The sequence below is a fragment of the Varanus komodoensis genome, unplaced genomic scaffold (assembly GCF_004798865.1).
Source record: "Varanus komodoensis strain SLA01 unplaced genomic scaffold, ASM479886v1 scaffold13_3, whole genome shotgun sequence".
In the NCBI taxonomy this organism is placed as follows: Eukaryota; Metazoa; Chordata; class Lepidosauria; order Squamata; family Varanidae; genus Varanus; species Varanus komodoensis.
In genome coordinates this window covers 2,068,087-2,140,175 of record NW_025335409.1, presented here as the reverse complement: position 1 = coordinate 2,140,175, position 72,089 = coordinate 2,068,087, and the positions used below count along the sequence as shown (strand labels likewise).

The 72,089-nt window shown below is 41.4% G+C and overlaps 2 protein-coding genes across 2 annotated transcripts in view; both read left to right on the top strand.

Moving 5' to 3' along the window:
* Positions 1-30,648, top strand: part of MOV10L1 (Mov10 like RISC complex RNA helicase 1) — a 42,958-nt gene extending 12,310 nt beyond the window's left edge. The window contains exons 8-26 of the mRNA XM_044423258.1: positions 447-644; positions 3,495-3,609; positions 5,526-5,703; positions 6,447-6,517; positions 7,031-7,122; positions 7,767-7,825; positions 9,175-9,284; positions 9,780-9,876; positions 12,126-12,304; positions 12,785-12,931; positions 16,338-16,459; positions 17,974-18,073; positions 19,457-19,621; positions 20,967-21,140; positions 23,783-23,932; positions 25,709-25,816; positions 26,581-26,718; positions 29,628-29,719; positions 30,639-30,648. Of these exons, the coding sequence (XP_044279193.1) occupies positions 447-644; positions 3,495-3,609; positions 5,526-5,703; positions 6,447-6,517; positions 7,031-7,122; positions 7,767-7,825; positions 9,175-9,284; positions 9,780-9,876; positions 12,126-12,304; positions 12,785-12,931; positions 16,338-16,459; positions 17,974-18,073; positions 19,457-19,621; positions 20,967-21,140; positions 23,783-23,932; positions 25,709-25,816; positions 26,581-26,718; positions 29,628-29,719; positions 30,639-30,648 (2,305 nt within the window). The remainder of the gene's footprint in view (positions 1-446; positions 645-3,494; positions 3,610-5,525; positions 5,704-6,446; positions 6,518-7,030; positions 7,123-7,766; positions 7,826-9,174; positions 9,285-9,779; positions 9,877-12,125; positions 12,305-12,784; positions 12,932-16,337; positions 16,460-17,973; positions 18,074-19,456; positions 19,622-20,966; positions 21,141-23,782; positions 23,933-25,708; positions 25,817-26,580; positions 26,719-29,627; positions 29,720-30,638) is intronic.
* Positions 30,649-36,730: 6,082 nt separating this feature from the next.
* PANX2 (pannexin 2) lies at positions 36,731-68,030 on the top strand. The gene is made up of 3 exons (XM_044423488.1): positions 36,731-36,962; positions 64,124-65,575; positions 67,654-68,030. The coding sequence occupies exons 1-3, from the start codon at positions 36,737-36,739 to the stop codon at positions 68,028-68,030; spliced, it is 2,055 nt and encodes a 684-aa protein (XP_044279423.1). The 5' UTR covers positions 36,731-36,736.
* The last annotated feature ends 4,059 nt before the right edge of the window (positions 68,031-72,089 follow it).

Sequence of the window (72,089 nt, the reverse complement as noted above, 5' to 3'; positions counted from 1 at the left end):
GTGCTGTACCAGTTCATGATGGATGATACAATTTAATTGAATGTTGTCCCAACCTATTTTCTTACACAAAAATATGGCTATCTAGAAACATAAATAGATGCAATATTTTATTTATCTTAATATTTATATACCACCCTATTCCCATAGGCTCTTGGTGGTTTACAAGAAGTTAAACCAACAGTGAGTAATGCTGAGTAATACGAAATATTAAATAAAACTGACCTGAGAACTAATTTGGGAAGGCCTGTCATATATGTTTTTAGTTCCTTCTTAAAGGTGGGGATTTGGGAAATGGGATGCATCTCTCCTGGCGGAATATTCCAAAGCTTAGGGGCAACCAGCATTGACCATGTGATTCATGTATATGACATATTATAGAATAAAAGACTATGTTCCTATATACTTTGCCTCATGGCTTTAACACATTTCTATATTTTATTCTAAAGAAACCCTGGACATTGCAAAGAACTTCTGTTGCTCTGTTTTTCTGACTGTATTATTGGTCGCTACATTGAAGCAACTATAGTAACCGAAGAAGAGTCACTAATAGCAGTCTCTAAGCCTTTTTGTCCAAGAAAATGTCAAGTTACTGCTGAGCAACAGAACATAAGGACAACAGTGGTTTTAGCACAGTACTGCAAAAGGTACTACCAATTATACCAAGATAATTTCACTGTAAGAAAGGACTTGCTTTTTCTTTTGGTAAAACAGTGCTTAAATAGTAATACCATATAAAAGTACATATAGCTAAAAATCACACTGGCAATTACTTCCCTTTATTCTAAGGATAAATATATGCTTCAAAATCATACAAATTTAAATTGGGATAAGAGAAATTTATAAATGGTTGTGTTATAGCTAATGCTATTAAAGCCCAGTTGCATGAAGAGCTGCTTAAATGTGTGAGAATGATACCAGGCCATTATGACTATTGTTTCAGGTTGCAAAGAATTGTCATAGTGTTCAATACAGAAGACTTTAATGCTCCCAGTTCCAGATTACCCCTTCATGCTCCATCTCTTCCCTGAGGGGTGTAAAGCCTTTAAGGGACTGAGAAACTCTCAGGATTTCCAGCTTGTGGCCTTTATTGACCTGCTAACCTGGAGTGCTGATCCCTTGGTTTGGTTCCTTAGAGAGTGGAGTTTACAGATTCTAGAGGTCCTGATTCAGAACCTGAATCAAGAACTGTCCATCAGATGGGCTCTGGCTTAGTCTAAATGCTAGAACCCAGGTTAGCTTTAAAGCCACAGTGTTCTAGTTTACTATCAAAACAAGGCAGCTCTATACCAGGTGCTACAAAGCCACCCAAAGAAGCCATGGCTCATTGAAGAGCTTATAGCCTTCCCTGAGCTTGCCATGACATCCAAACCCAGATGACACAAGAAGTTTTGAGGTGAAGTACTGAAGCCTGTGGAACTACCTCACAAGAATGGCAGAAAGTCTTGCTCCTCTAGCCATGTGGCACTTTGGGCAGCTGTCATCAGTTTTTCTGTCTGCACCTCCCACCTCCCAAAGTGCTCCTTGGAGCTTGAAGAGATGGTACATGGTAGTACCACATCCTTCTGGGTCTCCTATTATTCTCAGCTAGCAAGGCTGTGATTGGGAAAATAGAGGTAGCAGCCCAGCATATCTAAAAGGAAAGTTGCTGAATAATATGGACAGTATGTTGGGGTAGCAAAAGATTCACAATATGAAACAGTTGTGCTGCTTCTGCCTCCTATAAAAGCCCTACTGGGAGTGAAACAAGACGTAGCTTCTCTTCTCTTTGCTCTCTCCACCCCCTCTCCCACTGGTATCAAACACATAATTTTTCAGGATGGGGGGCAGTAGCAACTGTGATGGTAGGCTGCCTAGTCAATCAAGCTAAAATAGTAGAGTTCTGTTTGAACTCATCCTTCATACTCTCACTGTGGCTGCTGGTAAAAAATAACAAAAAAAAATGCAAGTGCACACATCTTTTCTCTCTTTCTCTATTGCACACACTATAGCAACATCAATTTAAAAGCCATCAAGCAGGAAAGTCATAAAGACTTTAGAAAAAAAAATAATTGAGAAAATTCCCAGGGCAACAGACTTTGGCTCTCTTTGAAACAACTTCTTGGCAGTTGTTTGGGTCTGGAATAGGCTTCCCAGAGAGATGTGCCTGTTGCCGACACTGTTAGCCAGGCATAGACTCACCTTTTCTCCGGATATTTTAACAATGGCTCTTAATAGCTATTTCGTTTTTAAATTGACCCCATGTTAGTTTTAGTTGCTTTTAGTTTAAATTGTTTGATTTAATGTTTTATATTTCAATTTGATATATTATCTTTATATTTTGATCATAGTGTTAACATGTTTTGAATATGTTGATTTCGTGCTATTGTTTTTAGAATGGTGTGGTGTTTCATATTGTGCGCTGCACAGAGAGCCCAGATATGGACTATTGTAGTGGCATATAAATCCATCAAACACACACACAAACACACAGCCCAGTCCAACTGTGAATGGACTTACTAGGTTTCCCTAGGGTGGAATTTTGGAGCTCTGGTGCCACAACTGACAAACTGCTCTTACAGCTGGGATAACATGCCGAAGAAAATGTAGCCTCTGCTATTGTGCTGCAAGATAATTTGGGACTTTCCATATAAAAATGGCACCTTGATTTGTTCCTGATAAGAATCAAATGAAATTTTGTCAGTTGTGATTATAATACTAATGAAAAATGAATATGCTTACATAAATGCAACAAGTTTTAGTCTCCCTTTGAAATAATTCTGTTTCCAAAATATTATAAAAGGAAGACACTGTGGAAATAACTGTCCATTTCTTCAAGAAATCAGGTGCATCAGTTTAAACATTTTTTCAATCTTGAGTGCTTTGATCATTTACTCTTTCAGAAGGGGAAGAGAAGTAGTTTTCCAATAAATTATCTAGATTCAATCAGGTTTGACATTTAGAAGAGCACACAACATTTCCAACATGCAAAGGTACTTAACCTTTCGTAATCTGCTTAATCTTTGAAGACTTAAACGCTATGCATGTAGTATTGAGCCTTTTTCCAATGTGGTTCATGGACACAAGTGTTCTCAAATCGTTCCAGGTAAGAATCAGACTGCTGCATTCTGGACCAACAGCAGCATCTCAGTGTCTAGGATGGAACCCATTGGAGTAGTGCAAATACGACATTTTCACTGAAATGTCTACTTGCAGTATCATGGAATGTATGCTAACTTTAACACGCTGAATTAAAATTTGTTTTTCTGGGTGCTATTCTTCCTTTGCTCCTTTTCACACATGTTCATGCTTTAAATTTTGACTGAACTTGGCAAATTCATAATCGTTTGTGCTTAACATGCTCCCAAATCAGTCTCTAGTCGTTAATGGTGTAGTTGCTAATTACTATGTGTTTTTTTAATCTTGTTAAATGAAGTCACATCCTAACTGACTGATAGCAATAGGTTAAAAAAAATTGTGTTCTAAGTATAAACTGCTATTATTTTCTAAAATCTTAGAAGCGTAAGAAGACAGCTACCAAGTTTCATTCCCCACTACCCCATTCCAGACAGTTTAATGAAATGTGTAGAGAAGAAATTGGATATACTGGTCTTTCACCCGCATCTTGGAGAGGTAAGATATCACTGCAGTATAGAACTCTTCCAAATTAAGCAGACAAATGCACAGCTCAGATACAGGTACAGTTTATATGTATATATAACAATATTAACAATAATAACTGAATTTAGAATGGCTTCAGTTCCAGTAGACTTTCCCAAAGATTGGATCAGATAAAAATAGCAGAATTGTTTAAAATAAGGGCACAGGAGTGCATTACACTTACTCTTTTATATGCCTCTTCTACTAAATGGACAAATGGCAGGAAATTAAGTAGGCATGAAAGAAGAGTTGTGTGAAGTGAAGGACAAAAGGATGGCCAGGGTTCTGGCTAGCACAGATCCTGATAGATCCTGATATGAACCAACGCTAGTCCATATGTGTGCACTGATATTATATTTATATTATAACTGATATATTTGTTACATGAAAAGTTTTTGCCAATAGAATTGGTTTCTAATTGGTCCTCTTCAAATGATAGTATTTTAATTTTAATTGTTTAATCCACTAAAGAGCAACAGTGATTTTATAGTTTATAGGGGATTACATGAGCTAGGTGGAGCCAGGAATCAGACTAGACAGCCCAGGAAGCTCCTTCTGACTCATTTTGTTTCTATAGTTTATAGTTACAGATTTAGCATATGTCTTGTGTTAAAAATTACATATTGATGTGTACAACATTTGATAAGGTATGATCTTGGATAATTCAGTTTGTTCTATGCATCTCTGCTACAATAATCTTCCTCACTCTGAGTCTCACCAGGTTTTGGCATACAGTTCTTAGCACCAGCCAACCTGTTCATTTGTGAAGGAAGCTGGATGTTGAAGTCCAGAACATCTGGAGAGACCCAAGTTGCTACAGATTCTCCAAATGATTGCCTGATCTTCTCCCATCCATTACAGTGATTAGTTGAGCAAGTTTACTTCCTATACTTTTATTTCCTTAACAACAGCTCCTCATGAACTTTAAAGACAGCTGGTGTTTCAAAGTGGTTAGAGCAGGGGTCTCAAACTCGCGGCCCACGGGCCAATTGCCGGGATGGGCAGGGCACGGGGGAGGGGCCCTGCGGCCTTCAAAGCGCCGGCGGCGCCTGGGCTGGCCGCGGGATGAGCAGCCCACCACCACCACGGTGGTGGAATACTTGATGCGGCCCAGCCTCACCCAGACTCTACTTCCAGCGGCCCCCAGGTAAGTTCAGTTTGAGACCCCTGGGTTAGAGTGTTGCACTAGAACTCAGCAGTCTTATCCTGTAGTCCCCACATCACCATGAAACTTCCTGGGTGACTTTGGTCCAGTCTTTGAGAAATCACCCTAACTTACCTTGTAAAGATGGAAATGGAGAGGATGAAGATTACAGAAGCTTCCTTGGATTCCTTGCAGGACAAACACATAGGATTAAACAGCAAGATTTTTTTTAGAAAAGCTTCAGAACACTTATTCATTTGGCTTCTTATAATCTGCTTGTTCCCATCAAAGGACGGAGATTTAACAGTTTTGCACAGTAAAACAGGGATGTAGAACTTCCAGTCCATGGCCCTCATCCAGCCTGTAGGGAGATGGAGCTTGAAGCAGTCCTACAGGGATGTATTCCGACTTCTGCCTTAGATCTGAGATTGTAGGTAACAGCAGGAATGTGGCACAGGAGACTTGGCTGGTACTAAGAAAAGTATCAGCTGTAACTGTTCCTTATAGACCATTTGAGAATCTGATGTACATTGTGATGTTCTTTGGAAAAAATGTTTCTTTAATTTAAAAAATACACCAAAAATATACAATACAAATAAGAGAAAAATCACTTGATTTAATAAAGAGTTTTTTTAATGAAAAATGAAAAGAATGTTTCTTACACAGCTTCATCATACATTATGGGTTTTTGGTGGGTCCTAGAGATTTTCTTATTCAAATGATGACAAAACATCTTACATTTCAGGGCCTGACTCTAGCTAATTACAAAGCAAAATTTTCTTCCCTGTTGTGGCTTGAGGAGATCCATGAAGAGATGGAAATGAAGGATTTCTCCATGTATGGGGTTACCTTAAAAAGGAATGGGAACTTCCTAGTACTTGATGTTCCAGGAGTCACAGAGGGTCGCCCTCCGTTAGGTTCAGGTATGAGCCCATAGCTTTATAAATGATGCTACTTTGTGCAATCAAAAGAATAGTATTCTGTTGTCCATATGAGCAACATTAAGTGATCCTTTCAAGTGTATTTTGGTCAAGGCAAGCAAAATATTTCAGTTTCTTGCACTTTCCAACCAAAATGTAAAGCATTTTGTTTACAAACCTACATTCTAAAAAAAGATTCCAAAGATCCCAGATAGTATCAAACTTGTTTTGCAGTTTGTCTTCTTGAAGTTTCTATTTATTTCCCAAGAAAACTGAACATTTCAGAGATGCCAGAGTGGCAGGGATAGATAAAGCTTAGTACAAGCCATAGTACAGAGGCAGAGCACCTGCTTTGCATGCAGAAGGTCTCATGTTCAATTCCCAGCATCTCCAGGTAGGACTGGAAAAACACCTGCTTGACTTTTTAGAGAGGCATAACCAGTAAGAATTAACAAGGCTGGGATTGATACACCAAATAGAGCTTTGTATGGGACTGCTTGCTGTGTTTCTAATAGAGTTCATTAAAATTTTGGCCAATAGGAACACTTCTGGAACCATGAATCCGAATATCTTTTGAAGTTTGCCTTTGTATGTATGTAGGTTAATTCACATCAGTACTATACTGGTCATCTTGCCCCTGAAAGAGTGCTATGTTTAAAACTCTTCATTCAGATATAGAGGATGCCTTTCCTATTGCTATAATATGTACAGGTGAAAAAATCTAAGCTCTGTATATTTTGCATTAGGTGACAGAGTGATATTAAAGACCCAAGAGTACTCGGAGCAAAGGATCTACTATATTGCATATATCACTGAAGTGAGTTGGTTGTGTTTTCCTTATTCAGATTTGTGTATTCTTGTATTTAACAGTGAAACCCAATGTATGTTTTTAATCAGAAGTAATCCATGCTGTGTTTAGTGGAATTTATTTCCAAGTAATGCAGCTTAAAATTTCTGATGAAAGCTGTACATAGGAAAAGTAAGTTTGCTTGATTTGAGATTTATTGCAGGCAATGGCTTAAATTATTTTATGATATGAGTCAAAGTGCTGAGGTGTGTACAGTGCTTGTGATTTCTGCAAATTTTAACCATTAAGGGCATGATCCTATGCAAGTTTATGTAAAAAAAAAAAGTATTTGGCTATGCTGGTTGGAGCATGCTGAGAGCTATAGGACTTTTTCCTATCCAGACTTGCCTAGGAATGCTGCTAAAAAGGAATTTATCTTCTATTAAAAGTTTTTATTGATAACATAAACCATACAGTTGATATAAAAATCCCTGACGATCAAACACAAACAAACTAGTAGAGTTTTTTCCCTCTTATATACAGATTCATGATGAAGAAGTTACTCTGAGGCTTAATCCTGAGTTTGAAGAAAGATATAATTCTGAACCCATGGATGTGGAATTTCTTGTTAACAGGTATGCTTTTTCTTAAAAGTTGTGTCCGACTTCATTATGAAGCAAACAGAGAATGTTGCCTCCCAGTTTGGGAGGATAATTCCTGAGCTTGGCACTCTTCCACTTGTGTCTTGTGTAATTTTATTTTCGAGATGAACAAGCGATCATCTGTTTGAGTGACTTGTTCAAGACAATTCTTCACAGTGCCATCTATACAAAATAGAAATAAGTGTGATCCAACTTTGCAGAATTGCTATGGAATCAGTCATAATAAACATCTAGCTCTTATTTGCACTGACGTGGATGGTGCTGACTGCTTCTGTTTTATTAGCATATTACCAAAATTGTGCACAATGAAGATAAACGATCCTTTCTTCTTTTTTTAAGTCCTGTTTATTTAAGATGAAGTGTTTCCTACACTTTGCTTTTAGTAATGACACAATTTTTTTCATTCAGCTTTGAGGAAGTATTGAATAATGCCTTTTGAGAAATTTTTTTTTCCCTAACTGGTGATGTAAAATGGCTGAAGTCAAAGCAGTCGATTTAAACAAATATATTCTCTTTCCTATGTAAATGCAGCCACAGCTTAAGGGGATACATTGATCAGGCCTAATAATGTGATGTCTTGACTGTTAAAACTTAGTTTTTGTCCTATCTATTGATAGGACTACCAGCCAGAGATGCCATTTTGCTGTTGAACAAGCAATCTATTTAGGAGAAAAAGGTGAGATGTTTGTGTCCCCTACCACTTCAAACAAAACCACTACTTTGTGGATACTGCTTAAAATTTCCTCATGTTAGGTCTGGTATATATGTCATGCACACCTGCAATATTCACACCTGCAATATTTTACCATTAGTAATAGCTAATTGTGGGTGCTAATGTGCTTGTGAGCTATATATGCATAGTTTTCCACTGAGAACAGCACCTGTATGGATGGAATTTCAGGCATGCTTTACATGAAAATTAGGTTTAACTGCACTGTACTGTTAAATATCTTGTTGATTTCCTTGAAAGCTGGGCAGGATATTCTAGTAAAGGACTACCTTCTAATGAATACTTCTTAGTGGTTCATACAGCCTAGCTTCAAAATAACTTTCTCCTTGATTTTAAGGAGCTGATACCATTGAATGATTTTTGTTTTGACTCATCATGTCACCTCTGTAGAATTACAGAATTCAGATAGAAGAAGGAATCCTATTTAAAGCTTTTTTTATTCAGTGTGAAATGGTTTTCAAGAAGAGGTCAAGTTTTTACACTGCCCAGGAAAAGACAGGGATCACAGTGACGAAGGACTTACACCTTAGTCTTGGTGATCTTGGCTCTTCCTCTTGTGCTTTATTGCTTGCTTCTCCAGCTTATTGCCTTTTGCCTAATTCTCCCCTTGAAGTGTCTTCTCTTGTTCTGTTCTTTTAAAAATGCACTTTTCTTTGATGGGTCTCTTTCTGCCTTTGGGTGCCATCCTCTTCCATTCCATTCCTTGCTCATCCTTTCTGGCTTCTGGTCCACCCAATGCTATGGTTGCAATGGGGAAATGATCTAGCAAAGCCAAAACAGAGAAAGAGAAGAAGGTATCCATTATGCACATTAGACTGATCAAAAAGAAAAGTGATATGAAGCTATTCTGGGATAGGAAACCCTACCAATTTCTCTGACTTCTCTCCACGCAACTTGCTTATTTATTTTCACTGATCTTTCCCAATATATCATAGTCATGCTAGTTATCATACAGTTTCGAAAACAACTTAAGCGATTTCTTCTTGTAATTAGAGCTGGCTTTTGAAGTTGTAAAATGCTGCTACTTAGTATGTTCACAAATGATGAGTCCATTCATTTTGAAGAACACACGTGTTTCCATCTTTGCTGACTTTGCATGCTTTCATGTGCACTACTTCAGTCAAAAGCACATAGGCTAAGGAAAGGTGCTCTTGTAATTTCATTCCTTTGAAGAGTGTAGGAAAGCAGAATAAAAGTTGCATCTTCTCTAACTCCAGTTTCTGTTAATGACTCAGTTGACACAGTTGAGTAATACACCATTCCTTTTTGTCTCTCCTTCAATGTTTGTCCCAAAGTGTTATTTCCTGATAGTCTCACTGTACAGTCTCCACAAATTGTAAAGGAATGGAACGATTCTGAAGGTGCTTACAGTGCTCAAATGCAAACCATCACACAGGAAGCTAAGGTACATTGTTAAAACCATTCTGGTAGCCACTTTTCACTAAATTCTTTACTGTTGTGGCATTCTATAAATGCATCAGGTTATCTGTATCAGAAGGTAAAAGACGTTCTTTCCTGCACTTAAATTTCAAGCATAAATAATATTAATGTCACCAGCAAAAGCAAGGATCTGTGCAATAACTTTTTCTTTGTAATTCTCAGTTGTAAGTTAGCAGCTCATGTGTGTGTTTCTCCCTGATGCAATCTCATAACTGCACCATCTTTATCTTTTTGTCCCTATGGTGCTTATAGAGGATGGCAAAAGTTGGGGTACTAAGAGCTGACTCTCCCCAGTTATCCAGCCAGTATCTCAGGTGCAGCTTTCCCTTCTTTATCACTTGTTGATGACCGCTGAAGGCCTTTAGGGTCACAATGAGTCCTGCTGGGAGTACATTTTACACAAGTTGCTGCTTATAGAGATGGTGCATTTTTATATTATTTAAACTTTGTTTTTTTTCAGAATGAGAATGAGAAGATGCAGAATAGTAATGGAAAGAAGATGCCAAAATATAAAAAAGCAGTTGTTTCCGATGTTGTGACTGTTGCTTCACAAACAAGTTGGTATAATTTTAATACTTGTTTATTTTTGGTAATGTGAAGTGGCTTGGTAGATAACCTTGAGATGTTTGTTGGCCTTTGCTGTATTACAGAATAGATTCTGTAGTTTGGGTGGGTTCTTGTATCCAACATTGTCATTGGAGCCACAGGTGGACTTGGGACATTTAGACTGATCTATCATTTCCATCTTTAACCTAAAAGAAACAACCTAGTTACCGTTATTTGTTTATTGGTAACCTCTTATATGGATTACCACAATGCATTTGGATCTGTTTTTCAGCTGGTCCAAGACAGCGCAGCAAGATATAACTGCTACTGGACAATATGATCATATTATGCTGGTGCTTTTCCATCTGCATTGGCTGACAATCCATTCCCAAATAAAATTCAAAGTGGTTGTATTAAAATCCAGAGCCTTAAACGGCATGGATCAACTCCTCTCTGTTGTTGTTGTTTCATTACTTGCTTGCCCATAGTTGAAGCTCTCTAGGCAGTTTACAACAACCCTTAAAAGCAAAAAATAAAATGCAAGAGAAATACTATAAAATCAAACCAGCATTAAAATGGTTTTAAGCAGCTAAGATATACAGAAGAAATGACCCTGTAAAAGGTTAAACAGCGTGATGGCTCATCCCCTCAAGCCCCTGGGTAGCTGTGTAAATCTTTAAAGACCTTAGCATAAAAGACTGCCTTAACCTGGCACTGAAAAGATGATAAGGTTGGTTTGAGGTTGGGAGACTGTTCCATCAGTGGGAGGCCACCATAGAGAAGGCCTTCTGCCTTGTTGCCATTCTCCAAGCCTCCCTCAGAGTTGGCATTTGAAGGAAGGGCCCAGTGGTTGAGTATAGTGTCCAAATAGATTGTGGTTGGGAGAGGCATCCGGACAGTTACTGTGGTCCCAAGTCATGTAAAGCTTTATAGGTTAAAACCAGTACCTTGAATTGGACCGGAAGCATACAGGGAGAAGCATACAGGGAGTTAATTACTCTTATGCATTCAGACCTACAGGTCCCAGTTATTAATCTAGCTGCTAAGTTCCGTATGAACTTTAGCTTCAGAAATGTCTTCAAGGACACCTCCATGTAGGGTGCATTGCAGTAATCTAATGGTTACCAGAACATAGATTACTGAAACCAGTTTATCCCTGTCCAGAAAGGGATATAGCTGGGCTAGTAGCTGAAGCTGGTAGAAGGCACTTTGAGCCAATGAGCTCATCTGAGCCCCAAGTGACAAAGGACCACCCCCAAGCTACAAACCTGCTCTTTTTGGGGGGGGGGGGTGCAACCTAATCTAGAACAGGTTAAACACCATCTAGTCAAACCACCCACAAACATCTTAGTTTTGACTGTACTAAGTTTCCAGTTGGTTAGCCATTATCAAGCCAGACACTGCCTTACCTGCAGATGATAAAAAGGAGAAATAGAACTGCATGTGATCAGCATATTAATGGCAACACACTCTAAAACTCTGGGTGACCCCACTTGAGTGATTTCATGGAAATGTTAAATATCATGAGGAACAGAACAGACCCCTGAGGAACTCCATGGTGGAGAATCTGCATGGTTAAATAATATTCCCAAGCAACAAGCAAAAAGACATGAATCACTTTTCTGCCCCAGACAGTTGTTCCTTCCTTTCCAGGAGGGGCAGAAATCCAGGACTGAGGTAGTTGTATGAACCTGGCCAAGCACCTTGTCAACATCTTTGAGCTATACTAACTGAAAATCATTCAATAAAACCAGACTCTGCTATATACACATGTACACCTTCCTGAACTCTAAGATGTCAGTGGCCCTTCTGTAGGAGCCTCCACCAACTGAAGTGAGGTAGGAGACTATTAAGAAGAAGGCTTTTTCTGCTGTGGCACCCCAGCTGTGAAATGAACTTCCCATGGGTACTCTGCTTGTGTCCACTGTGCTCTTTCTGTTGCTAAGTGAAGATCTTTCTATTTTCCCAAGCATTTAGTTTTTCAGTTTCTGTTTAAAATCTCACATTGTATTTTAAATCTTCACACAAAGCTAGGTTGTCTGGTTATTTTTATTTTTATGCAGTAGTTTCAAACTTTTAAATTTAAATATTATCTTGTATTTTATGGTTTCAGTTTCTGTGAACTGCCTAAGAAGCTTCATCTATTGGGCAGCATAGAAATGCTATATGTAAAATAATTCTTATAGATACAGTTGTGTTCTGTACATTTTGCATGGACTCTGGAGAAACTTGTAAAATTTACACACCATTTTGAATACAGTAAATGGAATTGCATCACCTAATACAAGAGACTGTGACTTTTTCAACCCTCTGCTGAACAAGCATCAGAAGCTAGCTGTGAAGAGGATACTTGGGGGTGAATGTCGTCCGACTCCTTATATTCTCTTTGGGCCACCAGGAACTGGCAAAACTGTCACAGTCATTGAAGCAGTTTTGCAGGTAACAGTTAACAATATGGGATTTGCCACTGCTGCTTTTAATATTTCATGAATTTTCATTAAGTCTTTTACTTAATCATGCATGAATTCCCATTGCTTGTGAAAATTGTTGATTTGAAGAAGCAGCCGTGTCCTTGTCTACAGTAGGGCTCTTAACAGAGGTCAGGGCTCATCTGAGGATAACATGACTTATTGGTCTACAGTAAAATTGACTTGGAATTAGTAATTGCAGAAGCGTTGCTTTGAGCACTGCATTGGCTTGAAGGGCTGCTGCTTGTCTTTCAGAAAGTGTGCTAATGTAATGCATTTGGGAACTTTGAATAGGAACCAGTCACTGTTTCTCTTTATGTGAAGAAATAAAAATAGCAGAAAATAATATCTGTAGTATATTACTTTAAAGAAGACTTTTGCTGCTCAATATATTAAGAAAATCCACCCAAACAGAATGTGAATGATTGTTGCATTTTTATAACATTTTTAGATACATTACTCGTTACCAGACAGCCGAATACTAGTTTGTGCTCCATCAAACAGTGCAACAGATCTAGTTTGTCAACGACTTCATGACAGCAATATGTTAAAGCCAGGAGTTATGGTCAGAGTTAATGCATCCAGTAGAAACGAAGAGGTAATTTGTTTCAAGGACTGTCTTGTGCCACATGACTTCATTTTATCTTAATTAATGGTAGCACATGACCCCAGCTCATCATGGGCTATTGCATCCAAAAAGTATCATTGTATGTGTTATCCCCATGTAGTACTGCTCCCATGAAGAGGAGACAAATCAAATTGGCACTGCTAACTAATTGCAATATTCTGGGCAAGAGCAAAATGAATAAACACCATTCACCTCAAAAAAGAGTTTAAAAAACATGTAGAAGAGGTGTGGAGAACTCTCTGAATACATGGAACAAACACCACACTTATTTCAGCCTGTCCCCTTATTTTCTGTAGGCAAGCAGTCTCCAACTCAATGACAACCCTCTGAATGAATGCTCTCCAAAATGCCATTCCTTCACAGCCTGGCACAATGCTTGTAGACTCACGGCTGTGCCTTCCTTTGTGGAATTGATCCATCTCATACTTGGCCTTCCTCTTCTACTTCTGCCTTCAACTTTCCCTAGCATTTTTGTCTTCTCCAGCAAGTCTTGCCTTCTCATGATGTACCTGAAGTAAGAGAGCTTGTTTTGTTACATTTGCTTCCAGGAAAACCCCTGGTTTGATTTGATCTAAGACCCATTTTTTGTCTTTCTATTGGTCCAGGGTATTCGCAAAGACCATGTTTCAAACACATCCATTTTCTTCCTGTCGGGTTTCTTCACTGTCCAGCTTTCTCACCTATACATGATGATGCATGATCTTGATACATGCAGTGAAATGTCTCTTGGCCTCCAGTAAAATAAGACATTTTATTATCTTATTCCTTCATTACTGTTCTTCTAAGTCTGCTACACTGTCCATTTGAAATGATGACTGAGGTAAGGTACATACAACCTTTTACAATTTCAACTTCTTGATTGTTGACCTTGTAATTTTGATTCTTCTTCAGTCATGATTTTGGTTCTCTTAATATTTAGCTGCAGCTCTGTTTTTGCACTTGATTCCTGATGGAAGTGAAAGAATAATGTCAACTCATTGCTTCTTTCTGCTGGTAATATGATATTAGCTGCATGTCTTAAATTGACTGTAACTTTTGCCAGTTTTCACTTATTCATTGGTGTATTCATGTTAGGATTTGAACAGATTCAGTCTTAGTAGCTCAGGATAATTCTGTTGGTACCCTATCTACTATGGTGCTTGAGTCCTTCAAAGTGCTTTCAGAGCAACTTTCATTTTTTAATATTGCAAATTCTTCCTCATAGAATTCCTTTTTGATAGAGTCAGCCATCTTTTGTATCACTTCTGCATCATTCTTCCATATACGCTTTCAATTTTCTCTTGGTCAGATAAGTGTATGTTCCCCTGTTAGAATTTCAGCATTTCCAATGTAGGTTTGGTTTCTTGGATCTTCTGGAAGACTTGTCTTATTTTTCCTGTTTTGTAGCTGTTTTCCAGCTCTTCAGAAATTGTTTTTGAAATAGATCCTTCTGTCTCTTACATGATAGTCATTGAAAGTTGCATTCAAGATTCTGACCCTATTTGTATCATCTTTAATCTGCTCACCTGAATCATATATCTTCTGTTAACCATCGAGACATATTCTTTTTTGCAGTGTTCTCTTATAATGTCTCCAGTTGCAGTCTGGTTCAGTCAAATGAGTTGAGTAATGCAAGAGCCTGTTCTTCATGTGGACTTTACATTCCTCAGGGATGTTATTTAAGTTTTATTTTGTCACTGTTTCTGTTAGCGATCTTTTTTACCTTGACTCTGATTTTTGGTATTAAGAGTTCATGGTCACTACCACAGTGTGCTCCTGGTCTTATTTTGGCAACAAGAATGCAGATTTTCCATCTTCTGCTTCCAATTACATGGCCAATAAGAAATCAAATAGACTATTAGGTGATATCCCTGTATGCAGTCATCTGGTCCATTGCTTGAAGTATGTCTTTCCAATAAACAGATGACTGGCTTCACAGAATTATATGAGTTGTTCACCTGCTTTGCTTCTTACCTCAGACCAAATCCTTCCACAATATTGACGTCGATTTTATTTCCTATTTTTGCATTCCAGGCACCTATAATGATCAGCATTTCTTGTTTTGCTATGTTATCAGTTTCTTCTTCTTCAGCATCAATTATTGGAGTGTAGACTTGAATGATGGTTATAGTGGCAGGCTTTTCACAAATTCTAATTACTATTCAAACAGATTTTGAATGTTAACCCATTATTGCCTGTGCTATCTCTTGCTACCTCTGAATTAGAGCCACTGTTTCTACTCAGTTTGTCATTTCCGGAGTAAAACACTTTGTGTCTACTTGCCTGAAAATAGCCCGTTCTAGTCCAGTTCTGTTCACTCAGACCAAGCGCTGCAATGTTCAGCCATTCATTTCTTGTTTTCCAGTTGGCCTTCATACTTCTCACATCCTATAGCCTAGCTGTATGTGCTGTTCAGCATCAAACTGTCCTTTCACACCAGTGCATGTCAGCCACTAGACTTCCTTTCAGCTTTGATCCACTAGTGTCATTAGTGACAGCACCATTTGTACTTGTCTTTTGCTCTTCCCTGTAGTTAGTTGAGTACCATCTGACCCTGAGGGTCTCATCTTCTGGCACTACCTCTTGTTTGATTTTGGATTGTCATAAGGTTTTCAAGGTAAGCAAACTTAAAAGTGGTTTATTACTGCCTTCTACACAGTACTAACCAATATTAGTTTGAGCTTCACTGCCATTGTCTGCGGAAGATCCTCAACTTCAGCTACCACAGTTGCCGAGTAGCTGCTGTCCAGAATTTTCTCTGCCCCCTTCACCATTAGAAATATCCATTCTCTTCTGCTGATGTGAGTGTATTCCCAAAGAGGGTGAATGCCTCTGCTTTTTGGCCATTCTGCCTTGGGTGACCCTGCTAGGAGACCAGCCTAGTGAGAAGGTCTGGCCTCTTTATGGCATTGCTTTTGGCTTCTCTGACACTCTCAAACCCTTTGCCGTGTTCTTATGCATCCTTGAAGCAGCTCCAGTGTGCTTTTTTAAAAAATAGTTTGCCTCTGCAATGAAAGGCAGGATAGAAATCAAATTTTAAAAGACCTTGCTCCCAGCATCTTTTCTTCCAATCTGTAAAGATTATAGTTTGGAGCACAGTATTCTTTCTCCTACATGCATGATCTACAAAAGGTTAGAATCCAGCTTTAGAAACATGCAGTGGCCTGGAAGATGGGTATTTCCCTGCTCCAGCCATCAAAACTGCTGCCAGTGTTGGGGAACCCTGCTAAATGGAGTGGATGGCAGTGCAAGTTTGGGTGGCAAGAATCCCCCAAAATGGAATGAAATGCAGCACTTTCCATGAACAGAATCTTCCCTTTCTCAGAGGCAAATCCAATCCTGAAGATCTGGCTGTGATATAAGTACTTAATACACAATTAATTGTTTGTATTGACAGAGTCTTAGTGAAGTAATAAAGCTTTATTGCAAAGATGGAGAAGACATTTGGCAAGCATCTCGGTTCAGGATAATCATTGTGACCTGTAGCAGTGCAGCGATGTTCTACCAAATAGGAATAAGGTAATACCGACGCATGTTTTAATGAAACATTTGTGTCAAGTTTGAGGAGTTACAAAAGGGGGAGGGTCTTGTGACAGGATAGTCCCAGGAAAAATGAACAACTGGAAATGGCCAAAAAAAGCTCACTGCATAGAAAAAATATTTATTGATTAAATTTGTATAACAGCTGCTCATTAGCATAATGCTTTCTGGGTGATCATCACAATAAAAAATGAATAACAACCTGAATAAAATACTACAATTAAAATATTACAATAAATAGACAAAACAAAACACAATGTATATAATCAGCAAAACATTAAAAATAATTAATAAAATGCAGGGTCTGTATTGTACCTGTATTTTGCAGTACAGTATGACAAGGAATATTCTGTCACCTTGCTATTTTTCTCCTACTCAGGACGTTTACTGGGTGATTTTGTATACCCAATGAGTATTGTACAAAAGGTATATAAGGAATTAAGAATACCTTAATTTCCATGAAATGTGCCTTTATTCTTATATTTAGTGTAGGAATCTCCCTCTATCCAAGTTTTTCAGAGTGAGATACATAATGAAAGCAAATATAATAAAACCAATAGCATCCTAAAACAACCTGTGAGTATGACTGGAATGATTCTTTAACGGTACAAGATAAATTTCAAGGCAATATGAAGAAAGACAATTTTAAAGGACAACTGTACACTACAAATAAAAAAGTAACAAGCCAAAAATAATTCAAAATTCTGATGGAATAAAAGCGAGTTTGCCTGATGCCAGAATATGAATAAAGATGGCATAAGGTGAATATCTCCAGAGAAAACATTCCATGATTTGGGGAATCCCATGGGAAAGGCATCAAAAATAGTCATAAGTAGGCATCGTTCCTAGTCCCAGATTAGTTTTATTTAATATGATTATTTTTATTCTCAATTCTAATTGTTGTTGGCTTTCTTATAAATTGCCCAGTGCCTATGGGAACAGGGCAGTATATCAAAATAAATATAGAAGGTACTAGCAACTCTAGATATGCTGGGGTTCATAGAGCAGAATTGCACACTAAAGTACAATTTAGTATTAATACCCAAACCAGGACTAAGAGTATACAAACCCTGAGTTAAGACACCATGGAGAAATAGAATTTCAATTAGAAATGGGAGTTTCTGGTCATTTTCTGGCACATGGAACAAAATACGGAAAGAGATTGCACAAGGTTGAAGCCTGCTACAGCTCATTCATGTTGTGCAGATGAGAATGGGTTGCATCTGAACCAGGCTTTTGTGTATGTTAAGCAGTTATATACTCCAAAAGTATACATTGTGATGTTCCTGCACCAAAATGTACATGCACAGCAGCTCTAAAATAGCTTGTTCTTAGCCTATTAAAAATAGACTTCAACTGAACTGAAATAACTGGTACACAAATATGATTTAGGCATAATTTTTATTTTTCAGGAGATATTTGATTAGGCACTGCCCCAGGGTAGCACAATCTACTGAAAGCTGACACTTTCCATTTTCATTCTCTAACTCTAGGCAGGGACACTTCACACACGTGTTTGTGGATGAAGCAGGACAGGCAACTGAACCAGAATGCCTAATCCCACTGGGACTGATCTCAGAAAATACTGGGCAGGTGCGTTAAGTTTCTGTTACATTCAACTGATAAAGACTTTCTAACGTTTTCTGAAATTATTTGTTGAGATTATTTCATGATTTGTCATTATTTCCTGCAAGGAGAAAATCTCATTAAAGAAGATACTGACCTAGTTTGTATGACGCAACAGCAATGGTTTGTTTACCGTGGGTTCTTTAGGAGTAGAAACAAGTGAGCGCACTAACTCTTGACTGCTCACGTGCTTCCGGGGCACCATCCCTGGCTTGTTTTCCATGACTTGTGAACACAGCGTGCTTGGTTGTTGGCAAAACAAAAGGCTGGGAGACAGCAAAGGCATGCGGATGGCTAAGATAACCTGCGTGTATGAACATACAGCTTCTGCTGAGACAGGAATACAGCTATAGCTCTTTCCCCTCAGAGACTGTAAAGCTGAAAAATGGGGAGGACAAAAGTATGTATAAAAAGAAATCCTGTTGAGAAAAAGGAGAATGGGGATTAAACATCTCGTCTGGGTGGGTCATTTCCCGGTTCATAAAGAAACCATACTTAATAGCCAAGGATGAAGGTGAATTATAGACATCAGTGGGAACTTAGAAGGTTCACTTGAAGAAAGTGGTTCTTCAGATACAGTATTCAGATTCAGGACCATTTCTGCCTTTGAAGGCCTGAAAACAAACTGGAAGCCAGTGAAGTATTGTCTGTATCAGCATGATGTGTGCTCATAGCACTCGATTCTGATTCTTTCTCTGATGATCATGTTTAAGCACCAGCAAAACTTTCCAAATAGTTTTTGAGTAGCTAGCCACCCATGCAGTGCAATACATATTAACATATGTACTATTCCAGTGCATGCTAATGAAGCATGGATAACTGTTCAGATCATCTTTCTTTAAGAAGGAAGGCACAGCTGACTAACCAGCTGAAAATGACGGAAACTACTGCTACCTTCTGATGCCTCCTGAGCATCAGCACTGCGGCATTAAGCAGTATTCTCCCCATTGTGAGCCTGTTTATTAAAAAAGAGTACTACTCCATCCAGAATAGGCTGAATAGTATTCTCTGGATATCCAATATCCATAACTCTGCTCAGTTTACATAAATTAATGCCACCAGCACCCCTTAGCTTTAGTTTGTTAGGGTTTATACAGGCAAGAGCAAGTGAGTTTTTGGAGTACCTGCAGCTTTTCCTTGGTCAGATGTAAAACAGAGACAGAGCGCACTGGATATCATATTGCATTTTGATGAGGCTCAACTCCAGATCCTTTGATTCCAACAAGACAATTGTATATTTTGCAAATCTCTATGACACGGTTTGTAAAAAGATGCTAAAATGCAATACATGAAAAAATCGAATATATATTAAAACTTAATTTTACATTTCATAATATTCTGTATCTGTAGATTGTTCTTTCTGGTGATCCAATGCAACTAGGCCCAGTAATAAAATCCAGGCTTGCTACAGTTTATGGATTAAGTGTTTCCCTGCTAGAGAGACTGATGTGCCGATCTCTGTATCAGAGAGATGAACATGCTTTTGGTGCTTGTGGATCATACAATCCTCTGCTGGTAAGTTAATTTCAGAATTGTATTAATAATTAAATATGTGAAGTTACTTAATATAACAGATAATCAGTGGTTTTGCTTTTTCAGTTATACAGAGGAACACCAAGGCTTCATAGTTTTAGAAAGCTGAGTCAAGGTGAATAGAGAATGAGTTGAAGAATTGCAATTTAGAAGAATGTTCAGTTAATTTTAACCAAGTTCAAAAATATGATTGAAAGAATAATTGTTTACTGTTACTGAATTAATAATTAAAACTGGGGGAAAAAACCAAATACACAGAGGAGCTTAATTTAAGGCTCTTCTTTTATACAGCTCTTGTTAGCTACTTCTGGTCCAGATGCTACACATCTTTGCTAATTCTGAATACTCTTATGATATGAGTCTTGATGAAATATAAGGTTACAGATATTCTCTAAGTATTTGCTTCACTTGGCTTTAGTAGGCTTTTCAAGTGAATGAAATCACAGTTTAGTGCCACAGCCTTCAACCTACCACATTTGGCTAGCCTTTCTACTGAATCAGTACAGTAGATTCCGTCCTACAACTGAGGACATGAGAGGAACCTAAGTTTCTCTCAGGGACAGTGTGCCTGGACTGTTCCTTTCTCCTCAACACATGGGCTGGCAAGGTTACCATCAGTTAAAGCAACCTGCATATCTAGCCTACAGAGATAACTTAAATCTGGGTAGACATCTTGTAGTGGCTAAGGAGTTGCCCAAGGACTGCTGTCACTGAATTTGCAAGTGTGATGGTTAAAAATGTGGGTACTTGGAGAAAACCCATCTTCTTTGAAAGCAGAATCATGGTTCTGGAGAACTCCAGGAGCCACTTGTACCCTAATGGTTGGGCAGTTGGTGGCCACCAGTTTTCAGTTATCACAGCACTTCTCCTCTTTGGCCCTATCCTCTTCCACCAACTCGGGCTTACACATTTAAAAAAAAATGTTCCATTGGAGCCTGTGGAAACATCATCCTTTTCCAAGCCTAATTGCCACAGTGAACAAGGAGGGCTTTATTGAGACCACAGGGGGAAACATGTTTGTGTGTAGTATATGAAATGGGATGTGCACATTATGTGTAAATGTGTTTGAATGGAGGAGGGGGATACTGTGTGTGAGAGTGTCTTATGGGACAACAGTATTTATTTAGTGCTGGCATAAAGCCCCCAGAAAGTTAGTCACAGGCAATTGGGCCCTCATGCCGAAACCATTTGCCCACTCGTGCCCTAAATGAAGCCCCTTGGAGTCCATCAACAGCAGCATTCTTTCAAACTTGAATACACCAATCAGTATGGCTGTATTTCAGTGCATAACTTCTGTATTATGTACTTTGCTGTTCTTTGTTTGCAGATTACAAAGCTTGTGAAGAATTATAGAGCACATGCTTCACTGCTCACATTGCCATCTAGGCTCTTTTACCATAAGGAGCTAGAGGTCTGTGCTGACTCTTCTGTGGTCAACTCTTTGTTGGGATGGGAGAAGCTGCCAAGGAAAGGTTTTCCAATGATTTTTCATGGCATCAGGGTATGTCAACATTTTTATATTCAAATAATCCTTGATAAATGGATGTCATTTACCTGTGCATGGATGGATATTTATCTGTGTATTTATCTGGATGGGTATTTACCTGTGCATGGATGGGCAGCATTGATATCTAGGGATGTTTGATATGGTGTAGTTTGAACAAATTAAAAAGTGAGTGTTTCATGAGGTTGCCATTGCAAAAGCAGTTTTGGAATCTGCTTGACCTGCTTCAGAAATTTTAGGTGAGCCATTGACCATTCAGAACATTAATCTGGAAATAAAGTGTATTTTCCTTTTGGTTCATGCTGTCTTAAAGCATTATTTAAACTGGATGTGGAAATGGTCCCATGAATTGTTTGTGACTCCCTGCCTCCTTTCAAGAAGAGTGTAACCGATCTCACTGGCCAGTTGCAGTGCTGGTAACAGAGTTCCAAGAGGCATCCTGTGACCCCTTAGCACCCTTCCCCCCACAGATCCTCATGGCTCTCCCAGTACTGTTCACAATCATGCTTAGCAAATAATCCCTCTTTTAGTATACTATTTAGTATTTTTATAGCATCTGCTTCATCTGTGTCACTTCTGAGCTGCTGGTGTGAGTCTGGCTTTATTTTGTGAACTGATAGCAATATGAGGTCAGCCAAGATGACTGATTTGCTGAAGAGCCACCAGGGAAATGAATCTGTATAGCATCTCTGTAGCACCCAACCTGCACCTACCCCAGCAAAACCCAAAACAGGCTTGCCTCCACCAGTCATCACTGAAGGATATCCAGGGCGCTCTCTTCCCTCTTCAAGAAATCAATTTTGCCACTTGTGAATGGGTCAGAGGAAAAGGAGGAGGAAGGTTTTAAAAAAAGATGCTTCATGGGAACTGGCCCAGATCATTTTAGGCAGGAGCGTATCTCAGTTGCTGCCTGAGTTGCAACTCAGACTAAACAGTGGCATCGAGGATAGCATTTTTTTTCCAGTTACCAGCAAGAAGGTGGGGAATGGGAACACAGCAATTTTTCTTTAGAATGTTTTGAAGAAGTGAAGAGGGGAAGAAAGGGAAAATTGGCTGGGGAAGGAGGGTTCTATGTCTAAATCATGGGTTAATCATCTTGCTAAAATGCTTCCAAGTGAGCTAATCATTACTTTAGAAACTATTTACTTGAAAAAATTTAGGAGGGAAAAACAATTATATAAAAGAGGGAAGTTGGTGACAGGAGGCCTTTTTTCCCCGTGTTACATGTTTTAAAAAGGGATCTTATCTCTCAGGGCTCTGGGGGAGTGTAAGCCAGGGTCTTTGTGACCATCTGGATCTAATACTTCCAAGAGGACTGCATGATTGCATAGGAAATTAAATGGTTACTTGGCTATGCTGAGTGCTAGAATACCTTACTCTGTGTTTTACCAATGCATGTTTTTGAATGCTGCTCTGCCTGCTTGACCATGTAACATTTTGAAAGCTCCAATACTGCAATTGCCATTTTCCAAGCCTTTTAGCCTGTCACACTTTTTTATTTTTTAATGCTGGAGTGCATGGCTTGCTATAATGGATGGTCAGTTAAAATGCATTAATTATTGCAGCCAGAAAGTCCAAATCAAGTGGGACTAAGTAACTGTGTATAGAATTTTAGCATTACTGCAGAGTTCTTTCCACATTTTCCAAGGTGATATATACCCCATCACATTTGTAATGAACACCATTGAAGCCCTGATGCAGATTCCATTCTCCAGGCTGACTGTAGTCAAAAGCCTCTGCATTAAAAGGATGGGACCAGGCATTCCCTTTCTTGACACTCCAGGAATCTATGAGCAACAGAGGAAACTCGTTTATTTGCAGGTTCAACCTGTCATGGTGCCCAAGATTGGACTGATTAATGGAATGTCAGTCCAGGGCTGATTTTTTTCTGCTTGCCACGCTTGCTATTTGGGGGATGCCAGGGCATAATCACAGAGAAGTGCCAGAGGCTTGAAGCATTTGACTGAGAAGACCAGCAGACCACAGTGATGGCTGGATGCAGCTGGCAGTATTAAACAAAGCAGCAACTTGATGAAGTCCACTGTAAATCTGTAATGAAGCACAAGCAAAAATTCAAGCACAACAGATATATTCTGTCCAAAATCATTGTCTGCATATGCTACTGTGGTGCTTTAGTTTTTTTACTTGGCAGACATGAAAAGAAAGCACTCAGACCATTCAGGAATTTTCCAATGAGTACTCAGTCTTGCAGTGCCTGGTTGGTCAGAGATCTCTTATAGACAGTCCAGAATAAACTGCTTGTGTGTAGATAGTAGTAAAGGATCACATCAAAGAGGAGCCCAAGAGTGCTCTTTTACACAGATGACTCCTGTAGAGTGCCAAAATGTTCTGATATTCAGTAACTCTGACAAAAAGGTTGCACCCTTGGAATGATTCTGTAGATTCACACTGGTATCAGTTTTCTAGGGTCCAAACCATCATTAGTTTTGTTCCAACAGCTGACAGTTACTTTCCAAGCAAAGTGATGAGAAGAAAGTTGGTGCTTGGAGCTACAACAGAGCCAGTGTGAGGGATTTTGCTGACTTCTATGTAACTGATCTCATGAGAATAAGGCAGGATATACATTATTAAATAAAAATATACTGCTCTCCATGTTTTTGTTTCTTGCCTTAATGCAGGGCAATGAAATGCGTGAAGGCTACAGTCCTTCTTGGTTCAATCCCACAGAAGCAGTTCAAGTAGTGCGTTACTGTTGCCTCCTTGCTAAGAGCATCAGTTATGCAGTGTCTGAGACTGACATTGGGGTGATTACACCTTACCATAAGCAGGTAGGGCTCCATTCTGTATTATGGTTATACTGTTGGTTTCCTTTTTGTGTTTGGACTGATTTGATTGATGCTTTTATTGTTCTTTGTGGGCTCTGTGCATCATGCATATGGGTGCTGCACCTGCACAGTGCCCTAGTCCATGCCCTAGCTTAACAGTTTTTGGCGGGAGTCCAACCTCCCCATAGTATACATAGGCGGGCTCCCACCGTTTTGCCAGTTTGCTTCCGATCACAACTTTTTGAACAGTAAGAGTACACTTTGGACTTTTCAATAAAGAATTAACAGTTCCTAATCCAGTTGGTTGTGTGTGTGTGTGTGTGTGTGTGTGTGTATATAAAAAAGTTTCAATATGAAGTTACTTTTTAAAAAGATAAAAGAAAATGCATTAAATCAAATATGGGTCTGATTTTAAAGTTTAGTACCATTCTTACTGGCAACAGGGTACTTTCACACAAGCCACCTAAAATTTTCCAAAGATGCTACACTGCCAGCTGAAGAGCAAGCAGTATGCATTCTTCCTTTGCCTCATGTTCTAAAGAAATCAAATTTGGCTATTTTTTCAAAGTTGAGTATTATATTTTATAGAAGAAATGTATTTTTTTCAAGAATCAAGTTTCAAACTGCTCTAGTAGGAGTACCTGTAGTTCCCCATTTAGAAGATCAGTGATGGCAGAAAACAGCCTGGGGTGGGGGACTTGATCTCTCTTTCTTTTTGGGGTGCTTAAGGTGCAATCTTACTTCATGTAAATAGCTGGGTCAAGTAGGCTCTGGCCAATGCCTTTCATGGAAATATGTGTCCAACATCGCCTTCCTGAATAATTTGCAGCACTTAATGCCTACTTACAAGATACATCACATGGACATGCTTACACATGGAAAAGCAAAGGAATGCATTCAGTGTATGTTTAGGTTCTCTAAGTGTGCTTCTAAAGTCATCTCTTTCCAACAGTCTTATTGCTTCTAGTAGTAACTGGCAATGCCAGCTGTAGCCATCAATGCCAAAGAGTGCTAGCAGCTCCTAATTAGAATACAGTGGTCCTTGGCTCACGAACTTAATCCGTTTCAGGACTCTGGTTGTGAGCCAAATTGGTTGTGAGCCAAGTCAAATTTCCCCATAAGGTTAATCCATTCTGTAACCATTTTTTTTAATCAGAAAAATGTGAAGTGACAAAGAACAAAGATCGCAGCCATCTCCCCACCACCACCCTGAGCATGAACGCAGTCATCTCCGCGCCCCCCAGCACGACTGCGATCGCATCCGTCATCCCTGCACGCACCCGTTATCCTGGCGCGCTGGGGGTGGGGGAGGGATGGGTGCGATTGTGCTGGGGGGGGGTGGGGAGATGGCTGAGATCACGGTTGCGCTCATGCAGGAAAGACGGGCGCGATCTCGGCCATCTCCCCACTCCTGCCCCCCAGCATGATCATGGCCATCTCCCCACTCGGTGGGGTGGGGAGATGGCCGTGATCGCGGTCGCCACCCAATGCGGAGTTCACGATCTGAGTCAAAATGTTTATGAAATTTTTGTTCGCGACCCGATTTGGTCATAAACTGAGGCGTTCGTGAGCCGAGGTACCACTGTACGATATTGTTTTAGCAAAAGCCTAACAATGTACAACTGACTGTAGACTCATGTAGATGCAACATGTTCAAAACTTTTAGAAAATAGAATTCAACAAGATGAAATATTTCACTTTCAGTACCTTTTTTTGAAATATTAGACCATTATGCTCTCATGCCTGAAGCTAATTGTGTTACATGATCCCTATTTTTAGGTAGAAAAAATTAGAATTCTCTTGCGCAGTGTGAATCTAATGGACATCAAAGTTGGCTCAGTGGAAGAATTTCAAGGGCAAGAATTCCTAGTGATCATTCTATCAACAGTATGTATTGAGGCATTGTTCCTGTGTGTACCACTCAAGTGGCAGTCAAAAAGTAGGACCAGGAGCAAAAAAGCTAAAGAAGCAGAAGATGCTCATAGAAAATGGCATAAATGGTAGTTGCCAGAAGAGGTTAAGCAGGCATATGACGCACGACACAATCCTCTGCCTGCTTCCCCCTGTGCAGGCTTCAGTGTACACAACGAAACTGACTCCCACAGAAGCGTACAGCTTGAGTGTTATTTTGTTTAAATTGCCATCTCTCATTCCTTTTATTGTGCTGATTTATAAGGCTTTTTCATTCAAGAAAGGCTTACAGTGCTACCCAGATTGATTTCACTCTTTGAGGTTTTCATTTTTCTTTTTAAAGTATACATCCTGGTGTCAGATTTCTTTTGAGCCACCAGATTTAGATAAGCTGCTTTGCTGCAACCCCTGTTGCTGTTGGACCTCAATTGCTTGGTTTTATGCTTGCATTCCAGTACTTCTAGAAAAGTCAGTGGAACAGAATGGGGCATTATAGACTTGAAACTTCTGGTCAGAAGTGCTTGCAACTGCTCCAGCCAGACACATACAGCAACCTTTGGTTTTACATAGGCACCAAGTTACAGTTGTGCAGCACAAGCTGGGCTCTAACAAGGTTGGATGCCTGTACTAATACAAGACACTACAATAGTTCTTGGCTGTACAAAAAGGGTGGGATTCTATATCCACACTATCAACAGTTGTATTGATAAAGTCCTAGCACTTAACTGCTTGTATTCCAGGTCCGGTCAAATGAAACTTCATTCAAAGATGAAAAATACTTTTTAGGCTTCCTTGCAAATTCGAAGCGCTTTAATGTGGCTATTACAAGACCCAAGGCATTACTCATTATAGTAGGAAATCCTCATGTGCTTGTCAAGGTAAGACTTGTATTATTATTCTTAATAACATTATTACTATCTAATTCATGTTGGTTTGATTACATTAGAAGGTTCATTTCACAGAAGTAGATAACACATTGCCTGTGCCGAATTTGAATATCACTGTAAAAGTTAACATGCTGGTGCTTTTCATTGGGACTGGGCACAAGTCCCTCAGTGCAGACCATGCCACTCCCCAAAATTTGGTGGGATGCCAAAATGCATCTGCACCGCATCCTACAACTGCAACAGATGCCATTTAAAAACTCTTTGTCCTATTTGGGGCATGTAAGGCTGTGGCCAGCAGGAGTCTGGGGGAGGCAAAAATAGTCCCTGCACTGCCTGAATTTGCCTGTTGTTGTTGTTGTTGTTGTTGTTGCTAGCCGCTGTATTCTCTGCTGTATTCTGAAACACCTTGCCACACTCTGAATGCCCTCTAAGGTACCATTGCCTTCTTAATGATAGGCTTGGCCCTGAGTGGCTAAGAACTATCATGGTTTGTGTGTGGCTATGGTAATACAAACATACCGTCTAGCCCTAGAAAGACTTGCTTTGTATCTTTCCCACAAAATGGAGTGTGTCTTTTAAAGCAACAACATACTATTTGTCCAATAGATATACAGCTACAGGAAGTCATATTTCATAAGTCACAGTCACACAGCCGTATGATGATGATGATATATTACAATACTGGTCCTCTCACAGGATATTAGCTTCAAGAGGAGAAAGAAGAAAAGAACATTCATGATCCTCCAACTGAGGATGAATGTGCTTTTTATATGAAGTGAACTTTTAGCTGTGACATTTATATGGCAATAAATTTGTTTAGAGCAATTTCACACTACAAGCTTAAAATTCTTTTTATAACATAAGCTGTCATGGCATCCCCGATGGATGTTAAGAATTCTAATTTGGTCAGAGTGCTGAGGCATCTGTTAGAGATTTTTAGCCATTCTCACAAAAATGGAGTTGCTAGGCTTCCCTGGTAGAGGGAATGACTAATACAAATACATAAAGGCACAATTATATGTTTATCTGGATTGAAAAAATACTTTTTTGGTCAGAATGGGCATAGGATTGCACCCTGGATTTCTAATACCCATTGTCACTATATAAAATCCTCAGGATTCTTTGCTTGCTACTACGGAGTAGTACAGCTATTATTCTGTAATGCGTTTCCTCAGGAATATCAACTTCTGTGGCAACCTGTGAGAACCAGTGTGGTGTAGTTTGTTTGACTGAGACTTGGGGAAGCTAGGTTCTGCAGTTCACTTGGCCATGAGCCTCAGTCTTAGCCTTCACTACTTCACTGGAAAACAATATAATAAAACACAGAGCCCTAGATTAAATTCTGGATTGCACTCTCCCCCTCCCCACAAAAATGTATTCCCATTAATTCAGTTAGTCTCCAAAAAAATAGGTGGAAGCTGCCCAATCATTTTCACGTGTAACATTAAACCTGTATAATTCATGGTTTGCTGCTTTAGCCACACATTGCTGGTTTCACTGTGTCAGCTCCTCTTGGGTTGCTGCAGGAACAAGCTGTGTAGAATTCTCACCCAGTCTTTGGAGAGACCTCATGTCTGAATTTATTTAAATTAACATTTACTGAAGCCCGGGCCCAATTCAAGGTGTTGATTATGGCCTATAAAGCCCTAAACGGCTTGGGTCCTGGCTACCTGAACGAGCGCTTACGTCCGTATATGCCCGACCGCCCTTTGAGATCTGCGGGAGAGTCCCTTCTCCGGGAACCCTCCATGAAAGAAATTAGGAGAGTAAGTACCCGGAGGAGGGCTTTCTCTGTGGTGGCGCCCAACCTATGGAATTCACTCCCCAAAGAGGTCCGCCTGGCACCGTCGTTACTGGTTTTTCGGCGCCAGGTAAAGACCTTTTTATTTAAACATCATTTCAATTGTTAAAACATATGATCTGGCCAGGGCAACTTCTTCTTCCTTCTCTTTCTCCCCCTATATTTTTATTTTATACTGATAATTTTAATTTTATATTTGTAAATCAATGTATTTTTTGTATTTTTATATTTAATGGTAATTTATTATGTACTATTGTATTTCAATGTATTTTATCATGTTGTAAGCCGCCCTGAGGTTTCCGCAAGGGGCGGCATAGAAATGTAATAATAATAATAATAATAATAATAATAATAATAATAATAATAGTTAATTGTTATGAATGCCCAGAATGCTTTAGCTATTTGGTAGTATAAAATGGGGAAAATAAACAATATTTAAATTAATAGCAAAACATAGCATGACTTAATATTAGAAAGTAACATTGCATCATTATGCAGAATAATATGGAAGCAGATAAAATATAAAATGATTTGCAGGGGAATTATTTTGCTTCTCCATCCCATTCACCAATTAACAAGATGGTGTCCTCAGTCATCTGACCAGCTTAAGCATGCTTCTTAAAAACAAGAACTAAGAAAAGTATTCTTATCTTGGACTCCTTCATTGCAAACTTTCAGGGCCTTTAGGAAAGCTGCTGTATAGTCTTAGAGGGTTACCAAATCATGATTTCCAAAGATCAGCAAAACTTGAGTGATTTCCGTTTTGCCTTTTTTCTAATAAAGTTGCATCAGTGTTCCAAAAATTAGCAAAGATTGAGGAACAAAAGCATATTTGCTCATTTAAAGAGCAGATCCTTTGACTGCTATTTCTTGGGTATTGCAAATCAGGTTAAAATATGCTTGATGCAGTCCAGCTCATAATGCCAATTTCCTAACACATCCTTATGTGAAATCTAGCTGCACATAATGGCCTAAATGTGTATTTCTGTTTAGGCCTACTGTTGTCAAGTACTGTAAGAAGATCAAATGGTGCACTATCCCTTGATTCTTTTAAAAGCATAAATAGTAAGGATTTTACCATCTTTCTTGCTTTGGTCAGGATCCTTGCTTTAATGCCCTCTTGGAGTACAGTTTGGCAAATGGAGTTTACATTGGCTGTAACCTACCAGAAGAACTAGAAAATCAAAGAGTGTGAGTGTCTTTTAAGCACTGTTGTTGAGGGGAAGAAGTGAATATTTATAGATCAGTATACTTATTTTGTCTATAATTGGTATAAAAAGTTTAAGAAAAAGCTTACCGTGGTTGCATTTTAAAATATTGTGCAAGTGTGTGTGTATGTGTGTGTATGAGGGAGTGCTCTCTGCAGGGTCAGTATCCTAGGGGACACAGGATGGAGAGACTCTCTGCCCCACCACAAGAGAGGCCTGTCCCTGCCCACCTTATTGTGGGCATGGAAACCTTACTGCATTGCTGCCCAGATGATCACGGCAAAAGAACCCAAGCCCTCCAGTGTCCCCTTAGGAAGACGTGTTTACCTCCCAGCTTGTGCTAACTCAGGATTTTGGCTGTGGTTAATCTTCTGCCATGGCTTCTCCTTTCTCCCTACCCTCTGCCAATTGCTCTGCCAATAAAAAAGCATCCGTCTTAGAGCTTTTGTAGAGCTTCGACAGATTGCAAAAGTCACCTTGTGGCAATGTGTACCAAAAATAGGTGAGCTTAGAGCCATATGATAATCCACTACATCTGTAAAAGTATGTTTTTTATTATGTAGATATCAAAGTGATAGATGTAATGATGCATGCTGAAAATTTTGCCCCCTCACAGCACTGCAGTTCCTAGGTTCTCTAGGAAAAGAATGTTATTATTAAAGCTGTTCAGCTATGTAAGTTATTTATTTACTGCATTTGTATGCCACCCTACAGCCTGAGGGCTCTCTGGGTGGCTCACAACCAGGAATATAAACCTTAAAGAAACACATTCTGTGTTGTCTTTGGTTATAGATACTATTCTCAGCTTTCTGGATGTAATTTGTTTATCTAAAACACTGTGTTTAGTAACAAGATGTCAATTCATGCTGCTTTATCACTTGTCTCATTTTCTTTATCAACAGATGTGCCTAAAAGGGACGGTTATGCTACCCGATAGCGGGCTGTTCAGTAGCAGATTCAGAACTTTTTTCACAGTTGTTTAAAGGAGCATGACTTAAAAGTATGTTGCATTACAATTAATTTGTTGTATATCTATGTTGTAAAACTCACAAATAGGATTAAGGTTTTCTGCATGTTGTGGTCAGTCTTGTGGCCTTGTATATGTGATAGTAAAAATGATGATAAAAGTATAAAAAGTGAACCAATCTTAGCTGATGTAGCAGATGTATTTACACAACTTAATAAATAATCTCCCTGGTGTAAAACCTTTCCAAGGTTTTCTGTATCTTTCTTTGGCTAGGAAGCACAATGGCAAACAGTTGTCTCCAGCAGTTATGTCATTAATGAGCATAAGATTCTTCCTCTTAACTCAGTGATTAAAGCATCCATCCACCACCATCATTGGTGGAATTTGTTTTCCCGCCCATCTTAAAAAGTACATCAGCAAAGCCTATCTCCTCACCAAAATGTGTTTTACTTTCACCCCAGGATGCAGGGGCTCACTGCTTTTTGTCTCGTGTCTCCTTTTTTAAGTAGAGGCTCGTAGATCTTTGAGATCTTGTGAATGACCCTAAGCACCTTTGCTGGCTCCCTCACCATATTGCCTCTTCATACACTGGAAGCATAGACAAAGGGACAGGATTTCACCAGTGCCAGAAGGTTTAAGCTGCCTGCACCTGTCACAAATTCATACCTAATACTTGCTTTCTCTTCCTGTCAAAGCATCCTCACAGATTCCAACTCCATGAATTTTCCTTCCATATGCTGGACCTCAAGCATGCCCCTGGAAAAGAATGGGAATATACTTGTGGACTTTTCACAAGAAGAAGTCCAGAATTGCAGGTTCTAGGCTCTGGATGGTATCTGTTAGCGGAATTGCATTGGGTATACATACAGGTGCAGAATTTGTTAACATTCAGGCAACTCTATTTTTATACATTAAGACTGTTATCTAAGCAATTTTCCCACCTCAGCAACAGAATCTGCGTCATCCACTGACTACGGAGGCATATACCTTCTGTTTACAATCATATTAAGGTATCTGGTACAGATGTTCTGCCAAAGCTCTTACAGAAAAACATTCCTCATAAGTGCAAAAGATACAGTTTCATAATGTTTTCCACAGATTTCTGACATCACCAAATACAGCCATGTTTCTTATGTATTTATTTAATTTCACTGCTCTACCACCCAATTAGCTGAGGCTCTCCAGGCAGTAAACAAAAGTTAAGAAAATATTTAATCACAGACCCCAATACATTTACAAGATAAAATCAACATATACAAGATAAAATCGAATCCCAGTAGCAATTGAACCAGTATAGAAGCATAGCAGCAGTACCAGAATAAAATGCAGTATTAAAAATAAATGAATAAAAAGTTAAACCATTAAAATGCTGGGAGAATTAAAAGGTTTTCACCTGACACCAAAAGGAATGCAAAGTAGGTGCCAGGCACAGCTTTTTAGGAACAAATTGATTTAAATCACTAGTCAGTAAGACTGGATTTAAATCATGGTTTTCAACATAACTTGCACACATGCCTGCCTTTACTGTAGGTATAGAGGAACTTAATTTAAACATTCCCAAGCTGAGTCTCTTTTATGGCCTGCTGCCATTATAGGCTTTCTTCTCCAGGGAAAGAATAATACGATAAACCTCAGGCTATACACAAAAAGATCCAAAGACTTGAGTATTCTGCTCACTTTCATGTTTACTGCTAGCCTCTCCCTCCTCACACTTGGCTGCTGAAATATTCAACCCTTCCTGATGCTGCAAGATTAAATCTACTGAGCAGGTTTTGTAAAAACTATTGCAGATGTGACAATTTTTGTTATAGTATTTTTAAATTCTTTTTAAATTTTTAAATTCTTAAATTATGGTTTATGGCCTATGGGCTACTAAACCAAATAAACTTGAAACTTGATTTTTATCCAACCTGATTGGGGAGCTCATTCCAACCAGGATTCCACAACTGTAAAGACCCTCTCTCTCCCTGGTAGCCACCTGTGGAAATGGAGAGTGATTTCCTTTGGAAATGGAGAGTGATCCCTAAAGATAATCTCAGGGTCCAGGTAGGTACATATGGGAGGTGGTGATCCTTGACTCAAGGCATTTACTGCATAGAATGTTAGTACCAGCATTTTGAATTGCACCCAGGCTTGAGCTGATGTTAAAATAATGTGATCACGTTGCACTCATTTGAACATCTGTCTTTGAACTGCTGTGTGCCTTCTCACCTCAGTTTTCACACACACACACACACAAAAGATCTGGAAACATGAGGAAGCAGTGACCTAAACAACAAATTGGAGCTGGACTCAACAGTGTCTATATTCAGATCATGTTCACAAATGTGCTGTGGGTGGCTTTAGGCCTTTAGCAGAAAAATGTCTGCAAGTTACATGTTTGTTTTACATTTGTTCCAAGTAACACCACTTGTAATGTTCAAGGAAATATGCAGAATGAGCTATGGCATGACTTTGCTTTTGCAGAGGGCAAGTAACATTCAGAACAAGGAGGTAGATGTTAAAGAACATGGGGGACAAAATAGAGCCCTGCGGTACTCCATAGCATAGCTGCCATGGCGCAGAGCTATAGTCCCCCAGCATCACCTTCTGGAATCGACTGGCCAGATAGGAGTGGAACCACTGCCACGCAGTGCCTCCTACTCCCAAGTCAGCCAGCCTATCCAGAAGGATACCATGGTCGATGGTACCAAAAGCTGCTGAGAGATCCACGAGAACCAACAGGGACACACTCCACCTGTCCCTCTCCCTGCACAGGTTATTGTACAGGGCAACCAAGGCAAATTCAGTATCATAACCAGGTCTGAAGCCGAACAGAAATGGGTACAGATAATCAGTTTCATCCAAGAGTGCTTGGAGTTGTCCCACCAGCACCCACTCCAACACCTTGCCCAAGAACGGGATGTTGGCCACCGGCCTATAGTTGACGGCCACCTCTGAGTCCAGGGACGCTTTCTTCAGGAGGGGTCTGATCACCGCCTCCCTTAAAGGGGCAGGGACCTGGCCCTCCTTCAGTGAGGCATTGATGACCTCCTGGACCCAGGGACCAATCCTATGACTGGCTTTTGCAATTAACCAGGAAGGATAAGGCAGTGAGTGTGGGAGCCAAGAACCCCGAGAACCGCCCATCTCTCCAGACCGTCTCTGTAGCAAAGTGAACCAATCACTGAGATTGTTGCCCCTCCATGCCTTACATGGAGTACTGCTGAGCATGTGCAAATCACAGCATCTTCTGACCAATCAGGGAACGAATTATCTAATGGTTGCTGGTTGTATAAAGGCTATGGCTCTTCCCATTTTCTTTGTCCCCTTTCGGCACCCACAAGCTTGCATTCTGTTTTCTGGATTTTGGAATAAATCTTACCTTGTTTGTCAAGAAACGTCCAGTCTTTTCAAATCATCCCCCCACCCGCTTTGGAGTGACAAGTGAGGCAGCACAGTTGAACGCAATCGCTTGTAGGAACACCATATCTTTTAGTTGACAGTGCTGGGAGCTGTTCATTGAGAAGCACATGAAATCAGCCCTTAATGGAGCAGCCAGGTCATTTCAGACCCTATACTTAAGGATCTTAGCAAGACCTCCTCTAGATGACAACCTGTATTACTTCATTTGGGAAACATGAAACTAACTTTGCCCATCCCATCATTCCATACTTCAAAACAGCTGCTATATTCCTAATTGGTCAGAACAATTAGCAGCAGCAAAGCTGCTTGTCAACTCTGCTAAAAAAAGAAATACTCTGCGCATGTGAGGTTTTGCATTTTAAACTCAAATCACAGCATTGTTATGACTGTAAAAACAGAGTGTCTGCTGCCCTTCCTCATCGACTACAGCTCCCTGGGCAATCATTTGGGGATAGGAATGTATGGCCATTGTAAAATCCATCCCATCTATGTTTTGCAGATTAAGTGCTTTTCCCTCTGTTGGCTGCTCATTGATGGAAACAGATTCTGCAAAAATGAATTCATATGCTTTTGCACAAACACAAGAAAGCACAAATCCCCAAACAATACTCAACACCCCCCCATGTGTATCTTCATATATTAGCCCATGACGGAAATGCATTGCTGCTTTTTCTTTTAGGTATTCCTCTAAAACTAAATTTCTGTGATTTTCTATGTAATTTTACATACATAAAAATTAATCTATGAAAAGTATGCAATTTAGGAATAGCTTGTCTATTACAGAATCCGTGGATTAGATTCTTGGACATTTAAACTCATCCAAGCCTATTAGATTTCTTGAACATTTAGGTGGCCCCTTGGGCTTCAGGGCCCAGGACCTCAGTACCAGCTCTTGCAACCGGTGCCCAGATCTGCATGAGGTTTCTGTCTACACTTCAATGCTGCAGAAGGAATAATTTGCTAGCTTTCTAATGGTGTCCTAAAAACACAGATCTGTGCACACTTGCATAGCACACGGGCACAAATCCCAATGAATCTCGTGTGGGTTTTGCCGAGGGCCCCGCTGCCAGAACTAGGTGGGAGGGGGAGGAACGAACTGCCAGCCAACAAACACAAATCTCCCCTTGGGTTTGCATTAACGATCTTTCCTCAGCAGCAGCTGCCGCCCCCGCGTTTCTCCGCCCGCTTACATCAAGGCAAGGAGACAGGTTTCCTGGTCAACCTCAGGGACGCCTTCTCAGAGGACTTGCTGGCAGCTTCTGAGGTCGCCAGGTTAAAATCGGGTGAGCAGCCGGCGAAGCAAGCGCCAGAGTTGATGATGCCGCCGCCGCCGCTGCCGCCCAGCCGTTCCTGGGAAGTGTTTTGCAACAACAGGCGAAGAACGGGGCCCAGCCGTTGGCTCTCGCCGCTCGAGTCGCAACGTGTTGCATTGGGTGACTCTGCAGCTTCTGCTGTGATGTCTGCAGCCGCTGCTCCCTCTCGGTGCAAAGCCCCCAAGCCCGCCTCTCCGCCTCCTCCTCCTGCAATTCCAGATGTTTAACCGAAGACCTGAAAGGACCTCTCTTGACTGCATTCAAGCAATTTCATTCCTGTGGGGCTTCCTCGACTGTTTTCCTGCTATTACTGCAGCAACAGCAAATCCCCTTTAATTGCACGTTGCAGCGACAGCAGCCGATGAAAATCCTGTGCAAGAGCCCGAATAATTATCCTAAACAAATCGTCTCTCCCTTATTTTCTTTCGGAGCTGTGTGAAGTAACAGCAGCGTATTTAAGGTGGGGGGGGGCGGGAAAGGCAGGCTCCCCTTTGGATCGAGTGGACTATGTGAAGGCCGGCGTCTTTCCATCCAGCCGCATTCATACTTACCTCTTGTTTTGGCGAGTCATCCTTTCGCTTCTTCCTCAGCTTTGGAACCAGGAGAGCCTCCTTTCCCCGCCCCCCAAAAAACTTCACCAAGGTAACTAAATAGGACGACTCTCGTTCTCTCCAGCGAGCCTGTCTCTCACCGCCTGCTGCCTCCGATTGGCTTTTGATTCCCCAACAGAGCTCCGATTACATGTTTACTGCTTTGTTTTGTGTTGGGGTTCTTTTCTTCTGTCCCCCATATAGGGTTTGTTTGTTTGCTTGCTTTTCGATTATACGCCGATGGCATTTTCATACAAGCTTTGATTCGGTTTAACGCGGCGATTCGAATCACTCTCTTCCCCCACTTGCCCCGTTCTCGGTCGCAGCCTGGCCGCCCGGCCCGCGGTGTCGATTGCATGGCGCTTAGCGCGATCGTTGCCCGGGGAAGGAGAAGGGAGCGCGGGAGTGCGGGAGCGCAGCTCGGCGGCGGCGGCGGCGGCGGCCGATGCCAAGGGCAGCCCCTTGGCCCCATTGCCGCAGTCTCCCCAGGGACCGTGCCCTTGTGCAACAGAAGATGGGGCCTCTGCTGCCATTAGCAAGCCCGGGCCGCGTCCTCCTCCTCCCACCACCGCGCGGGCGCTTTCATTGGTCTCCTCGGATGTTGTTCTCATCCCCCCAGGCTTGGCTCCGGATCTTCGGCCAGGTAACGGCCAAGCTTTCCTTGCTGCTGCAGCTGCTGCATGCGCCCGGTGAGTGCTAGCCGCCCCCCCCCGCCGCCGCCGCTTATGCAACACATCATCGAAAACCATCCGGACATGGCAACGGCGCTGCTGGCTGGGGAGAAACTCAAGGAGCTGATCCTGCCTGGGCAGCAGGACGACAAGGCGGGCTCGCTGGCGGCTCTGCTGCTGCAGCTGAAACTCGAACTGCCCTTCGACCGCGTGGTCACCATCGGCACTGTCCTCATCCCGATCCTGCTGGTCACGCTGGTTTTCACCAAGAACTTTGCCGGTAAGGACATCCTTAGGCAGCTTACCTGCAGTGGCGCTTAGCTTTCCCCTTTAGAAAGCGGTGACAGCCAGGCGACCAGTAGGGGAAGCTTTTCCCGTGGCTGGAGCAGTCGCTTCACCTGTTGAAATGCTGCCAGTCAGCAGCCGTTAGAGGCTTCCTGGAGACCTGGAAGGAGTATCCATGCCCTTTCCCTGCCCAAGGAATTAGATCTTGGCTTGGGGGGTGGGGGTCGTCATTGCAAATAAGAGGTACTTACTAGGATTCCCACAAAAGAGACATGAGTGATAGAATACAGTTCCTGCACTTTGCTGAGGCCAGCCAGAGACATGGCACAGAAGATGAAGGAGGAAAGGGCCAAGGCTTTGGCAAGTAGCACTATGCATGCTAGTGTAGGCATTCTGAACACCCAATCCTATGTGTATTTCAGACAGGGAAAATGCTGTTTTTTGCATGAACGTGGGTACACTCGTGTCCTAAGAGACTAAGCTGTGAATTTGGAGAATTTCCTCACCCGGGCAGTTTTGCCATCTTTGATGCCCTCAGTCTAACAAACCAGGCTTCCCATCTGTGATAGTGATCCTGGACTACCTTACATTAAGCATTGTAAGCATTTCAAAATAAAATACCTTAGGATGTGGCTGCAGGAAGACAAGGGGTGGGTTACAAACAGAAATAGAAGTTGATGGCATCAGGATACCCTGTAGTATCCCATGAATGAAGAAGGGCCATTGCAAAGCAAAAGTTTAGTCCAGAAGTATTTTTATTTATAATGGTTGCAATAAAAAAGATACCAACTAACAAGACTGTGGATGTTAAAGTGGATGCCAAATGAGAGGTTGGGAGTGTGAGTGGAAGGTATTGTTGCAGCATGGCTCCTGGGATAAAGTGCTGCCTCTTTTCCTGGGACTCATCAATGGCCTTAGCAATTAGCACCTACCAAGATTTTTGTGCAGGGGGACAATACAGTAGAATAAAGGGCACAGAGGAGCCTTCACCAGCCTGGCACCACCCAGAAATTCTGGACTATAATTCCCATTATTCTGGTTGCCTTGGAAGAACATCAGAAAAGCAAAGCCACACCAGATAAAAGATAGTCCGGCATTCTGTCTACAATAGCTGCTCATGGGGACCCAGAAGCAGGGCATGAATGCACTGATACCCTCCCACCCCTGTTCCTCAGCAACAGGTGTGCATAGGCACTGCTCCCTTTGATACCACTAGTACCATTTGGCCATAGAGAATAGTAGTCACTGATAACCTTAATCTTTGTGAATATGTCTAAACTCCTTTAAGCTATCTGAATTGGTGGCCATCACTACACCTTGGGGTGGTGAATTCCATAGTTTAAATGTGCATTGTGTTCTGCCTTGAAGTTCCCACCAGTCAGCTTCATGGGATGACCACAGGTTCTAATATTATATGAAAGAAAGGACAATATCTCCCTATACACTTTCTTCATACCATGTACCTTTTTGTACATCTCTGACACACTGCCCCATACTCACCTCTTCTCTAAACTGAGCAGTCCCAGATATTAAAACCTTTGCTCACAGAGGGGGTTGCTCCAGCCCCTTTATCATTTTAGTTGCCTTTCTCTTGTCATCAGCAAACTTGGCCACTTTGCTGCTTACTCCAGCAGCAAATTCCAGATCAGTTACGAATAAGTTGAAGCACATTGGTCCCAATACAGATCTTTATGGGATCTCACTCCTTTGGTTGGGAGAATTTATCAGTTATTCTTGGCTTTCTGTTTTTTCACTAGTTATTGATCCATAAGAAGAACCCCCTTCTTATTCCATGACTGCTACATTTGCTCAGGAGTCTTTTGTGAAGGATTTTGTCAAAGGCCTTTCAAAATCCAAGGAAAAATATCTACTTGTTCTCCCCTGTCTGCTTATTGACACTGTCATAGAGCTCTGCAATATGGGACTTAGCTTTTGTGGCAGCCTTGTTGATCCTTTTTCATCAGGACTTTTCCTGCTGCATGCTTATGAATTTTATGGAGGGCACCAGGTTGGGGGAAGCTGGTATTAATTTTCCTTCCCAGAACCACCACTTTCCATTCACATTCATATTCCGTTGGTACATTGCCTCATTCCAGGGCTTCCCCCTGCTTTTCCAAAGGAGGCCTTGCCCCCTCCAGAGAGTCCCAGGTACTTTCATCTGCTCATTTCTTGAATCTTGTGGCCATATTTTCATTGCAGCTGCATGTTGTGGGGTGAGGGGTTCCCATTCTCCCCAAAGCTTCCATTCTCCACATGCTCCAAAACAGGTGCTGCACTTCCATTCCAAAGAAACTATCACAGCTCCTGTTCCTCATGGAACATTCCTTGTCATCCTTCCATTCCCAGGTGAAGATCCCAATGAAGGTGTAATTCTCCCTTGCTTTCCTCCAGCCTTCCCCCTGGCATGCAGTTTCCTTGTGATTTGTGCAGCATCCATGATTTAAGGCCACTGTAGCTCACAATCACTTTCATCCTGCCTGTTTATAATCAGGTTTGTTTGTTATCCATAGGGCTTACTTCAGAAATGCCATCTTCCATATCCAAAGGCATTCAGGTTGCTTTTAGCTCTCAGGACTAACTGCAGGTTGACAGAATGTAGTAGAAGTATCCTTAATGATTTCTGCCTCTAAAGTGTAAATCTTTGGGTATGGCTAGGCATTATAGGTACCCATCAAGCTTTGCAGGCATTTGGGAAATAAATTGATGCAATGGAATTGGATCTCTTAAAAATATTTGTGATAACTTTTAGTGTGATTGGCCTGTTGTGTCAGAAATCCTCTGGTACCCAAAAACAACAATGTGGCCCTTCAGCTATGGTGCATCCAACTCCCGTCAACCACAGCCAACATGGCCAGTGCTCAGGGATGATGGGAGCTGAAGCTCAGCAACATCTGGAAGGCCACAGGCTTTCCATTGGGCCTTAAACATAAGTAGGCAACCTCATATCTTTCAGATATTTTGCTCTACAATTCCCAACCATTAGCCATAGTAGTGGTTTTGTATGGAAAATGAAATCCAAAACATCTGGAAGCCATCAGATTGTCAGCTCTTGGATTAACACCTTCATTATAGCCTAAATGAGGAGATCGTTTTGGCTGTAAACTGGTTTGACTCTTGCCACTGCTGTAAACTCGAAAGGTTGCTTGAGGTAAGCGCTTTTCCATCTAGCTCCTCCATACAATTTGAGGATAATGCTGACTTGTATTGTAAGGATTGTAAGGATAATTGCAAGGATTAGAGCAGGATAAAGCATGCAAAGCACTAAACAAATGCTAACTATTCCGATCTGACTTACTGACACTGAAACATTGTATATTCATTGTAACTATTGTGATGGTTCAGATGTGAAGCCCAGATGTGATGGTTCCACATACAAATTCCACTCACCGTATTTTTCGCTCTATAAGACGCACTTTTTTGCCCCTCAAAAGTAATGGGAAATGTCTGTGCATCTTATAGAGCGAATGTGTGTGTGCCTGACGCCCAGGACGCTGTCGGCCTGCCTGCACCACGTGGCACCACCTGGCCGGCATGCGCTCGGCGCGCCCTGCTCCGCCCCCTCCTCCGGCGCAGGTGAGAGCTGTGTAACTCAGGGGGAGCGGTGCGGAGGAGGAGGAGCCGCAGGCTTTAACCCGCTGGCTGCACGGAGAGACGGACTGCTCACCCCCACCGCCCGGGAACTGCTCACCCCCACCTCCCGGGAAGACCTGCCGCCGCGCTGCCCGGAAGACCACTGCTGGCACACTGCCGGCCCCACGTGGCACCACCTGGCCAGCGCACGTTCGGTGCGCCCTGCTCCGCCCCCCTTGTCCGGCGCAGGTGAGAGCTGTTAATCACAGGTCGGTGTGTGTTTTCAAATGGCAACCCGTCTTTTAAAGAAGCCCATGGGGAAGTGATGGGGAACGTGCCTGTGATTATCAGGAAGCTTTCCATGAATCAGTTATCTGTTAGTTGATCAGACACATTTTTTTTAGGATCAGTGGGTATTTGAACAGCATTACCTTCGTGTATGAAGTTTATTCTTCAAAGGCTACTTAGTCCACTGTGTGTTTGATTTACCGTACAATATTTCATTTTTTGTCAGAAGTTTTTTTCTATTATTTACTAGTAGGGCAGCGTGGACATTACTGGCTTTTAGATTTGTTATTGAATTGTCTGCAGCAGCTCTTGTATAACTGGTGTAGATTGTGGATTCCTTCAGTAATTCCACTACTGACTAAGAAAGTGATGTCAGTGATTGTGAGCAACAGCGCTTTATAAATTCTGACTCTAGTGATGATGAGTTCTATGGGTTCAATGAAAACTAGAAGAGTACTCGAACTTTAAAGTCTCTCTTTTGTTAATGACAGTGATGATGGTTCTTAATGCCACTGTTGACTGCTGTTTACTTTACAAGGTTGAAATACGGTATTGCTGTATTCTGTTATAGTTTATTAAATAGTTTAGTAAACCATTTGATTCAGAATATTTTTTTTCTTGTTTTCCTCCTCTAAAAACTAGGTGCGTCTTATGGTCAGGTGCATCTTATAGAGTGAAAAATACGGTAAACCTGATATACAACTGAAATATGTTTTAGAAGAAGTGAGCTTTCATATGACTGTTTGTGCTTTTATGTGGGGGGTGAGAAATTATTGTCTCTTTGTGCCAATAGTTATTATATTAATCTGTGCTTGAGGCATTTAAAAGCATTGTGCTTTCAGCTTGGTTGACCGTAGCATCCCCTCCAGAGCTTTTAGAAATTGAATCAGATTTCCCATTGAAATCTACCTGTCGGATAAATTGTTTGAGGTTTCAGTGAAGCCACTCAGTGAGTCAAGTTAATCCCTTGTTATTGTCAGGGATGGGGAATAAAGTAGGAAGAGGTAAGAACTGGGTTTGTAGGGTTGAATTCAGTTTTGCCCAGGAGAACAAGTCCCACTCTTTTTTCCAAACATTTACACTATGATTATTTATGGCTTTAGCGAAAGATTGTGTTTGTTTTAGAATTCTGAATATAGTCTTTCCAAGATTTGGAGAGGAAAAGTTATTCTGGTAGTGTTATATTGATTGAGTTGAATGAGAATATGTGAACTTGGAATACCCAAACAACCTGTGCAAAAGGTTCTGAAAGCTAAGCAGATTTTCAAATTGCACCATGGAAATCCAAAAGACTAAAACTGATCTAAAAGATTGATATAACAGAAGAAAATTTGGAAACAAATGGCACCACTGTATCATTCTGGAGGGGTGGGTGGGGGAATTATTTTCTGTTCCACTCTTTGAAGACCTAAATTACTTAGGACAGTTTTCTGTTGAAAGGCATAAGGGCTGTCCAATTTAAAAATAAAGACCCCTATGGGAGATGAGGGTCCTTGAGTTTGCTGGTTGGCAGCTCAATTGGTCACAGTCATCTCCACAATGGTGAAATGCATTGAATTTCTATTTAAATACAGTAATAGCTATTTTACTTATTTTGTTGTTATAAAGTAGCATATGCAAATATTGTGGAAATCTATGGCTTCTTTAGGCCTCTTTTCCTCTTGGAGTAATTTGTAACTGGCCATCTGAATAAAATATCAAAGTAAATTGCTAAATTGCTTTATGAAGCAACTTTAATAGCTAGATTAATTGTTTCTCAAAATGAAAGTGTTACAAGCCATAAAGCAGAGGTCTTCTTTTTAATTTTTTTGTTTTTTCTTTCCTCTTTGTAGGAAAACCCTGCAGAGAATATAGATTGAAATGTGTTTTAAGATAACCTTAATATTCTAATATGCTTGCTGGCCATGTTATTCTTGTTCTTAACTAGAATACACATTTCTCAGAAAGTATATGTAGAACAAGGACTCTGATTGCATTTCAGATACAGGCAAATTCCATACATGACAAACCAGAATTTATTTATTTGAAGTTTTTATAGACCATGCTGTTGGAATGGTTTACAGCACAAAATTGTGTATGGGTTTGAATGTGGGTTGTTACAGAACAGTGGATTGTTGTTGAATTATGGGCTGTTGTGTTACATGAATTCAACTGTGCTAAGAAAAACCTCCATGGCTCATTAACTACAAGCAACCTACAAAGAGAACCCATTGTTAGCCATGTGGGCTGTATGTGAACTGTGGGCTGTATGTGATTAACAAACCATGGTTTCTTAGAATTGGTGAGTTTACAAATACAACAACCCAAGATTGAACAACAACCCATGATTCAGTGACAATGGACATTCAACCGATATTCAGCCTGCACTCTGGCTTGTTATGTTGCGTGAACAGGGCATAGAGCAACTTTGAATGCAGCAGCTAGTGTGAAATATGCCCTAAGGTAAAGATGGCAGTGGAATGTTGCTTCTGCTAACCAGGTCATAAGCATCTGAATTTGAAAGGACAAACATTTTTTTAAATGGCAGTGATTATTTAACTAATGGGGCACATTCTAGTTTTAGACATCATTAATGCTTACATGGTGTTGGCCCTGAACTTTAGCAATTAGTACAGAAGCCATTAAGGATGAAGTATGGCATACCATTAAGTTTATTTCAAGAGCAGCTTAGGTTTAAAAAAATACTCTTAATCCCATGAAAGAGCAACTCCATTCTGCATTTTATTTAGCTGCTTATTGCTTCTTCGTTATTCATTACCGTTCTGCGTTTATGGCACTACTGAGCAATATTATTACAGGTATTTGCTAGTTTGTTTATTCCCAAGCCTCATCATTAACAAAACGATGGACTTTTGGTTGTGGCCATCCATTTAATCTGATTATCTGGATTCACGGTTTCTTCTTATAGACATCAGTATATAGTCTGTTTATCAAAGCAAGTATATGAGAAATTTCAAGGGCCAAAAAGGCTGAGGATCTTTTGGGTGATTTGGATGTGATTTCACTCGTTCCTTAACACTTATAATGAAAGCCTCAAGACTATGAGCAAAAAGCATGGGGCTATTTAAACGCCACATCTTACCCACCCCAAGACATAGCGCCCATATGTCTGCCGGCAGACCAGGAGGAGGCGTATAGCTCATGCATGTCATCGTCCCCATCACCTGTGCTTCTCATCGCATGTAAAAGTGAGCCTCCAAAGTGGAGATGCTATGGATGTGAATGGGGACTGGATTCAGTAAATGAGGGGGCAGAGAGAGAGAGGGTGTCCCCTGGGACCTGTGGTTCTTTTTCCACCCACTGTTGACTTCTGCCATACCCACAGCCAGGAAGCAGCCCCAGTGACTTTCCTCCTCAACTCGCTCTCACTTTTTAAGAAAGTTGTAGTCATACCAGTAAAGTAGTGGACTTCAAGTGGGGCTTCTGGACAAGGTGAGCAGAAGTTACATCTCCAGATGTTTGGCTCTTCTAAGCTTAGACCTCTTTGCCAACATGACTGATGATCAGGAATTCTGAAATCCAAATGTCTAGAGATCTCCTTTCTGCCCACCCCTGTTTAAGGAACTCTGGGGTATATCAGGAGAAGAAAAGTACATTTTCCCAGTTACCAGTCTGGCCTTGTAGTACCCACCAGCAAAACAGGAATGGGTGTGTTCTAGGGTGCTCTGTATAAAGTATCACAGAAAAACAGTGTGGTCTCTTCATGCACTGTGGCTGGAAAAACATCTCTCAGAATTGTCTCCAATGTAGATAGATTCTAAGGCAGATCTACCTGTGTGGAAAGGATCCCCTAAAATTATAAAGTTTAAAATCCATGGCCCTGGAGATAGGCATTTCAATATCCAGTTGTGATGTTACAAGGAACAATTTAACATGTTTCTGTTGTTCCTCAATACCTGATACATATTTTCTGTCTTCTTGTTTCCACAACAGAAGTAAACGGTTACATACTTATCTAGGGAGGGCTTAACAGTGCAGTCTTAAACATACCTACTCAGCAATAAGTCCTACTGTATTCAATAGAACTTACTTCCAGGTAAGTGTGTACAAGTTTGCAGAATGGTATCCCTTTGAAACAGCATAAAGAGGACACATGGGGCTAATTGCAAGTTAGGGATCATATCAGTTCTTTCCATGTCAGTCTGACTTTTGCTTCAGTTTGCTCTGCATCCTGCTTGTTAATGTGGGGGTAATTTCTGAACATCACCATTTCCCACCTCTGACCTCTGAATTTGTGTGGCTCACCAGAGTGATGGATGATTTGTCACAAGGTAGGGTTTCATTTCCTAGTGAAAGGAGGGAAAGCATTATTATCTCCACCATTGGTGAGTAACCTGGAATTGGTGTTCTGCGAATGCCCTTTAAGAGGCTTAAGGGTAGAATCGAAACCAGGATAGCTTATATAATATTAAGCCATGCATGTCAACAGTGATATTAGTATACTGGAGTTCCAGCAAAGATTGCACAAGCCCACCTGGATTATTTTTTTTAATGTAGATCTGTCTTTCCTTTTCCCAGATGTGTCCTGATGCTCTGGTTCTTGTTCATTTGTTTGCTTAAAAGGCAGACAAACCAAATGATGTACAGTTTAATACAACATGCATGCTTAGACCTCAGATCTCTCATTATTTGAATTAAATAGCTGAATTATACCAAAGTATCTCTTAGCAGTCCCCTAGCTCAGTCGTCCACCACTCTTCTGCTAGCAAACTCTCATGGGGAAGTAGTGGAGAAGACAGTTATATGACTAATCAGTCAGTTTAATTGTTTTGTTTTCAGCTCCAATGCCATTATTTCTGAATAATCCAGACTTCCACTGTGTTAGAACACTTATTTGGATAGGTTTGTCCCTTGATATGCTGTATTACGTCCAGTGCCTTTCAGTGAAAATTCCCATCTTTCTTAGTGGAAGCTGTGAACCACTTTTTCTACTAAGCCCCAGGCAGCCTGATTTCATGCATATTTACTTATCAGTTGAGCTATATTGAATTTAGTGAGGCTGCTCCCATCTAAGTGTGTAATAGAGGATTGAAACCTTAGCTGGCAGCACTTTGAAACAACGACACAGGCACTTGGTGAAGCTTTTGCTGGACTAAAATCTTTGAAATTAAAGCAAGAGGTAGCATGTGCTTCCCCATATTAAAAACAATGCGACTTCCACACAAAATATGCATGTTTAGGAGAAGGGCCTTTACTTGCTAGTTTTGCATATGCAAAGAGTTTGTTATACATGGGGGAGCCTCCATTCAAACAAGCAATCTGTCACCTTCTATTTATAGCCCAGCAAACTCTGGTGCATCTTATTAACATTTATTTGTATTGATCAGTTGATTTTAATTATACTGCACCTTTCTAGCAGGAAACGGCATTCAAGGTGGTTTACAACAGCGAAGGCCACATTTACAATAAAACGCAATGAAAATAATCATAAAAGAAATACATTAAAACATGATTTGGCATAGAACAATTACAGAATAAAAGCAGCACTTAGTCAAACAGTCTAGTTGCATGCCAAAGTTCTGCTTAGATTTTTTAAAAAAGCTGATTTGCAGGATAGCAGAAAGAGAGCTAACTCATCCTGCCTTGGCAGGTTCTTCCAAAGCCTGGGAACAGCCACTGAGAAGTCCTCCCATATCCGCACCAAATGTACATCTTCTGGCAGCAATACTGAGAGAATGGCCTCCTCCCAAGATCTTAAAATGCAAGCAGACTTCTACTGGAGAAGGTAGTCTTCCCAATAGCATAATTCCAAACCAGACAGGGATATATATAAGCCATAAACAGATTTGTGTCCAGAAACAGATTGGTGATGCAGTGAAACTGTTGTAAGAAGAGGTCTGCATACCAACAGTTTGGCTGTGACATTCTCAACCACCTGAGATTTCCAAACAGCTTTCAAAGGCAACCCCATGTAGAGATCCAAATATCTTTAGAATATTTCATTTTACAAACCCCATTTGAGCCGAAATGGTTTGTGCAGCTAAAGAACGAATAAAAACCTCAGGATAAAATCAGCCTTCACCTTCACCTTATTTTCACAGCCATCACAAATGCTTATTTTCTTGGGGAACTTAATTTTAACTCTGGCCCTAAAACTGCACACGTGTGTTTATGTTTGGCAAAACGTGCCCTGCTCTAGAGCTCCACATGGGCTTCTGTCTCTCTGTAGAATGCCTATTTCCATGGAGCCAGCAAACTCACAAAGACAAAGCAATACACACACACAGAGCTTTTGTTTCAGCTGAAATGAAAGGAGCAGCCCTTTTAAGTGAATGCCTGTTTACAAGCATGGATCAAAACGAAGATTTAAATGACAAAGCATTGGAACCTGGCGTTGCATGCAATTGCTGGAATAGGTATACCTTATCTCTTTTTTTATCCACATCTGTCCCTACCCTTACTGCTTTCTGTGACTGAGTTTAGACAACATGGTACCCCATGCTCAAGAACTGAGTGTGGTATATCATTGAAATGCGGGGTCTTGTGTGATCTGAGCGCAACCAAGATAACCTGTAGTGGAAAATTCACAGTTCACATCCCAGTAAAAAACCATGGGTTCACCCTGTGGCTAACAAGCCATGGATTCTTAGTGCCACTGGGTTCTGACAACACAATAGCCTATACTTCAGCAACAGTGCACTGTTCAGTCATAACCCACACTCAACCCATTCTCAACCCTTGAGTAACTATCTCTTGAGTATCCCAATGTCTGGAATTCTCCATCCCATCTGCTTTTTGTTCTTACAGTGCAAGCGTGTAAATACTTGGTGGTCACCTAAAAATTCTATGAATACTCCCCATGAGTGTGCTTTGCCCTTCTGTGCAAAGTGCTGTTTTTCCTTACTCCAGGACAGTGGAATGAAGAGCCAGCCAAAACGGACACCATGGCAAAGACGGACAGAGTCGGCCAGCAGCTAGCTGTGCATTGGCTTCCTTTGAATTGGTAAGATGCAATAGTCAGATAGTTGACAGCTGACAGGAAGTCTGCATTCAGATCTCAACTCATCTGAGTAATGAGTTGGTTTAGGCATTTCTCATACTTAATTCTTGTCTCAAAGAAAAATAATTAGAAAGTTGAGCAACCTGGAAGAATGGCAGCATGCAGATCTGATAATGCGGGATTTTTTCAAAGGAGAGGGTGAATAAGTTGGTCTTAAGTAGGACAGTACGATTTTGCATTCACAATTTAGGCAGGGATGACTTAATTCTGTTGTAGCCTTCCCTTTACAATGCTTTCGTATCCTTTCTAAAATAATCCATTATGGGTGTGTTAGAAAGTTCTAGGTTGTATGTGCATCATTCCTATGAAATTTCAGTGCAGTTCTGTATTGATGATGCTATTCTTGGATTCCAGAGATCTGCAATTAGGTAAAGGTTGAGTTCACATGAATAAGATGCATAACATGGTTGTGGAATTGCATATTGCAGTTGGATTCATCACCATCATCATCATTACATTTCATGGCTTCTACTCCCTTCCATCCCCCTTGATGGTATCCCAGCATCCTTTCCTGCAAAATTTCACTTGTCCTCCCTACTGTGATTGCAGTAGATCCATTTAGATCCATTTTTAATAAGGTAATTTCATTCATTCATTCATTCATTCATTTCTGTGGCCTCCGAAAATTGAATAAATGTGTTCATGTTTTTGTTTTTAGCCTTTTGCAAATAGGTGCACTTTTATTGCTGTTCCATATGTATATTCTTGCTATTTGTTGTTTATCTGTTGGTCTATTTCTTCTGCTTTTTCTTTTTTTTTAAGAATTCACAATTCAGTGTCAATTCGACACTTAAAAGTGACAGGTTCGTATTGTCAAGGGAAAGAAATTATCCCTGTCCACTTTTGGGACACTTATTTATGCCGTTTTTCAGTTGAATTGGTTCCTGGCAACTGCACAAAGCAGTCTGAATGCAGCCTTGCCTTGTCAGTGTGTAGCATAAAGCTTTGCCATGTGTGTTACATACTTCACTACACTATTACTTTGGTCAGCCGAATCATACAAGCAAATTGAAATTAATTTTGGCAGAATAAACCACCCTAAAAACTTCTGTCTTGTTCTAGAGGATTATCATACCCATGATGGGTTGTCCAAACCTAGGAGAGAAGTTTTATTGTGGGTTGATGAGACTGGCTACAAACCTGCTTTGTCTGTCCAATATATGTTGCCCTGCCCTGTCAGTTTCCTTGTGTTTTGCTGTTGTAAATAGGACCATTGAAGTGAACGAAGCAGCTACACCGTCCTCTCACTTTTAAGTGCTTGTTAGTATCCTAACTAGTTAGTTTATTTAGTTTAGGTTTTTTATTGTATTTATTTATTTTAGTTAGTAATTTAGTTAGTATCCACACAATCCTTGCCAAAGTCTCCAGCAAGTACCGAAAGGGGAAATGTCACCTCTCTTCCCTCTTTTTTCACAGCTTCTGTCCAGAGCACTGACTGCCATAGCTACAACCGACCCTGCTTGGCTTAATTTGCAGGGTGGCTTAGAAAACACCGCCAACAACCCAGCATAGCTATTTATCCATAGTGCTGTCAGTATGAACGTGTGAATACAATTTAGGGAGCTCTAGCAAGTCCTTCCCAAAATATCTCCCAGTGTCCTGCTACTTTCTTCACCAGACTTATTTGAAAACAGATTCTCTGGCTATATAGGATGATATGGCAGTTAATGGTGCAAAGGGTCAAGAAGTGTTGAAATGATGATCTTTCTGATTGGAAGACAAAGATCTGTGAAAAGACTGTTATGTGCTCCAAGCAAAAGAGACTGGGGCACTGCCATGCCAAATGATAGCTGTAGCTTTGATAGGTGCTAAAATTAGACTCTGGATCTGTACAGCTGCTAATTTTTTTAAAAGGCAGGAAGTCAGCCACAGCCGCCTTCTGCAAACAGAAGGTCAGAATGAATTTCAAATTCAAGTTCAATTCTAGGGGGTTTTTTAGTGCAGCAGTTATAGTGATAGGAAGAATGAGGGAACAAATGGATTTTCCTACTTTTATGGTCTGCTGATTTTGTAAGTGCAGCTGCTTGGACAGTATAGCTGCGTCCCTCTTTCTATAAGTCTTATATAATCAGGTTATATATATCTGGAGCAATATCTGATAGGGTCTTTCTGTTCCTGCTGATTGTGGTACACTAACAGAACTGTTTAATAATGCAATGGGGAGTTGGTGGTTCTAAAAGTAATGCTGGAAACACTAGTTTCAGTTCAAGGTGAGTCAGTGGATCTGCACTGGAACTTCAGCTATCCCATTTTGGAAGCTAGGATTTCCACTCATTTCAGATTGATTTCAGAATAACTACCTTCCCATTGTTCTTTTTTGTTTGTTTATTAAAGGCTTTTCTAACCCGCCCTCCGCTAGTGACTCAGGATGGTTTACAATAAAAAACAAGTAGAATAAAACAAAACACCACAGCAGTGCTTATATAGAGTTTCATAATATAGCCCTGGCAAACAACTATTTCTGCATGCCTTGAGATCTTGAACAATGGCATTTGAAATTGTGGGAACTTTAGAAATCATTTTGTTGCAGAAGAGCAGGGAATGTCATAGCTTAGCAACAGAAACTCCACTGGTAGTGCCTGAGCTCTCGTTACTGTGAAGGAACAAACTGTTTCTCATTTCTGTATTTAGTTCAGTTTTAGGCTATTATGGGGACCTCTTGGGTGTGTGCACTAGGTTAATCATGCACAGGTCAAAAAGTTTGTTAGGATATAGCAGCGTTGGGGACTCAAGCTAAGTGACTTGCTCCCAAGCCCAACTCAAGTTGCATGAACAACTCAACTCTGACTTCAATTGGGAGCACTGAACGAGTGACTTGACTTGACTCAACTTGAGAAAAGGAGTTGCAATAATAGGGAGAAGGCTTCAGCTCTTTTTGGTGCACTTTGCTCTCCTCAGCAGTGCAACTGCACTTCTTCTGCCTGCTGCCTCTTTTCTGTTCCCACGCATTTCCAGGGAGGAACAAGAAAAAACAACTTAAACCACCGGTGGTGCTGGGGTGCCTCCAAAAGTGGGGGTGAGGTGTATATCCTGCTAAGCCATTGCAAGGGCAGATGGGAACATGGGGTGGTTACAACTCTCCTACTCCCCTACACACACCCCAACACCACCTCCCTTTTTTCTGTTAAAGTTGACTCTTGAGACTGAAGAATAGACTTGAGACTCAAACTTTTTACAAAGATGTGAGACTCTACTTGGACTTGAAAGTAAAGACTTGAGACTTGACTGGAGACTTAGAGCAAAAGACTTGAACACATCACTAGGATATAGAGGACAGAAACCGTGTTTAGGAAGCCAGATTATAAAGTTCAATGAAAGATCAGAGGAAGAATGGGGGAGAAATTATTTTTAATTCAGGAAGCAATCAATCTATATTCAGTTGTCATTTATATTCTTCTGAAAGAGCAAGTTTTATATTGCCTTTACTGAGTAGGTTCCTCATCGCACCTCTGATTTCAGTCTTTTGGCTGGCAGCGATTGGTATGTCATGCTGTCTGTGGTAAAGTTTATATTGTATGCCCCTAAAATCACACATATGTTAAAAATATGATTAGGGTTAAGCACTTGTGGGACTACTGATATATATCACTATGTTAATTTATTTCATTGAGGTGCCTTGGGGCATGTAGGCACTCTGATTTTGGAACAGGAATTCAGGAAATAGAGAAAAGGCAGAGGGGCAGGGAAGAAGGCAGAGTCTTGGGGAAGGAAAAGATAGAGCTGCTGGTACTGGAAAACAAATTGAGAGGCCAGGAATAATGAGACTATTGCTTGGATAAGGGACATGTATAAAATAAGGATGCAGTCTAATTATTTTGGTTGGACATTTTTGTACCTGGTTGGTTTTTTACCCTGTTCTCATGGACCTGCTTGCATGTGTGCCCACTCAGATTTCAATTTATTTTCCTGTTGACATTTTTCTATTTAGTGTTCAGTCCTATGGGAGGCAGTCTGGGGGACCATAACATTTTTCAGTGAGGCCATTATCAAATATAATTTTGGGGAGAGGAAAAAGGGGTGTTCTGGTAAGTCAAGAGGGAGGTGAGGCTGTCCCCGTCGCTCTTCCCATCTCTTCCAATCTGCAGCTATCTAGAAGGGTACTAGAATATCAGAGACATCCAAAATCAAAGTCTTATATTTAGTAGACAACAACCTGATACAGCTGCATCCTAAAACATAGCTACTTGAAATACTGTCATCTCATTCTGGGCCTCACCCTAACCTAAATCTTGTCTAAGAGTCAACCCAGGCTATCTGAACTATGTCCTAGAAAGTTTCAAGGCTTGGTGGAGACAGTCACAGAAATAAAGGTTTCCACCTGGTGGCAGTGGAAAAGACTACAGAAAAGGTTGGACAGAGCGGGCTGCAGGCAAGCTACTTTGCTTGGTTACCCTTTCCCTAACAAATCAGGGCACTGCAATGCATATTTTTTGTCAGTCATTAGTACCATTGCATGCAAAAGTGACCAATTTGAAAGATAAAATCTGAAAGCCGTCCAGCGTCCCGCAGTGTATCGGATGGGGTAAAAATACCCAAATAAATAAATGAAAATATTTATTTTTTCTAAATAAATGAAAGACAGGGCAAGGACAAGGTTTTTTTTGCTCCTTTTAATCAGCAGGTGGATAAGCAGAAGGAATGTGGAAACTAGATATATTAGTGGCATAATTAACTGTTCAGTAGTCTATTTGTCCCTAGCTGAACTGAAAAGGCTTAACCACAAACATTTTGGATCCTAGTACTGCATGTACTTAGCTGCACATATTGTAGCAGAAGGTTTTCTGAGGAAAACCATGTTTACCACTGAAGATACCATTCTTAAAACAATATCATCATCCTTTTAAAAAAAAATAGATGTACAATTAAAATCAATAGTGCTACTGTTTAATATTTTATATTTCATTTGGGAGAATTTTGTTTTATTTATTGCACGAATATATAACTACAATATTTTTGCGTATATACCATTTTCATATTGTAGAAACATGAGCAAACAAATTATGTTTATTTGAAATACCATTGATTTGTAACTTGCATATGGAATTTTTTGGAGGATGGAGTTCTGTCAGTTCTCAGCCATAGGTGATATTGGGATCAGGTCCAAATAGTGACTGAGCCTATAAAATGTGATGTAATGATAAATCAAGATTCTTGGCTTATTGTGAGCAATTGCATGCTTGTATATGCAGCCCATTTACTTCCTCTTTCATTCTAGCAGGAAAAACTAACCAGGAGGGTTTATTCTTACATCCAAACCCAGGACCCTGGGTTCATTCCCAAACAAACTAAGATTTATAAGTCATTTAAAAAATGGTTTATTGTGCCTAGGAGCAACAAACCAGAGCCCCAAGTTTAGTTATCACAAGAAGACAACCCCCCAACCCAGTTTTGTTACACCCTCTCACACAAATAGAGTGGTGAAGCAAGAGAACAGAAATTCAGTGTACACTCACTCATTGCTTCTTCACAGCAAGCCAAGAATGTAACCAAGGCTGGCATAATTAAAATCAAAATTAGTGTAAGAAATGCATCCAGATGCTGGAAGATTGAACAATATTCACCCAGGTAAAATCTCATAGATGAACCTGAATACTTTACTCCAAGGTCAACAGGAGCCAATCACATGCCTTAGAGCAGTGATGGCGAACCTATGGCACGTGTGCCCAAAGGGGCACAAAGAGCCCTCTCAGCATGCGATCACTCCAGCAGCTGTGCACATTTTCGGAAAGATTAAAGGCGCCAGGCAATGCTGTCACTCATTAGCCATGACTCACCGAGCTTTCACATGGCCTGTCAGTGAGCTGCCAGGGATTTGCTTGTACTGTGATTTTAGCAGAAGGTAGGAAAGGTAGGAAATACGCTCAGATGCCTTTTTCAGGGCCAGCCAAAAGCTGGTGGTCAGTGGAATATTGCCCCCTTGTGCTGGTGGTCAGCCAATTCAGGTTTTATTGCAGTGTTGGCACTTTGTGATAAATAAGTGGGTTCTGAGTTACAATTTGGGCAATTCAGTCTCTAAAACGTTCGCCATCACTGCCTTAAAGCCTAGTTTCTTAGCAAATACAGTCTCCACAAACCATGTCTTTGGACATGGGTAGCTCAGCAAGGAGTGGTCTTCAGAGATAGTACCAAAGTCCTCCTTTATCCACCTGTAGTTTTAAAAATACATAACACAGCTTTTTTGGCAAGCAAATATATATCTTTGACTATTAATTGTTTATTTTCCAGCTAGAAAAATATTTGAGACATTTTTTTAAAAACTGTTCAAATTAACAATGGAGCACCTACTTTCCATCCAATTTGTGTAAAAAAGTAATAAGTAATTCATATGCTATGTTGTATTCATCTAAGATATTGCTAGGCGATTCTTCTTTTTTTTCTGAGCACGTTGCTATAACATTAAGGTACATTATGGGCACAGTCTAATAGGTGTGTGCTGTTGTGAAGTTGTCATTCATTCCAGTCAGGTTTGTGCATGAATTGCTTTGGGTGGATTGAGAACGTTGTGCTTCATTATTCCTTTGTCATATATGAGACCCATTATTCATACAACATAGCTCTCTCAGCAGAACTCATGCTTGCTTTCTTATCTTCCATGTTGAGGTCTATTGTTGCAAAGGTCAAAGATTCAGGTTTGCAGGGTTACCTGATGCAACAGAACCCTCCTGCCCAAGTACCTACAGAGCCATGTCCATCCCTTAGTGAATTAGAATGTTCAGCTAGTTCCAAAATTGCACTTGCAGTGGAACCGGTAAGAAAAAAGAGCAGGCCACAGGTGGGGAGAGGAGATGCTGGAGCCATTTACCTACACCAATTCCTATAGGCATCCAAGCCTCCTTCCCATCCTTCAAAACAGCCATCTAGATAAAATATACAGGGATGGTAGAAGTGAAGGTTGCCACCACCACAACCCCACCTTGCTCCAGCTATTGAATGCACATAAGTCTCTGAGTTCAGGTGAATTGGGTTGGGCCCCATGTGGAAAAACCCATTCTAAGTAATAATTGTATAGGACATCTCCATCATTATAACAGTTGTGATATCTGCAAAGGGTTGGATATTGCATCCATTGGTAGGGTACCTTGCAAGGTAGATTAGATTTAAATCAAATCAATTTATGGCACTATTTAAATCATTAGTAAGACTAGATTTAAATGTCAGTAAGACATGACTTAAATCATGGCATGCCTTACTCGTAAGTAGAGAAATGTAAATAAAATATTCCCAAACTGGGTCTTTTCTATGGTCTGCTGCCGGTACAGGTTTTCTCTTCCAGGGAAAGAATAATATGTTAACCCTTCAGCAGTACACAAAAAGATCCAAAGACTTGTGGTGTGTTCTGTTCAAAAGGGTTCACTTTCATTTTTACCACTTGCCCCTCCTTCCTCACACTTAGCTTCTTATGCAGATCTATTCCACTTCCAATAATCTTCATTCACTGAATTTTTTGAAACTTAGTACTTAAGAGGTAAGGGGTTGATTCTGTGTGCATAGATCTGCAAAGGAACAATGGGATTCGGGTCTTTTTCTCAAATCTATGTTTATTTTATAACATTGTTGCTGTGAAGAAGCATGTGATCTCTGCAGAGATAAATTCACAATTTTGAGAAGTGTAAAACCAAGCATCTGGGATAATATCTTTTAGACAGAAAAAAAATGCCCAATAATCTTACATAAACCTCTGGAAGAACATGGCGTTGTGAATTTAACGTAAAATTTACACTTTGCATGGATATACAGTCTCATGCTCCAAAATTAAAAATAATCCTTATTTCATGATGAATAATCTTTTGACTATAATGTGCCTTAAACAGAAAATTTTCTTTAGATAGATTTTTCCCAAAAAAGCATTTTATTAAAACATCCAATTTAAATTTAAAAATCCATTTTTTTATTTTTTTAAAGCAATGATTTTTATCCTCCCTGATGCCTTCTCTCTCTCTCTGCCCTGTGTAACATTTGACACACACTCTGCAGAATCCCAAGCAGTGGAAGTTGGGTCCCTGAGTGTGAGCAGGTAAAGGGATGAATGTACCCTCCCTAACCTGAACTGCAAGGATGTTTTACCTTTCTCCATAGAATGGATAATAATCATTCACATTTATGGGGGAAAAGAAAGGGAGTTTCCTGAGTGGAACACTGGGATAGAAGCCAAACCTGGTTCATGGCCCCAGCTATCAAGACTTTAGTGTGCTCCTGTCCAAATTGAAACTTGCCTGAAGATCTGCAGATAGGGCCCTATTGCACACACCCTCATTGTTCATAGTTACGGGATATTTTTATTGGTTGCCTGCCCAGTGGTCTCTTTAGAAAATTGGTAAGAAGTTGTCTCTTTTGAAAATTGATAAGAAGTTGTCGTTTCCATAGAGCTTTGACATCTCTATTTTAGTGGGTTGTGGAGTGTTGTTTGATGCTGTTACGTTTGAGTTACTATTTTTTTTGTAAGGGGTTATTTGTAATAATACTATACTGCTTAATAACTTCTTTTAAGACAGCATCACAGCTAGCATAGTATGTTCCGGAATGATTCTTTAAATAAATAAATACCTGTCCCTGGAAAACTTAAGAATATATCCAGATTCTCAATCATTATATTTCTAGATTGTCCACGTTTGGGTATACACCGTGCAGTGACTGATTTAATTTTACAAGGTTTTGCCACAGCAAGACTCTGGCTTATGCATTCTCTGCTACTCCTCTGGAACAGCTGCACTTTAAGAAGTTTTCACTCCTCTTTTAGATTAATTGCAGCTTAATATGTCATCTAATCCCAGAGAAACTGCCGGTAGTCTTCTTCACCATGAAATAAACCAACCTGAAATCTTAGTTTGGGAAGCTGACATATTTTCTCTAACTACTGTTAAGTTTAACTACAGTTTGGGATTCTAATGTAAGGCTAAATTGTTAATCTAAAATGGAAGTGGAGCCTTGTGATCTCCTTCTGAGTATGCTGGAGGAAGGGAGGGGACAGGACACCATGAGAGTCCAAGGTCATTGCTACTTGTTCCTGAAATGCTATATCATTGGGTATGAACTGGACCATTATTTACTCAGACAAGCCTTTCCCAATATATTGCCCTCCAGATGCTTTGCACTTCGGTTCCCATCAACTATAACTAGTGTTGGGAATGGTAAGGAAAGCTGGGAGTTGTAGTTTAAGACATCTGGAGGACACAAATTAGAAGACTCTCCAGAAAGATTTAAATGGCAATGAGATGGCTTCAACTACATCAATTTCTAGGAAGTGTATCTTGTGCCCAGATGAGGCTAATCTGATTTTCTAAAGCCCAATCAGTTGTGCTTCCATTCATAAAGAGCATGTGTGATGTCTCAGTTTAGATAATAAGGAAACACTCTTGGTGGCAGTCTACAAGGATTCATAGCTTGTGCTTCTTTCTCATGAGAACAAAGTAAGAAGTAGTGTTTCTAGTTATCAGCACTAGTCATGTTGTGCTTTATAACAAAAAGCACTGCACCAGGGTACAAATAACTGTTCTTCGTCGTGGCCTCTGTGCATCACACATATGGGTGCTGCGCCTGCGCAGTGCCTAGGCCGGAAGATTAAAAAGCTAACAGTTTTTCGTGGGAAAACTCCGCTCCCCTCCCCCTTCGTGGTATAAATAGAGCGGAGTGTCTGCCATTTTGTTCAGTCTTTGCGACCGCCGTTCGCTGTACCTCGTGCCTGTTAACGTCCTCGCTAAGATCTTGAGTCCCTACTGTTCCTTTTGCCTTTATCTCTTCTTTAACTAATTCTTACATTCCTAGTTTATATTCCAAGTTTGTATATCCCTCTCTTTTTCTTCTTCTCAAAAACAAACAAACAAACAAACAAACAAACCAAAAATATTATCTTACCCTCTTTCCTGTCATCTTTTCTTCTTTTTCCCCGATGGCGCAGCGAGTGGCCTTTCGCAAATGCACCGCATGCGGATCCAAAATGTCACCTGCAGATCCGCATGATCTATGCCTCCTCTGCCTCGGCGAGGGGCATAGAACCAACAAGTGCGGCCATTGCTTGGCCTTTACCAAGCAAGCGCGGAAGAACAGGGAGAACCGTCTCCGCAAGCTCCTCTGGGACCAGGCCTTGATGCAGTCGGACCAACTGCTCTTACGGCCTGGTTCCTCTTCAGCCGCACCGCCTCCTCCACGCTCCACCCCAACTGTGAGCGCTCCTCCGAAGTGTCCCACTTCCACCACTCCTCCTCAGCGTCCTTCGACTGAAGGCACTACTCCAGCGGAGACATCACCCCAAACACCGGGGCTCGGGTTCATCTGTTTTTTCGGTACCGTCCACTGCCACGGTACCGACCCCTTTGGGACTGGCCCTGCAACTTACTATGCAGGTAACACCGCCGGGATCCCCCAGGCCTCTCATTCGGCCTGAGAGCGTGCCGGCCCAACAAGTGGAGGAGCTGCTTCGGGAGTCTATCTCTGATGGCGAGATTAGAGACTCCCCACTGAGGGAACGGTCTCCGACTCCAATGCCCACGACTGAGCCACCTGTGGAGTCACCTTCGCCTCCAAGGCACTGCAGCTGCTCGTCCGAACACCAGGGTGACGACTGGAGGATGCACGGATGTGGTGCCTTCCCAGACTGGGGTGGCTATCAGTCTTATTCGTACTACTCTCAGGATCGTGCATCTCCATCAGCCCCGAGAGATTCGCCTTCGACAGCCAGGCATGTGAAGAGGGGACGTCCAACCTCCCAGAAACGTCGTCTTCGAGCGACCGTCCACTTTATTATCCGGATTCAGATGAATCCGAAGTTGACTCTACATCCCCCGATGTAGCAGTCGCCTCCCAAGGACCGGCATCACCCGATGAGCCACATGTCTCCTTTACGGAGCTCATGTCCCGCCTCGTCCGTTCACTAGAGATTGAGGCTAGTCAACAGCCGGGCCCATCCACAGATCGCTTCTATGATGTCGTGAGGGGAGAACAGTCCACGGCCATAGTCCTGCCACTTATTACCACACTTCGGCAGGCTATGGTCCAACCCTGGGATCAACCGGCCCAACCGCAAGCGACCTCCCGTCGGTATGAGGCCATGTACAGAGTTCCGGAGGACGACATTCCGTTCCTGATTCACCATCCACGCCCAAACTCTGTTGTCGTCGAATCCTCCCAGGGCAGGGAGTCCAGGGGACACACAGCCCCTCGCGACAAGGAAGAGAGGAAGATCGATATGCTCGCCTGCCGAGTCTATGCGGCCTCTGGACTCGGCATGCGCATATCGAACTATGAAGCAACACTGGCACATTACCAGTATTTTATTATGCAAAAACTGGATAACGTTGCTTCCTCCCTTCCAGCCGAGCTTGCCAGGGTATTCATCAAGGAAGCTATGCAGGTAGCAGTGCAGCAATTATCTACCGCACGACATCACGTAGATACCAATTCGAGAGCTCTCGTGAATGCCATCTCGCTGCGCCGACATGCATGGCTTCGTAATTGCAATTTCCCCGACGAGATGAAACAGAGGATCGAGGAAATGCCATTCAACAGTACTGGGTTATTCCATCAGAAAACCGACCGCAAGTTAAAAGCAATACACGAATTGCGTATGACCGCGCCCTGCATGGAGCTTCCTCAACAGAGGCGTAAGTGGCAAGGGCCTCGTTCCTCTTACCGTCCACAATTCCACCCTCGGCAACACTACCAACAAAGACAGCAACGGCGAAGACAACAGCCGCAGCAACATTTCCCCCAGGGCCGGTGGCGCTTCGACGCTGACAAACGTCCATGTTGACGGTCCGGGCAAACCATTCTCTCTCTCCCCACACCACCTTTCCCTCTCCCTTTTGGGGACCGGCTCCAGGGCCGACTCCCCATTTGGGAGTCCATTACATCTGATAGGTGGGTGTTGTCTATCATTCAGTTCGGATATAGGATAGAATTCGATGTCGTCCCTCCACCGTGTCCGATTCGAGTTACATCTTCTTCATTGGCACTGTGCGAAGAAGTCTCTCAGTTGATTCGCAAGGGCGCGATTCGACAACTATCCCGCTTGGAGGGATTGCACGGATTCTACTCCAGATACTTCAAGGTCCCAAAAAGAGACGGTGGTCTTCGTCCGATTTTGGACTTACGGAATCTTAACAAATACATCAAAACAAAAAAGTTTCGGATGGCCACTTTACAGAGTATTTTTCCGTTACTGAAGAGAGAGGATTGGTTCGCCTCCTTAGAGTTGAAGGATGCTTATTTTCATATTGCTATCCATCCTTCACATAGACGTTTCCTGCATTTCACTGTTGGGCTCAACTTGTTCGAATATGCTGTGCTACCCTTTGGCCTGGCCACCGCACCTCGAGTTTTTACGAAGTGTATGGCACCAGTATGTGCGCACTTACGGACAAGAGGAGTGCAAATATACCCATATTTAGACGACTGGCTAATTGTCTCCCAAACTAAACAAGGGCTTCTGTCTGCAATACACATGACCTACACCTTGCTCGATGATCTTGGACTATGTATTAACCACAAAAAATCATCCCTTATTCCCACGCAGGTCATTGACTTTATTGGGGCACGTCTCGACTGCACACGGGAAAGAGCTTTCCTCCCTCTGGACCGTCGCACTACCTTGCGTGCCCACATCCATCAAATCTGAACACTAGGAACAGTTCCAGCTATATCCATTCAGAGACTATTGGGGCACATGGCTGCTACAGTTTCCATTGTCCCGTATGCCAGACTACGGATGCAGACCATGCAGCTGTTTTTCAACACGTCGTTTTGCCCACAGCGAGATTCTCCCAACAAACTGATCCAAATTCTGTCTGTGATACTCAACACTCTAATTTGGTGGACCATTCCGAGCAACCTGTCTGTCGGTGTCCCGTTCCGAACACCTCATCCAACGAAGACCCTGTATACAGACGCGTCGCTACTGGAATGGGGCACAACATATGCGGACCTTCGGGTTCAGGGAACTTGGAACGGACGGGAAGCAAGGAAGCACATCAACGTCCTCGAACTACAGGCAATTTTCAACGCCCTAAGGGCTTTCGAGACTGTCCTATGCCAACAAGTTGTCCAGATTGCATCAGACAACATACCAGCTGTCTTCTACATCAACAAACAGGGCGGCACAAAATTGCCACCTTTCGCACGTCTCTCGATGGCCATTTGGGACTGGTGCATACCGAGGGACATTATGCTTCTAGCAGTCCACCTTGCAGGGACCGACAACACCGAAGCAGACATGTTGAGCAGACACATGTCAACAACGCATGAATGGGAGATGGACAGACAAATATGCCATGACCTCTTCCATCTGTCGGGCTATCTAGACTTGGACTTGTTTGCCACTTGCAACAACAGAGTGTGTGCCCTATATTGTTCCAGGGCAGGCATAGGATCGGGATCGATGGGAGATGCCCTTATGATCCCCTGGGACAACATAGCCTTTTATGCGTTTCCCCCAATTCCACTTCTAACGAAAGTGATAGCGAAGGTATCTCAAGAGAATGCCACAGGAATAATAATAACTCCATGGTGGCTGAGACAACCGTGGTTCGCCACCCTTCTTCATCTATCCAAAGGGACGTTTCTTTGCCTCCCGTCTATTCCTCAGCTATTAACGCAGCAAAACGGAGCGATCCGACATCCGGATCTGACTGCCTTGAGGTTGACAGCATGGCAGATCACTTGAGTCATTCTGCTGCGTCGGTACTGACGACATCCGAACCTCTACCGGAATGTATTCACTCCACTGTACCGACGGCCCCTAGGTCAGTTTCGACGACAACTGCTTCGCTACTGGTGACTGTTGACCAGGAAATTCAGGCGATTCTCACATCTGCTCTAAGACAGTCCACTCGTCGCTCTTATGCGGCTAAATGGAAGAGATTTTCCTCCTTTGCAGAACGCCATTCTTTTTCTCCTGGAATGGCCTCAATTGACAATATTTTACAATTTCTCCTGGAACTCTATCATTTGGGACTGAAACCGTCATCCATTAAAGTTTATGTAGCCGCTATTTCACACTATTGTGGTGCGCTTCAAGGGATTTCAGTTTTCTCTCAACCTCTACTTCGATGTTTCCTTCAGGGGTTACAGAACCTACACCCTTCTATTCGCCCGCCTATGCCAACCTGAAGCCTTTCAGTCATACTCCAAGCACTTACCAAATCTCAGTTTGAGCCACTGGCGACTGTCGACCTACGCCTGGTGTCCTGGAAAACAGCTTTCCTCATAGCGGTGACATCAGCTCGGAGAGAAGCGAACTTTCTGCTCTCCGCATAGACCCTCCATATCTTAATTTCCATAAGGAAAAGGTCATTCTTCGTATGGATTCTTCCTTTCTTCCTAAAGTGGCTACACCATTCCACTTGAGTCAAGATATCGTTCTGCCAGCCTTCTTTCCAGCGCCGTCAAATCCAATAGAGCGGGCTCTACATACCCTTGATGTTCGCCGCTGCATGGCTTTCTATCGCTCCCGTACGGAATCCCTCCATTGTACGAACAGACTCTTTGTTAAGTACTCCAAACATGACAAAGGACTTCCAGTCACACCTCAAAGGCTGTTGCACTGGATCACCCAGACTATTGTCCTGGCCTATCAACTATCAAAAATAGACTTACCTGTTACCCCCAGGGGTCACTCCACACGAGCTGTTGTGACTTCGTCAGCCTTTGCCGCTGGGGTCCCGCTCCAAGATATCTGTAAAGCTGCAACGTGGTCAGGGCCATGCACTTTCACCAAGCACTATCGGCTTGATGTGCGCGCCAGGCAGGACTGCTCTTTCAGCAGGGCTGTTCTTTCGTCCGTTCTTTGCTGACGACACCTCCCTCCTCCGAGTTGGGTAAGCTTGCTAATCACCCATATGTGTGATGCACAGAGGCCACGACGAAGAAAGGCAGGTTGCTTACCTGTAACTGATGTTCTTCGAGTGGTCATCTGTGCAGTCACACAACCCACCCACCGGCCCCACTTGGTGTCCATCATTACATACTGCCTCGGTACCACGCTGTAATTTGCATCAGTACCAATGGTATATGCCGGTGAGTGGATATTGTTCTCGGTACTGTACTATACTTTGCATCGGTACCGTTGGAGCTCAATGCCGTTTGCAACTAATTTTATTCTTAACCTGTAGAGGGCGAACGTTCGGTCTTCAAGACTGAACAAAATGGCGGACACTCTGCTCTATTTATACCATGAAGGGGGAGGGGAGTGGAGTTTTCCCGCCAAAAACCATTAGCTTTTTAATCTTCCGGCCTAGGCACTGTGCAGGCACAGCACCCATATGTGTGACTGCACAGATGGCCACTCGAAGAACATCAGTTGCAGGTAAGCAACCTGCCTTTACAAAAAGGTGTGCTGGAATTAAGCACTCATTTCTTTTTAGCTCAGTACCCAGTTGTGGCATGATGGAATAAAAATTGTATTCCCTTTTCTATTGGGTTTTGTGATTTAAGTCAGGCTGGTTGAACAAAGAAATATACTGTGAGGCAGGCTGTTGCATCTGCCAATAGTGTCATTGCCTGAGAACATCTGGATGTTGGGATGGCCCTGTCTTCTGGGACTTTTCTCAAATGCTCCAAAATGTGTAACACTACAAGAAAGGGAAACAATAGTTTGAATTGTGGGATAATTTTAAACTGCGTTTGCCTGGTTCAGTGGAAGTAGGAGAATGAATAGAGCGATCTGGCACAACAAAGAAAATGTGCGACTTTCCAAATATTTCAATACATTCTTGCTATCTAGTCAAAGCTTCAGTTCCTTTATGAGAAAGTCAGAAAATTCACAGGCTTAGCCTCTCTCATTATCTTGGTGTGTTGGGGGAAGATTTGCCACATAATTTTTGGCGTGCTGAAAAGCTCTTAAAGGGCAAAAGAGTATAGCTAACCTATTTAGTCATGGGTTTTAAAACCTAGTGATTGTTTTTAATAGTAATATGCTCATACACATTGAGAGAGGTCACACAAATTCTTTGTGTGTATGTGTGGACAAGCCTTCATCCCCCGTTCCCTCTTTACGATAAAGTAGAGCTATTCTGTTCATTTGTTTTCCAGAGTTTACCACTGGTAACAGTCACTGAGACAATTTTGTAAACTTTATTGATAATATCTATTCAAGTTCATCATAGCATTTTCAAGTTTATAGATTTCCCTGCATTTTGCAATGGTATCAGAAGGCAGATTTTAATACTGAGGAATGGTGCCATTTTTGTGCACAATGCTATTTCAAATATACTGTAGCTGAAAATTGATAGAGTTTATGACATACTTACTTTACAGAGTTCCTTTTGTAGGTTAAATGCACAGCAGTGACTTTTCTATCTGTTATACAGAGGAGCCAATATACTGTTACACACCACACAACTTCACCCGTGACCAAGCCTTGTATGCCAGAGGATATTGTTGGACAGAACTAAGGGATGCCTTGCCAGGAGTAAATGCCAGCCACTGGCCCTCCTTGTTTGAGCATAAGTTCCTTCCATATGCCCTGCTGGCTTTTGCTGGCATTATGTACATTCCAGCACTTGGCTGGGAATTCCTGGCCTCCACCAGACTGACTTCTGAACTTAACTTTTTGCTCCAGGAGATAGATAACTGCTACCACCGAGCAGCTGAAGGCCGTGCGCCAAAAATTGAAAAACAAATCCAGTCCAAAGGCCCTGGGATTACTGAACGAGAGAAAAGAGAAATCATTGAGAATGCTGAGAAAGAAAAGAGCCCAGAGCAAAATTTGTTTGAAAAATACCTGGAACGGAGAGGGCGCAGTAATTTCTTAGCCAAACTTTATCTTGCACGACATCTATTCATCATCTTTTTAAGCATCATCCCAGTCACATACTTGTCTACCTATTATGCTACGCAGAAACAGAATGAGTTTACGTGTGCTCTTGGAGAACCTCCTGATAAAACGAGCAATTCTAAGTTGCTAATCCGTGTGAACTGCAAACTGCCTTCGGTTCAACTGCAGCGCATAATCGCTGCGGTAGACATTGTCCTTCTTTGCTTCATGAACTTGATTATTCTCATCAATTTAATTCACCTGTTTATATTCCGCAAATCCAACTTCATATTTGACAAGCTGAACAAGGTCGGCATAAAGACTAAAAAGCAGTGGCAAAAGTCACAGTTCTGTGACATCAATATCTTGGCCATGTTTTGCAATGAAAATCGGGACCACATCAAGTCACTGAACCGCTTGGATTTCATTACCAATGAAAGTGATCTCATGTACGACAATGTGGTGCGCCAGCTACTTGCGGCACTAGCCCAGTCTAATCATGATGTCACTCCAACTGTTCGTGATTCTGGAATACAAACCATAGACCCCAGTATTGACCCTGCAGATATGGACTCTAATGAGCCACTGATCATTAAGCGACCTCGAAAAAAAATGAAATGGATCCCAAGTAGTAATCCACTTCCTCAGCCATTCAAAGAGCCGTTGGCTATTATGAAGATTGAAAATAACAAGCCTGAAAAGCCAAAACCGGTGCGTCGGAAAACAGCAACGGATAGCCTGATTGCCCCTTTGCTCGAGTGCAACTCAAAAACCTCCCAGTCATCTTCATCTCACAAAAATGAATCTAGCACCCTGTCCAGCACAGGAGGTGAGAAGAAGCATACACGCCACTTTTCTTTAGATGTTCATCCATATATACTTAGCAGTAAGAAACCCAAGCCAGAGATTCAACCGATTACCTCTATGGCAACGTCCAAAAGCCAAGAAAGTGGATTTTTAAGCCAAGAAGAAAAAGTCATAGTGCACGTCACTTCTTCTCTCAAAGGTACAGTGATAATTTAGCTATTCACCTTATTGTACTTAAGTCAAATACAGTTTGTTTGTTTTTTAACTTACAAAATGGCCACTTCTGTAGAAAATTTCCCCAGAAACACTCAGATACCACTGGGTCATGGTTGCTTTTTTCCATATGGTTGTAATCTCACACCATAGCAGTAGTTTATCTATAGAAAATGATGCAGGTCAGACTGATGTTTATCTAATATAAGCAATTGGAGGAAGTCTTTTCTCCACATATAAATTTGAGTTCTGGCTATGCTCTTAGTGACAATAATGCTACATAATGTGTTGACTACTTTGGTGTTTGACTGTTTCCATGCTGATTATGATAGCATGCTTTTGCATTTAGCAAAAATTGAAAGTGTTTTGTTTCAGAATGTAAAGTCCAGTTTTTATGCACTCCAAGGCAGATTTTTTTTAAGGTCATGAAAATCATAAGCAGAATGAATGGGTAAAAAGAAACTTTAAAGCAATAATCCAGCTTAAGGAGACCTAATATATCTTAAGGCAGACCTGATATCCTAAAAAGCTATTAAAACCTAGAAAAACAGAGTATTGCTTTCCTGCCACCTAAACAGATAATAATGAAAGCACCAGATGAACATTTAGGGAAGAAGTGTCACAGTGAGGGTGCTACCAAAAGGCAAGGTGGTAGACTTCTCCAAGAATCTGTCCATTCCCATTTTTAGCCATCCAAATTGGTGGCATCACTGCATCTCATGGAAGTGAATTCCATGGTTTAACTTTGTGCTGTGTGAGGAAGTACTTCCTCTTATCTGTCGAAGGATGACCCCATTAGGTTCTAGTACCAAGAGAGAGGGGGCAAAGTACATCTATCCTCAGTTTCTCTGAGCCATGTACAGTTCTTTGCAGCTGTCAAGTCTTTTTCAAAAGAGCTACTTCGAAAGATGGGAGTATGTCGGAAAGAGCCTCCAGTGAAGATCTTAATTGATACTTGTGGAAGAGTATGGTTATCAGGCATTGAATATCTTGTCATCCTTTTTCTGGATGCCTCAGACAATCCTTTGCATGTATCTGTGGGATACCATTTGTGTTCCTGTTATTTTGATAATGAAACAATACTCTCAGCACCAGAGGCTGGAATATCTTTCCAGGCATGTTCTGCTTCTTGGCCTGCTGCAGGTCTCTCGGGACCTGTTCATGCATTAGCTTCTTAATGAGGCATCACATTTATTTCCAGGCTTCCAAGAGCCTCTACAAGGTGCTGACAGCAAGAGCGCTGCTATCATCATGCACTCACCCTCATAGCTGCTTTTTCTTACAACGGTCTGTCACCGTTCCTGTTGTTTTCCTTCTTTGTTCTCTCTCCGATCCCAGCTGGCGGTTCTTGCATTCTCTCCAAATTGTCATCAAGAGCAAACTATGCTGGAAAGAACAAAGAAGTAAAATAACCAGAGTATTGATTTACTTGTTACCTCTAGTAAGAAAAGAAGTGAGCCAAGAAATGAAGGTGGATGCGTATTGCTTGCTTGCCTTACCTAGAACATGAGAAGCTGCCTGACAGGGTTCCGTGTAGACAGACTGAGTTCTGTCTAGCCCAGCATTGTCAATACAGGCTGACAGCAGCTCTCCAGGGTTTCAGATGGATGTATTTCCAGCCTGCCTTGACATTTTGGAGATTGAAACTGTGAACTTCTGCATGCAAAGCATGTGTTTTTCCACTGAGCTACAGCCGCTTCTCAGTTGATGGTTAAAGAGGCTTTCAAGCCATAGGTACTTGTAGTGGCTGCTGAAACTAATAGTCTCTACTGCACTGGCATGGTGGCTGTAGGACACTGATGCACTAATCCCTTTCACAGGGAGGCATGGCTGTGAAAAAATAATGCAGTAGCTAGCTCAGAGAGGCATGGATGCAGGAAGATACGGCACCCTCCCGTTACATAGCTGGGGCAGAATGTGCATCCATGGACAATGTTGCAGCTCCTCACAACTGCTTTCACAGAGAGGGGGCTATAGAAGGCAACCACCAGAACAGAGCCTCTACCAATCCGAGAAGTTGGCAAAGTAGTTAATGACGTATTATGTATTCTGCTTCTGTTTCAGGTTCTTCCCTTCCTGGAAAAGATACCCTTTACTCGCATGCCACGTGCAGGACTGTGTCTGCCACTGGGGCTTTTCTCACCTGTAATCACAACCATATAGCAACTTCTGGCCCCGCAGCAAATGTCACCCTGCCACAGGTCAGCAAGGCAGAGCCAGTATCTGCCCTGAACTGTAACCCTGCACATCCTCTTCTGCACATCAATACACTGTATGAAGACCATGAAGAAGAGGTGTCAGAGCTTATAGAGGATTCTTTAGATAATAGGATTAACTCGCCAACAGAAACTGGAGATATAATCTCCATGCCTTCCACAAAGCAAATCATGTTGGCGACTTTCGATGAACCATTAGCAATAGTGAACTCTGTAGAATATTGAGGATCCAGAGCTGATGCTGATCAAAGCTCAAATCTGAGGGCCCACCTCCCAGCACCACTGTAGTGTGATCCATGCTGCCCCTCAAATAGCCACCCACTGCATGAGCATGGAGTGCTGAAACGCAGACCATAAGTTTCACTGATACTCCAAATCGGTTGTTCAGGGTAGTGTCATCACTTCTGACAATAGCTTGCAAAATAGGATAACAACAATAATAGTAATAATAATAACGCCAACCAAATTATTCTCTGCTTGGAACACCAAGAAAAAAAGCACAAAGACGTTAGCTGTAGCTTCATGAATTCAGTGTGGATTACTACAACTGTCCAGATATTTAAAGTGCTCGAGCGCATGTCACACCGTGTTTCCAAAACAAAGCACTTATAGTCATGGTACCCCAACTCACTCTGTAAAGTAATGAAGCACATAAACATGTATGATACTTAGTTCTTCCATTTTGAAAGGCAGAAGTAAAATCGTGTTTTGTCTCTAAGGTTAAAAGAAGTTTTTTAATGACACGGTTGGATGCAAGCTTATTTGGGTTCATGGGTATCGGGCTGGCCAATGACTTAAGGGCCAGTTGGGCTCACACCAGCATCAGTGTGAAGAGAACTGAAACCTGTCGGCTTGCTGCACTTGCGAACGAGGAGATCAAGAGCTATGCCCTGCCCTTTAATATGTTTATATGCGCTGTGAGAGATGATGAAAATGAAGAGTTTATTTTTTTAATGTCTATTTTATTGTGAATGAGCGAGTTTGTTGATTGGGATGCTATCTTTTAGCAGATTGATAGAAGAAAGGTTGTCCTTTACATACTTATTTTTGTCAAAAGGGCAATGTTTGCAAACCAGGTTAGACGTTTTCTAAGATGCTTCACTGATGTGAAGAATATTCCAGTGCTGCTATTAAAAAGAATAAAAATCCAATAAGAGCTAATTGCTCCATTGATGGAGCGTTCAGAAGATTGTTACTTTTAAGTCTTTTTAAGGACTTCTCTATGCCACAGCTTACCACAGGCCAAGCAAATGCAGTGTCAACTCATCCAGCTCATAATGTTTTTCTGTCTGAACATTTTGTCCCTGAACTGCTGAGGAAGAAGAGCCAATTCAAATGTGTAGAGGCTTTCTCAGAAGACATTTTTCTGAAAAAACATTACCATTTCTCTTTTTCTCACTCTCCTCCCCTCCCTGCAAAAAAGCCACTTGGAATAATTTTCCTTGAAGAATCTTCACCATTTATTGACTTACTTATTATTTGGTCATGGCTGCCACCATTGCTTGAAAATATTTCTAGCAAACCATGCAATTCCCACGGGGGCTGGTGTCCCCCATCTACACCTAGCAGCTTAGCATCCCTCAAAATTAGCTTGTTTATTCTTGCCAGATCTGCTTTCCCTTTAGAGTTCTTCGTGAGGAAACGTGCAATTAATGCAGAAGAGAATGTAAAAGAGAAAAAAGCTCCTGGAATGTGTAACATGATAAAAAAAATCAATGGACTCTGAAGCAGCACTAGTTTTGGCTTGGAGAAGAAGTAAACACCTCTGTTTTTCTGAAGACTATCATAGATAGAAAGTAGTTTCTGTACAGGGATGCCTTCTAATAGGGTGAAATGTTAACAGTCCAAGGTAACAGGGAAAAGGATGAGTGAGGGCAAAAGCACAAACCAGCTGTACTTTTTGAATGTTCACGGAGACATTTGCTGCTCTTTAAAGAGGTGCTCCTGGAAGCATGCAAATACAGATCTTTGTAGTATATTGGATTCCATGGAAATATCCAGTGGGGTGCTTAAGCCCCTGCTGACTCTTTTGCATTTCACTAATTCCCATCAGCGGCTGGCAGCCTCCACTTGCAGAACAGAGATTTAGCACTTCTGGAGGCAGCTGAAAATGAGCAATAATACTTCTTTCTGGAATGGGGCGTAGAGGAGCTATGTTGATCTATTTCTGCTCATTTCAGGGCTTTCTCTGAGAAGTGTAAAATCTGTGTTGGACAAGCAGTGGAGTGCCACTCGCATGATACAACAGAAGCTGTGAGGCACAAGAGAACGGGCAGGGATATAAGGACCCCTTCAGATACTGCTTCCCCTTTCAAAGCACTTTTATTCAGTGTGGATGCTGCAGGTCAGGAAACGGATTTCATGTTAAACCTGTTTCCCTTCAACATTCACCTCCAATAAATGAGTAGTGTGAAAAGGCCTGATGTAGCAGGACATTTAATGCCTTGAATGCCTTTAAATGCCATTGGAGCTTCCCTGAAATCCAATACAGCATATATTTAAGACTAAAACAATAGGCATGTAAGCACCCCCTATGCCACACGTTAATAAACTTTCAGTATGTCACAACATTTTCATACAATAGTCCCCTTGCTTGGCCAAAAGTGCATCCTCATGGCCCATTTCTTCCTACAACCTGGATGTACAAGTTCCTCAGAAATACATCTAGTGTAGTTTTCAAAAGGCACACTGAAAATGTAGCACACAATAACTATTCCTGACAAATTTCCAGTGAAAGATGCCTTTCGTTTTAATTAAAGCAACATTAAAGAAAAAAAAATCAAGGATTTCTCTAGAGTTGAGACAAAGTTTCTGTATAATGGTAGAGAAATAATGCTGCACAAATTTATGGGTCTACATTCTTGAGTGTTTTTAATTTATTTTACCTCAGACATAAATATGATACCAGTATTTATTGAAAATAGCACTGAACACAAATAAATATTCTCAATACTACTCTTGTTTACTGTTTTGTGATTCAGATGTCATCTTTCATTATAAAAGCATTTCTTATGGAAATCAGTATTATGATTTATCTAAGCTGTCTAATACTGGGCTGGTCACCATACAAATTAATAACAAAAAGAAATTCCTTTCCAGTGGCTTACAGTCTTACAAACTGAATAAAAGCTGATCCAGAGTAGAGTGCATCCACATCACCCACACAGCCTTATTCCAAGTAAAAAGAGGTAGCCTTAAGCTTTACACAAACGCTGACCAATCCAGCACTTCACAAATCCAGCTTATGTTGAAAAAGAGAAGTTTTTTCCAGATTCCAAGCCAGAGAAAGAATGTCAACATGTACCCAAAATACAGTGAGTCTACTTCTCCAATGATTCATCACTAACATTTTACTCCTACAAATTTTAAAATAATTGCAATGTGATCATTTTCACACACACACCTTGCACCTTCATCCTTTATTTATTTATTTAGAATATTTTTATCCCATCCTATACCATCCAATTGTCTCAGGATGGCTTACACAATCCTTGCATTCCGTATGGTGAATGGATCTTAGAGACACATGAAGAAAAGCTTGCTCGCTCACCTTTTTCATTGGGCACATCCCAAGAAGGAAATGGACTGAAAGGGTCTCAGCTCTCTTAGACTCAGCTGGGAACCATGTACGCAAAGTGAAACCATCTTCAGCAATTATTTCTTGTGCTACTATGTGAAGATCTTCCCAAAGACCTAAAGTGCGACTAGCAGTTGTGTTACAAAGATAAGATTATAGAGGGTGGTCTTTACATTTGTTAGCACTAGAGTATAACAAGAGTGAACCACAACGAAATGTTCTGCTTAAGCTTGAAACTGAAGCCTGTTTGGGGCCCTAAAAGGAAGGGCTGACTTTTCAGGAGTTGTGAGAAGAAAAAAACCTTGGCTCTGTATACATAAGGCACTATACAGGTATATTTTGTCCCAGAAGCTGATATTAGCCAGAGTAACCAGGAAGTAATGTAAAGATCTACCTCCAAATGTAATGTTTAATCTGTAAAGTCTGGTTATTCTGTGCTTTCGCACTGAGTAGATACTCTACTCCCAGTTTGATGCTTTCGTTTCTCAGACCTTCACAAGCAAGAGAAGTCAGGAATGGGATACACTTTAGTTGAGATTTACATTAGTGATTGGAGATTTAAAAAAAACACCCTCACAAGATGGGACTGCTGGTTTCATCCTTTGTAGGTCCCTTCTTCATCAGAGGGTTAGGTAAGTTGCAAAGGCAGCTGACAGCCTCTCTAACTTGTGTCATATCTTATCTAGCAGCTGTGATATATAAAACTC

What these genes read in the sequence shown, in the direction of transcription:
- PANX2 (XM_044423488.1), top strand. Translation starts at nt 36,737, where the DNA reads ATGCAACACATCATCGAAAACCATCCGGACATGGCAACGGCGCTGCTG. An exon ending in TTTCACCAAGAACTTTGCCG is followed by an intron (nt 36,963 to 64,123) that starts GTAAGGACATCC and finishes TCTGTTATACAG; the next exon opens with AGGAGCCAATATACTGTTAC. An exon ending in CGTCACTTCTTCTCTCAAAG is followed by an intron (nt 65,576 to 67,653) that starts GTACAGTGATAA and finishes CTTCTGTTTCAG; the next exon opens with GTTCTTCCCTTCCTGGAAAA.